Source organism: Acipenser ruthenus, chromosome 20 (genome assembly GCF_902713425.1).
Source record: "Acipenser ruthenus chromosome 20, fAciRut3.2 maternal haplotype, whole genome shotgun sequence".
Taxonomy (NCBI): domain Eukaryota; kingdom Metazoa; phylum Chordata; class Actinopteri; order Acipenseriformes; family Acipenseridae; genus Acipenser; species Acipenser ruthenus.
This window is the reverse complement of record NC_081208.1, coordinates 7,126,440-7,179,650: the sequence shown is the minus strand read 5'-3', so window position 1 is coordinate 7,179,650 and position 53,211 is coordinate 7,126,440. Positions and strand designations below refer to the sequence as shown.

The 53,211-nt window shown below is 40.1% G+C and overlaps 1 protein-coding gene across 1 annotated transcript; it reads left to right on the top strand.

Moving 5' to 3' along the window:
• Nucleotides 1-13,794: 13,794 nt before the first annotated feature.
• Nucleotides 13,795-51,203, top strand: LOC117425728 (EF-hand domain-containing protein D2-like). The gene is made up of 4 exons (XM_058993383.1): nt 13,795-14,318; nt 43,958-44,105; nt 45,623-45,757; nt 46,384-51,203. The coding sequence occupies exons 1-4, from the start codon at nt 14,023-14,025 to the stop codon at nt 46,513-46,515; spliced, it is 711 nt and encodes a 236-aa protein (XP_058849366.1). The 5' UTR covers nt 13,795-14,022; the 3' UTR covers nt 46,516-51,203.
• The last annotated feature ends 2,008 nt before the right edge of the window (nt 51,204-53,211 follow it).

The following is a 53,211-nucleotide window of genomic DNA, read 5'->3' as shown; positions in this document are numbered from 1 at the left end:
TGGTTTTAATTTGTTGGGTTTTTGTTTGGTGGGGAAACGGCTTAGCCGTCCTACTTATAGACAGGGTGTTCCTGAGTCTTAGTTAGCGCTCCGAAGGAGCTAGGTGTTTGTTTTGTTTTGTATTTTGTTTATTGTGTGTATTATTAAAAGTGCGCGGAAGCGCTGAACCCCAATTTCTGTGTCTGGGTCTATTTGTAAAGGGGCAACGAACCAAAAGTGGTGCAAGTTATCACTATATATATATATATATATAAATGATAAACTGCATACCAACATATAATTAAAAAAAAACAATGAATATTAATATTAGTTAATAAAATAATTGAAACAATTGTCAGCATATCTTTGTAAAGTAGTGTAATGTGGAAGTGTAGAAGTCTGTGATTCCTGCAGGCCAGTTGTTCATTTCTGTGGAGTGTGCCATGCAATATAATGAACTCCCCGCTGTTGAACTGTTTCATGCAGGCTACTTCTATTCCAAATGAGTTGTGCAGAGCAGCTGGAGTTGTTTAGAGTGATTATGATGTCATCACAAAGCATGAGTCATAAGAGCTTTAACCCTTTCCCTGCTCACTGTTAAATGCTTCAAGGCCATGGTTTCCATGGTTACAATGTCTCGGCCAATCATACATTCATGTAAATAATATATTAATTTATTTCAAATGTATGCAAAAGAATCTAAAATGGTAAAATCAAGCACATTTTCATCAACAACTGACAAAATCTCAGAAATCTTACCGATCCAGTTCCTAAGACTGAGTTATGTTGCACTCAGTTTATATTTACTGATATGCAAGAACTGAAGCCTCGCTGATTTACACTTGCTGTTCATTTTGCATTTGTGGTGTTGTTCTGCACCTGTGTTTTTCATTTTTCTTTTCAATTAGTAATATTATGATCTGCTTTAAGAGCTTGGTACGGCTCTGAGATATCGCTTGTATTCACTGATGTATTCTTCTTATTTGGAATCACGTTGTATTTTCATTTTGTATTTCAGTCGTCGCGTCCTAGTGAGCTTTTAAAACTCGCAATCAGTCGAACTCTGGTCTATAGAGCTCTAAAACATGTCTTCGCTGTACGTGTTTGAGAGCTCTCTTGAAGTCACAGGGGTGCTTTTAAACTTTTTAAAAAGAAACAAAATGATAGAAGTGAATCTAAACAAGAAGAATACTGTCGCTAAGGTATTTCATACTCCTTATCAAGCCAGAGAATAATAACACTATGTAACACAATTTTTGTTCCTGGGTAGTAAGTGTTATTTCCTAATTGCTTATGCCTCAAAAGTATAGAAAATGGCTATTATTCCCCACAAACTTTGCTTTTGTGACCAGGACAGTGATATTTTGAAATGTACCTATTTCCAATGAGAAAACGGGCGAATTTGTGTCTTTTCGTTCACATAAAGTCAGAAAAAAACAACATATGAATCCAAATTAACATGTATTTATACTAAAGTAATACAAAAATGACTACAAAAGATTTAGAAGTGAGTAGTTTTTCGAGATTTACGATTATACTGTAAATCACTTTCACGAATCAGCCCCCAAATGTAGTCTCCCATCATGTTCTCGTTATACTGTCCTTGGTAGCGGCGTTCAAAGTCCAGTATATCCTGGTGGAAGCGCTCGCCTTGCTCCTCCGAGTACGCTCCCATGTTCTCCTTGAATTTATCAAGATGAGCATCAAGGATATGGACTTTGAGGGACATCCTACAGCCCATTGTGCCGTAGTTCTTCACCAGAGTCTCAACCAGCTCCACATAGTTTTCGGCCTTGTGATTGCCCAGGAAGCCCCGAACCACTGCGACAAAGCTGTTCCAAGCCGCTTTCTCCTTACTAGTGAGCTTCTTGGGGAATTCATTGCACTCCAGGATCTTCTTTATCCGACGAAGACACCGGCTTTGACCTTTGCCTCAGACAGCTTAGGGAAGAAGTCTTGAAGGAACTTAAAGGCTGCCGACTCCTTATCTAGAGCTCTGACAAATTGTTTCATAAGGCCCAATTTGATGTGCAGTGGTGGCATCAGCACCTTCCGGGGGTCCACCAGTGGCTCCCACTTGACGTTGTTCCTCCCCACAGAGAACTCGGTCCGCTGTGGCCAGTCCCACCTGTGGTAGTGCGCCTTGGTGTCCCTGCTGTCCCAAAGGCAAAGATAGCAGGGAAACTTGGTAAAACCGCCTTGGAGACCCATCAGGAATGCTACCATTCTGAAGTCTCCTATGACCTTGATGCCATCTCAGAAAAATGCAGATATGTATCCACTTAGGCAGCTGGAACTAAACTGAACTGGTGGGCTTAAGGGCCCTGTATTTATACTACTGTTTATATTACTGGAAAGTTCTAGAAGTTACTCCAAGTTTACTCAGCACTGAATCTATCTGGAATGTTCTGGAAAATAGGTACATTTCAAAATATCACAGTCCTGGTCACAAAAGCAAAGTTTGTAGGGAATAATAGCCATTTTCTATACTTTTGAGGCATAAGCAATTAGGAAATAACACCTACTACCCAGGAACCAAAAAAAAAAAAAAAATTGTTACACGGTGTAATTGGTCAATGAAGTTGTTTTTATTGTATACTAGTTATTGGCTAACACCGCCCTACGTCCCAGTGTTAATCAACAGCTGGTAAAAGTAAAATAACCTTGTACAATATGCGCTGTGCAGTAGCTGCTTCTCAAGCCCCCTTCCCACATCTTATCAAAGCAGGCCTAATAATAAAAGCAAATGAAATATCTCAACATCGAGCACGATACTGTTTGAATGGAAGGTCAAATGGTTGCTGGATCCCACTAGAACCCTGAGTGCTGCCACCGCCTCTCAAACACACAGCCTCGTTATTTATTATACATGTGCGTCTTGTTGAGCTGCTGTTAATTGCCACTGCGAGGTCCTCAGGATCGCCCTGCTAATTGTTTTGAGTGTAACAAACCGCCCACTCGCAGTGAAGCTCCAGCAAACATCTGCTTTATCTCTTACTGTATTTACTCAGCTAGCTGCAGTAGAGCCTGGGAAGGGACAGTAAAACAGTATGCAGCTCTCAGCTCTGTTATATAGACTCTTCAGTCCCCAGATGCTTTTGAATGGATTTTTTTTTTTTTCATAAACACACTCGCTGTGTTTATTTTCTCAAAGGGTGAGAAGCCCTTCCACTGTCTTTTTATGATGCTTGCCCTCATTCGGAGTTCCATTTCAACAATAGTGTTAATAATTTTGACCAGAATCGCCCTGGAATTATCCGTGCCTGTAGAATCCTAGTTGCCGTTTTGTTTTGAGTACTTCCTGATTCCAATAAAAATAAAAATGTTATGTTTACAATCATTCTGAGTGGTTTTTCAAATCCATGAAATGATTGTAAACATAATTATTCTTATTGCAGTTACTGAAATATGATAAGTTTGTGTAAAGGTGTGATCACCTGAGTTCAGAAGCTGCTCTTCAGTTCTTCTTTAGTTGCCTGTCATAGACGTATGTAACATAGGCTGGATCAGCCAAAGTGTTTTTAAAGAAGAGCCAGCTATTGAGCAGCTCATTTGAATACAAGCACTGCATCTGGATGTAATTCTGGCAATACACAGCTGTGCACAAGAGGGTGCCGGTGCTTACTAATAGAAAGAAACGTTGGCTGTTCTAACCTATGTTACATATGTCTATGACAGGCAACCAGAACTGAAGAACAGCTGCAGAACTCTGGTAAAAGCACCAGAACACTTAAAATACTTCCAATAAAACCTGTGAACGCACATGCCTAATACAATATATATATATATATATATATATATATATATATATATATATATATATATATATACAGAATGTATCACATTATTGCCAAATGCAATCTGAAACATCTACAGAAAGCTAGGAGTGTATGATAAAGGTTTAGTGGCGACTGGTGAAGAATCAAGGTGCTTGCCAAGTAGAATGTGATGGACGGATTGACACAATAATTACATGAGGATCGTTTTCTGAACGACAACCTAAAAATATTTTCAGTAATTGCAATACAAACACTCGGAATGACTGAAAAGGTCAGTAAAAAAATGTCATGTGAAACTGGTCGCTCTTTTAATAATTTACACTGATCTATAAGAGAATGCCTGCCATATTAAATTGTACAGCTCGAAAGCTTGAGGATATTAAGAGAAATACCTGGAAATATAGGTCATGCGTACGTGATTACAATGCTTACAATGCTTCAGGAGACTGACATCTTTTGTTAATGTCCTGAGTAGTCTGCGTGTTTCCAATAATACCCAGATGAAAACATGAAAAGAAGTGACGTACTCCACTGATGTAGTATGGTTTGTATGTATTTTTCTGAAGCTGCGGATACGTCCAGTCCAGTAGCAGTGCATTTAAATGTTTAATGTTGATGATTGGATTAGCGGCAAGGTGGGTCACTGCAGTGGGTCATCTTTGTTTAGCCAGAGCTGTTGCACATTCATGTAAGAATTAGTATTCTATACAATGCCAGGACTGAGTGAGATTGGTTAAACTCAGCCAAGTGTGGAATGAGTCATGATGCCCTTAGTGAATGATCACAGAATTACAAGAAGATACAAATTCTTACTGTAGAAACAGGAATTCAAAACCAGCAAACGACACTATATCCAAGAAGAATCTAACCAACAGGAGTGTCATCAATCCCTTGAAATATATATATGCATATAGGGGTTGTACAAGAAATGGAAATCGCCTACAATATGAAGCGCAGACTTTTGTGTAAATGGGTTGTATTTCATTTGTTATGAAAATGACCTTTACATATCCAAGTCACTCTATTCACTCCGATTCTAAGATATTTAAATTTTGTAGAGACGTTTTCCTCAGGCTTTGTAAGTATTCAAATACATTCATAAGATGTGAATAATCTTATCTCATTTGATTTTTGTCTTTTAACATAAAAGTCCATCATAAATGATCATTTAATCTTATTATGCATCATCCAAGTAGCCCATCAGGACCATCACATGTATCATGATACATATCATATTGTGACCTGCTTATCGTGACACGAGTGTATCGTTACACCTCCATTAATGCGAAAAGGCAAAAATGCACGCAACAATATTTTATCACGCTTGCTTTCAAAAGAGATGGGAAAATGTGATGTTTTCGGAGTGTTCCCTTCAGAATTGAATAGCTGGATTTTACCCTAGATATGTCTGCATAGCTCAGGTTAATGAGTTTTTTTGAAAGCTATCCAGCTACAAAAAGAAAGTAATCAGATTCACCGCTGACTCCAGGCTTTTGATGCACTGCAGTGATCACAACGGTCCTATTCATAAAGCCGCCTCAAATCATTTTCAGGTTTATTTTTCATTATATCATATGCAGTAAAGGAATTTCGCTCTGTGTTGGCTTTTCAATTCCTTCTTGTGTGATTGAGATCAACATTATCATGAGACCAGTGCATCTGATCCACTTTTAATGCAGATGGATTGGATTTTAATATTTATAGCTGTACTTCTGAAAACTCCTTCATTATGCTAACATTATAAATTATAATATTGCGCTCTGGACGATTACAGGAACTCAAGTATTCAACCTCCACTGCTGGTTTGTGGTGCTTGGGGGTGGGAGATTTGTTGCCTGTTTTACCCCAGACAGACTCCTTGGTTAATAAAATATCCCTGAATAGATAATTGTGCCTCTTCAGAAAGAGGACGATTTTAAGCACTTCCTCATCAGTATTCACATATCATTTTTTTGCAAGTCAATATCTGGGGCAGATCTGCCTCTGTCATTATTTAATTTCTTTATTTTTATAATTTTTACACAGGCATTGCATGCTTCAGAATCAAGTGTTTTGAAATTATAATACAATGTATCTAAGACCAAATATGTGTGGATGAGTCAATCAGTCCTTTACTTGACCAGGAACGTCAACTAAGAACAAATTAGCATTTTGCATAAGTCAGGAATAATGGGAATAATGCCTGAATTACTATATGGGATACACTGTACAAATCATACAAAAAGAGAGAGAAAGGTATGATGTGAACCCAAAACTACAGGTTTACAAAGTGGCTACCACTGTACCATGGCCGCTGTCTTTCCTACTTGTTATAAAACCAATAGATTTCAAAGACTACATCTGTATGCAAAACCAGGCAGTAAAAGTTCAACGTCACAATGATTAGGGTGGCAGTGAAAATTATACCAAAACTAAAGCAAGATTCAAGGAAACCAAACTAAAGTTAAATCTGGGTTATCAAACCAATAGCCTTGTAACCTTGGCCTTCTGTTTCCCCGCGTAATGTTGTACTTCTTCATTCTCTCTAATCGGGAGGTAAAAGTGCTGTTTTGCTATTTTTTTTTTTTGTTAAATCCTGCCTTGGTCTGTTTCAGGATGTGAGGTCATATCTGAGTTATCTCTCCCCCTGTGCCGGAATTCCAGATGCGCTTTGGTCAGCTACCATATAAGGGCATAGAGCTGGATGTGTCAGGTACTGCACTGGTCTGCATTTACTAGCAGTGCTGAGTCACATATAGAGAAGTGCAATTCAAGGGCTGGAAGAAAATGTGTACTACAAGTAAATATTTAACTGTTTTATGAATTACAAAACACAATCGGCAAAACAGGCACCTGATGAATGGGGCCATTGTCTCAGGAGCTGTTTAAAAAAAATCTCAAGTTTAAACATTAACCTGTGCTTTTAATAGATGACCCCCCGCCCCCCCCCCCCCCCCCGCCTGCTCAATGTCATTAAAATCAGGACTAATAGGGAACTTTGGTTCAGTTTTATTAAAGGATTATCAGTTTATAAGCAAGCATTACAAATGTTGTTGATGTTTTCTAGTTTTCGTGTTCTCAGTGCAGCTATTTTTCCCTGCTACTAAAAGTCCACTTCCTGTACTACAAAACTGGCCCGGCACCTTTTATTTGTGACCTATGCTGACCTTAGGAAATTGTGGTGATGCGATTTATTTATGACAAATGAACTTCACTGGAGTCCAATAAATAAAACTTACAGGAAATCCCTGTAAAGCAGGTGGGGAGTCATCAAGGCACGATTCTTATACAGGCCCCATGAAACCAGCCTATAAAATTCCATTCCAGCCGGTTTCATCTGCAGTCTACAATCCCATGTGAGACTGGTATTTCCCTGACAATATAATATAGTAACATGCTTCATGTTACATGCTTTCAGATAGTGCTGTGTTTCATAGCTCACCTGGTAGGTGAAATCGTCCCCCCACTTTCAACGGTTTCTTTCCTGTCGTTAACCAGTCAGCTGCTTCCCCTATTAACACTGCTGAGGTGAAATGGCCTAGGAATTGTAACACATTTCCTGAGATTAGGGCACCTGAAAAACGTACTTTTGCCTTATGTAGTACCATATATCATGTTTATAAAAGGAAAATCCATGTTTTGATATTACATGTGTTTCTTTCAAAACTGGACATTTGAGACTAGCAATAAATGGGTAAGGGTATGGAATTATTGTATTAGCTACAACCACTTTATGAACATTTCTGTTAGCAAGTCTATTGAACACTTTTTTTCACATTGCTTACTCTTGTACTCAACAGAGTGCGTCATCTCAGTTGTGGTCCTAACGGTCTATTCCACAGTGAGGTTAGGAGGAAGTGTGGGGGAGCATGCTAATATCACAGTGACTCAGTGCCTGAGCAGAGTGGGAGTTCTTCATTGGTCATTGTAGAACTCTTATCAAAACTTTGCATTCTGGAACTGTCAAATTGGCGTGTGTAGCACAGGTAATGGCTACCCGCTGTTTAACATTAGTCAACAGTATTTCAGAAATGCTAAGTGCTTTTCTTGTGCTGAGGCTAAAAATGGATTGACAGTACCCTTAAAAGGTTTACCACAGTCATTTTGCAATCTTTCCATGTTTTTTCCCATGGTTATGCTATGCATTTACCATAGTTTGCCATATTTTTTAATATGTGTTACCTCTCTAGGCTTTATAATGCTTACCTGTGCTTTACCATGCATTTTTTATATTTTACCATGTTTTTACTATGTAAATCTTATAAGTATTAAGACAAAAGTTTGGGGTTTGGGTAAAGGATTCATAATTTTGCAAATAAAAATCCATTCTGGTACATATGCATGTAGGGGTAAGGTTTATTCTAAGCTAAAAATGTGAAAATGAAAATGAGCTAACCTAAAACATCCTCATGACACAGTTATAAGAAGTTGAATTCTTGAGTTTTCATAATAAATTGAGGCCACTTTTGTTTAGACAAAGTCATCAATGCAATAAATTAGACATTAAACAGCAACAGCTGTAACCCTAAAACATTCCTGTAATTACATTCCTCCGTGTACTTGACATTCAGAAGAGTAGTGTTTATTTATTACACTGAGTAGATTTTACGATGTTGTAATATATAAACTGTACAAAACCACTGTTTACATGTACAAAGTCATGAGTTCAGCACTTAATAATTAAGGAGCATTACTTGTAAGGCATTTGAAAACGTTCTGACAGCTTGGGATATATGCTGGGGACCTTTAATACAGAGATTGAGGAGGTCAGATTTAGTTTATGTGCAATAAAAACAAAACAATATTCTGCTTCCCAAGGGCTCCTGAATCAAGCCACAATATAAAATTGTCCAATAAAAAGTTTGCATCTTGGGCTCCCGAGTGGCGCATCCAGTAAAAGCACTCGCTAGAGTTCAGGATGCGCTCTATAGCCTGGACGTCGCCGGTTCGAGTCCAGGCTATTCCACAGCCGACCGTGGACGGGAGCTCCCAGGGGGCGGCACTCAATTGGCCGAGCGTCGTCCGGGGGGAGGAAGGGTTAGGTCGGCCAGGGTGTCCTCGGCTCACCGCGCACCAGCGACCCCTGTAGTCTGGCCGGGCGCCTGCGGGCTTGCCTGTAAGCTGCCCAGAGCTGCGTTGTCCTCCGACGCTGTAGCTCTGAGGCGGCTGCACGGTGAATCTGCAGAGTGTAAAGAAGCAGGCGGCTGACGGCACACGCTTCGGAGGACAGCGTGTGTTCATCTTCGCCCCTCCCGAGTCAGCGCAGGGGTGGTAGCTGTGAGCTGAGCCTAAAAATAATTGGGCATTTCAAATTGGGGAGAAAATAATAAAAACTAATTGGCAACGACTAAATTTATAAAAAAAAAAATAAAAAAAAAGTTTGCATCTAAACACACACCACAACAGAGAAAGAGATGCAACATCTTACATTTCGTAAAGCAGCTACTGTGCATATGTTGTAGTGGTAAAGGCATGACCACACGGTGTGCAGAGTGAGTCATACAGTCAGAGGAGCTCAGGCTTGTGTCCTGGCTGTACGAAGGTGCCGATCTTCGCTGGCATTTCGGACAAGTAAAAGTAAAATATGTTAATAATAATAATAATTTTAAAAAAAGCACCTCGGTCGTCTCAAACATTCTAGATTAATACAACTCCCACTGTCAGCTGTCAGTATGCGTGGGATCGGCCCATATATCCAGACACTTGCTTATGCAGAAAAGCAATTTGTTGAGTCACTGCGTGCACTGCTTGCATTGAAATAAATGTTTAAGGAGCTTGCTGATCAATTTCCATCAAGAAAGAAAAAAAGATTTAGTTGAGAGAAGGGTGTCATCTTTTCGTTTGACGCGGCTCTTTTTTTATCATGTTTAAAAGTTGTGAATGTAGTGTTGATGAGAGGGCCAGGAGACTGCAAGCTGCTCTTTAATGACAGCACCTCCTGCAGCACAGCGTGCCCTAACACCATGCTGGGGCGTCCCAGAGGAGAGAGCACCCCCTGTTGAGCTCCAGCACTACTGCATGCACTGCAACACCAGCTTTTCCTTCAAGTCTCCACTAGACCAGGCCCCTGCAGATCAGGTTCTGAGGTGGTTTGCCTGCAGGCTATTGACAGTTTTTCTATTATAATAATCTTCAGGTTATTATACTAAAATAAAAGCAATGCACAGGGTTGTAAGTAACATATCATTAAACAGGGTACCAAATTGGAAAGGAAGGTGCAGAGGTTGGTGTTTTTTGTTAGTTATTATTACCGATAAAAGCATAAATTCAAATAAGAGGCATTCTTAAATACACTCTATAGTTTTAAAACTGTTTGTAATCTATCTGAGCTTCAGCTACATGATCACTCATGGTTTTAATTGGCTCAGCTGTCTGTATGATTCTGATATAATATACACAACCTACTCTCTCTGTCTATATAAATGTAGAGTAGGTGGGGCTAGCAGAGTTGAAAGGTCACAGTGTCACGCTTGAATGCAATGAGGGAGGCTGTTCAGTCCAGGCACTTAGGATTCTCCAGACAAGCTCAAGGCCAGTTAAAGGCAGATTTAGAGAAAACTGATTGGAGCAGCAGAACCCAGACCCGCTGAGAATGACTGCAACTGAGGGGGAAGTGAAAATGGAGTTAAAATGACATTACCCCTTAAAGAAATGTCAACTGAAAAGCAACATCCCAACAGGTTCCTTTTTTAATGGAGCTTCCATTTCACAACATTGAAAGCTGTGTTGATGCAATTTCCTCAATGTGGTTATGTGTGCAAAAGATCTAGCTTGTCCATCAGCACTGAAACCAACCCCCTATATATCCGTCCAAAGATATGAGATTAGCATTACTGGGTGTTCGACAGCCTTTTGACTTTGTATTTATTACTGGTATCCTCCTAAAATGAGCCTAAAGCTTGCTTGGTATGCGTTCAAATAGGTGTAAAGTTTCAAAAGTCATTGCTCCCTTTATCATTGTGTAGTTGAGGTGTTTCACTTCTAATACTAAAGTATAAGGCGCTATACAGAGCAGACTTTTTTATCCATGTTGGTCCGCACCCATTTAAGTCCCCCTCCCACCCCATGTTTTGGTGGACAGTTACAGTCCATTTCCCGCTAGAACTTCACTTAACACAACACTTAACCATTCTGTTTCTTCATTGAAACTGCAGAGCATTAAGCACTGGGGGAACCCTAATACTGTACCTGCGGACTAATGTATCTAGTGTACCTTCAGAGGTAGTAATCTGGATGGCCCTGCTGCATTGATAGGAGAGTGAGTGGTACAACCACAGGTTCAAATCCTGGTGGTGCTGAGTCCTGGATGGAGACCCACCGGAAGGGCTGCATTGGCCTTTAAGCTGCGGAAAGGAGAGAAAAATCAGCTGCGGAACAGAGCTGTTTGCCTAGACAGCAGGAACGGAGGTCAGCTCTCCTTCGGTAAGTGGGTTGCAGCGCTAAGGTGACTCGAATGTTAAATTGAGTAGAAAAGTATAAAAAACCATGACAAGAAAACTGGGTACAAGTGGCTTTGAAAACAATGCTGAGGACAATTAAGGAGATTTTTTTTTCAAACTTTAAAAACTTATCTTAAAGATAACAACATTCTTACCAATCCCCTTTGTTCAGTTTAATTTTTTTTTCAGTTTTCCAGGTTTTATTTTCACTTTGGCAAGATGGGCTTCACCTGAGTCGAGGAGAAAAAAAAAATCAGAAATAGAATGATCTTATGGTAATAAGAGGGAAGTAAATGTTTTGTAAATCCTTCATTATCACCTCATTTGCAAAGCTGATTTACCATTTGCCGTTTACAACACGAACAGAGCCCTCTGCTATTAAACTGCTGATAAGTCTGTTTGTCTTTGGTGGGGCTAGTGCTTTCCTTGTGTGCTTTTCACATTTACAAAACCAAAACGCTCTTTAAGAGAACTGCACAGCTTTCTGAAACAGCCACTTCCCAGTCTTCAGTATCCTATCATCAAGCCAAGTCTGGTGCCTAGACATGTCACCACGAGCCCTTTTCTGCAAGAGGAATGATGGAATTTGAATTATTTATTTTTATCCAAAGCATGACTGCAAAGGGGTCTCTTATATCCAAAAGGTGTGCAAACCAAGGCTTTAAGATAAATTTTCTAACTTCTTAATTGAAACAGCTACGTTATGACTGATTACCTCTTTAGTGGTAACCATGACTTTAAAATCTATTCTCTTCCCTGTTATTAGTACCAGCAACACTGATCCTCTTTAGAGGATTGCTAACCAAAGCTTTTATTATTTTTTTTACCTCTTACTAGCAACAGCAACCCTTTGAACAGTTGCACTTGGATTAGATTAATAGTGGATTATTCCATTTTGAGGTGAATCATTTTATTCAAGCAACAAGTATGACACATTTTGGGATTGCTACAGACCCTGAACTGTTTTGATGCCTTCACATTGTAAAACTAAGCTCTGTGTTAACTAATAAAAGATTTTGAGATGTTATTTCATGCTTCTCCTCAGGTAGAGTATTGAAATGCTTTGTTTATTATGTTATGTTTCCACCTATAAGGCCCTTCGTGTTTGATTCCGTAGTTTCCCAACCTTCTAAGATTCCAGAACACTGATCTACTGGCGAGTCCAGAAAGCTGGTTCTAGACATCTTGATTGCTGTGCCCCTGGTCATGGAATTCAATTCCACTTGACATCGCTAAAGCCAGCACAGCTGCATTGTTTTGATCGAGGCTGCATTTCTCTTGGGAAATGTTTAGAAACAAGCTTGTTAGTAATCTGTTATTTTTATTGGAAAGAACGATGGGGCTCCTTGGCTATGTACAGAAAATGACAAGGGTCTTTAAAATGGGAATTTTGCTTACAAATGACAGTCAAAAATGAATTATTTCCATGATAGTTGTTTCACCTTGATTTAATTGCTATAGGGTATATTTGCAGAACTTGTCCATGGCCAAGTATTTATGAGTATTTATTATCTGAAGTACTGTGCAAAACACATACTACACACACACACACAACAACTGAACAATTCTCTGCATATCCAGGTGTCTGCACTGAAAGAATGTGGAGGGGATTTGATCTGGGCAAGCGGAGGCGTGAATTGCTGTCAACATGAATACATGTTTCATGTTGACACTTTTTATTTATTTTCAATGTCCATATTGGTTCTTGTTTGGATATCATAAGTAAATGTAGTACTCCCTTCTATGCTGAATATGTGAATGCACTGCATGACAGATAAACGCAGAATCAATGTACTGCACTGATGAGCACCCCCCACCTTCTGAACCAACAATGAAAAAGCATGCTACCTGCAATACAATATTATTCCAGTAGAGGGCAAACACATTTGCTCAGGAAAAGATGGAAGAAGTGGTGGCTTACCTGTGTTTAAAAGTTGTTTAGATTGATCAAATTGATAAAAGGTGTAGTGCAAAACATATAAACACCAGTTTAAAAAAAGAGCTTAAGAGTTTACAAAACCGTATCTTTAGCAAAGTTGGTAGTCTCTGTTGAGAGCTGGACAGAATGGCAGTCTGTGGTTGTTAATCGACAGGCACCTTCAGCTATTAATTAGTGGGAATTTACTTCAAAAGAACAATACACATATGATGGTGTTGTGGTTAATAAAGGGCAATTTACTGTACCCTCCTCCATAATAATGGACTTCAGAGGTCAACAGGTAAAACACAGACACGGTTTAACAAACCTGAGATCTATCTTCTCTGCTTGTGTGGACCCCCTTCTTAAAAGATTATCCATACTTAAAAAAAGTACATGCACGCAAGGTCTTACTATGCTGTGGTGGACATATGCTAAACATGAATTGAACAGATGCACTGTATAGCTTCATGAATGATCCTGAAGAGCATAGTTCTAACTAGACTTTTGCGAAACCAGTTAAAATACATATTTTTAATTATACTAATTTACGATTATTCTATTCATCTATATATATATAATAGTTAGACATAACGTGTGCTTTTCGGATATAAAATATTTACTGTATTATTTAAAATAAATAAGTGAGTCGCTTTAATGGGCGGGGCCGAGGGAGTATATTGTGTGATTTGCAAGCTTACATTACGAGAAATAGGAGGGCTAGCAAAGAAAGCAGTCAGTAGTGTGTCCCTTTAAGGCAGCAAGGATCTTAACTAGTTTAATGCACTGTATGACTCGCTGGACAACCGTACTGCTTTGGGTTTGGACTACCAGTAATATTGACCTTGGGGTTTTAAATATATATATTTTATAAACATTGTAACGTTTCATTCTCCACGGGAGAACAATTCTGTTTTTTTAAAAAGCCATGGCTTCTGACGAGCTAGCATCCAAGCTGACCCGCCGTCTGAAGATCGAAGAAGGAGCGGAGGAGCCGGTGTCTCTGACCGGCACGCAGGATGGGGTAGGCGGGCGAAGCGAGGAGGAGAAGCCGGCGACGGCGAATGCAGACTCGGAGTTGGGGGCTAAGCTGCTGCGCAGGACGGATATCAACGATGGGGTTGCAGAGCACCAGCAACCCAGTAAAAAGGTGTTCAACCCCTACACCGAGTTCAAGGAGTTTTCGAGGAAGCAAATCAAGGACATGGAGAAAATGTTCAAACAGTGAGTTGTCTATTTCAGATACCAGCATTTGCTTGGGGGGGGGGCTTAAGTTTATGTGTAGCGTGACCGACTTGTTCAATCACTGTCACTCGTGAAATCTAATAAATAAACGTTTCTTTAAAACAAAAAAATACTAATTCACAGGTAAACACAGTTCTGTTTCAGGCGTACATTAAACTATAATGACTGCACAGGTGACGTTTATACACTGTTGCTTAAGCGAACCTACAGAAAATAATGCTTGCGGAGAAGTGGTTAATCAAATAAAATACTGAAATATATGGCAGGTGTTGTAAAAACCGAAATGATAATCGTGTGCTTAGAGGCAAATATAAATGTAGGCTACAAACTGCTCAAGTGAATTTAAACAGTACAGTGCACAGGCTGACTCATTATGTTAAAATCGGGAAGTACATTGTGTTCAAATATAATTTGTGAATGTCGCTTCCTAAAGCAAAATGAAAAGATGCACTTAAATGATTGATTCAAATCATTGCGTTTGTGTGCTGAGTGAGTTACGTGTAGTATTATTATTATTATTATTATTATTATTATTATTATTATTATTATAGCGCACTGTGTGTTAATAATATAGGCATCCCCTTATCCCAATAAATATAAAGCAGTATATCTTGGAGCATTCCACTTGAGGTATTTATATGCTAAACTCTGTTTGGCTTTTGATGTCTATGAAGTGTGTGCGCGGGAGTGCGATTAAAAAAAAAAAAAAAAACCCGTCAGAATCTAAACTACTTAGCAATTTAATAAAGACCGACCCCCACAAATCTTGGAAACCGTACACTGTTCCCTTGCCAACAATGCGGTTGACAAGGGCTTCCTTGTACTTTGCTCGCCCAGTGAACTGCCGCCAGTCCCTATATATTAGTCCGCATTGAACCGTTGATTCTCTGTCCATAGCTGTAGTTGGTATTTTGTTATTGTGTTTCAATGCTCATTAAATCTGGGTGATTGACAGACACAGGAGGTGTGGGTGTCGTTTTTTTAGGTTTTTTGGGGAGAGAGGGAAGGGTCTCAGTAAAGAATACTTAAGAAATATGTTAAAGTAAGAAGTTTATAGTTTTTTTTCAAGGCCTTTCCTCTGTTAGTTTTTTTACCTTTTATTATTTACTGAATACTTCAAGAAAGAGTATTTCAAGTTATCGCTGCTGTTCTTTTCAATTCTGCATTCTGGTGACTGGAAGGGCTGAGGCCAGAATTTAGAGAATCCTGGAGTCATGTGTGAGTCTTCATGGCTTGCGTTTGAGACAAGAAGTGGGTTTAAACTTCCTGACAGCAAGCTCTTGTCTCGCTGTAGCCAAGCAGAATGAAATTCTGCCTAAATGCACTACTTGTCTGGCACACTGGTATTCCAGGTATTTTTTTAAAGTAGTGGCAAGCTCATACGTTGTTCTCAAGCAGTAATTGTGACTGATGATATAGATCTTAGGGTGTGGCATTTGTTTAGCATTTTACTCCACTCTGATTGCTTGCTTATCTGAGCAGATAGTAAACCCCTCTTTATTTCTGAACTACTCATTCTGCATTAGCAGTTGTACCCTATATGGTCTGCTTCGAATGCAGATCAACTGGAAAGGTGAGGTTTTTTACATCCAGTGGATTTCTGGAATGGTAACTGCCATTACTGGTACACTATTATCCAGAGACTGTCTGTAGAACTTGCTTAGAATGTAGTGTCCAGGTTTATGGAGAATGAAGGGATCCGCACACAGGTTTATGAAGGATGAAGGGATCCGCACACAGGTTTATGAAGGATGAAGGGATCTGCACACAGGTTTATGGAGGATGAAGGGATCCGCACACAGGTTTATGGAGGATGAAGGGATCCGCACACAGGTTTATGAAGGATGAAGGGATCTGCACACAGGTTTATGGAGGATGAAGGGATCCGCACACAGGTTTATGGAGGATGAAGGGATCCGCACACAGGTTTATGGAGGATGAAGGGATCCGCACACAGGTTTATGGAGGATGAAGGGATCCGCACACAGGTTTATGAAGGATGAAGGGATCTGCACACAGGTTTATGAAGGATGAAGGGATCTGCACACAGGTTTATGGAGGATGAAGGGATCCGCACACAGGTTTATGGAGGATGAATGGATCCGCACACAGGTTTATGGAGGATGAAGGGATCTGCACACAGGTTTATGGAGGATGAAGGGATCCGCACACAGGTTTATGGAGGATGAAGGGATCCGCACACAGGTTTATGAAGGATGAAGGGATCCGCACACAGGTTTATGAAGGATGAAGGGATCCGCACACAGGTTTATGGAGGATGAAGGGATCCGCACACAGGTTTATGAAGGATGAAGGGATCCGCACACAGGTTTATGAAGGATGAAGGGATCTGCACACAGGTTTATGAAGAATGAAGGGATCCGCACACAGGTTTATGCAGAATGAAGGGATCCGCACACAGGTTTATGGAGGATGAAGGGATCCGCACACAGGGGGTCATGCATATTCCTTAAAGCCATCTAGATCAGTCAGCATGCATGGGCACTAGGCTAAATAAAACAATAAAGCAACTGTCTTTAGCCTTTGCATTTCTTTACCCTGAGAGCTCCTCCAGTCTCTTAACTCTTTCCCTGCCCATGATGCTCTGCTTCACTAATTAAATGCATTTCCAAAGCAAGAAAGAAAGCAAAACTGAATACAGAAACCCATTATTTCAGTTTAAAGCTAGGAGCCAATAGCCTCCATCACTGAAACTCTGTGAATGTATTTTAGACACAGAACTCCCCATTCCAAACCGTAAGGTTAAGGGTTAGGCTGTAATTTTAACCTCAGGGATTTCCTTTTCTGTGTGTAATTTCAGGGAAATTTGTCTTGGTTTCACAAGGCAGGCTGGAGTACTTATACCTGGGACCATAGCGTGATGGGTCTGTGTGTGATCTGAATACAGATTTGAAGGTACTGCCATTAGGTCATCACATTATTCATGTTTCTCTGAGTAGCATGCAACAAATGTTCATTTTGATTTGATTGGAAACACCTATCTCAAGTCCTGGATCTAATCAAGCATTGCTGGAACTGAAGAGAGCAGTGAAAAGAAAACATTATTGAGTATTCATTATGTTTTTCTGTGAGATGTGATCAGTATTAAAAAATGATATTGTTTAGTGGTGATACTATACAAAAATGCAAAGTAGGCAAATGTACCTCAAATTTAGCAAAATAAGATTCTGTACACATGGCAATGCACACGTTCACCTTCCAGACCTTTGTCTTTAATACAGATGAATGTGTTTTTTTTACTTGTATTATTGCTCATTTTATATGGGATTGTCATAGAAAGGTAATTAAGTAGTCTTATTTTACCCTTCTAAGATCTTAGGGAGCTGTATCGTAGCTAATGCTTTCCGTAAGTTCTTGCTCTTTCTAACATAGCCAAACTTTACCATGAAAGGCAGGTCTTATAGGGCGACGCACTATTTGTGGCTACTGTAGTAATCTTCCTTCTCTTTTTAAAACGCTATTGAGAAACAGCAATGCCAGCTTGCAGAGGTCCTAGTGAAACAGGTTAAAGTTCACTCAGACGCACATTAAGAATGCCCGCTCATTGTTTATCAACTGTTTGTTATGTTGCCTGATAGCTTTCTGTTCTGTAAGTCAAAGTCACTTGATAGGCAATTACACTATGTGACCCCTTCACAAAGAAGCATGTATGTGTTGTGTTAGGAAAAAAATCTAAAGAAGCAGAACTAAAAGCTCAACAGAAAGGAAACTGATAAAATTACTGTTAAACAAATCCAGCAGGGGAAGGTTAAGAGTTCTGAAGTGTCAGTATTATTTTAAAATAGACTGCATCGTGCCCACTGATGAGCACATCAGCAATCCATAACAAATGTCTCCCCTTATCCCGCTTATCTATTGCCATTGTCGACATTTTGCTCCTGTTTAAAATTGATTTCCAAACTACAGTACTACAATGCTGTGCCATTAAATCTGATGTTCACAGCCAACTCATTTCCCATGGCAACCACGTTATAAAGTGGACAGCGAAATGGTCGTGCATTTGGCAGACAGGCCGCAACTAGTACGGTACAGCAATTCATTGTGGAGTTCTAGTGGGGGAGGATGTGGGTGAAGTCAGTCTTTCTTGCTGCAGCATACTAAGATAGTTCTATGTTAATGGGAGTAATAGGACCACACCAGACTCTTGCAATATTTCCTGCCCATTGGAAACTGTGTATGCTGGTTTAGTTACCTGTAACACACACAGGAAGTAAATGTTAAAGAGTAATATTAATTGTTTTCCTCTTTTTTTCAGTTTGTCATACATCCTTGTAAGATTTTAACCCTTAGAAGTTTCAGGTCCATGTCAGAATCCAGAGTGTGGATGTATAGGGCAAAGGAAATACCACAAGAGATAAATGTTGTATTTTTTGCCCCCGTTGGGCGTGTTGCAGGGGGGTGGTTTAATGGTTACACTCTGCAACTTTATATATTTAGAGGTCATACAGTATTCAAGCTGTATTGAGGCCATAGAGGTGCGTTAAACCTCTGAGTTTTAAAAAGCCACTAGGGTGTTATGGCTGAAACAGAAAGTGAAGAAAAAGATGAGTACATTAAGATAACTCTGATATTTCTTATCCAATCCAGGTTGAATTTGAATACACATTTTACTATGGCTAGGTGTAGTTCTTGGAAAAGAGACAGAGAGAAACACTTCCTTAGAGACTGTAGATGAGCACAGAAAAATCACCTTTTTTTTTCACCTTGCTAGTTTTAGTCTACATTCAGGGACTTGTTATTTATTTTGAATAAGAAACATTTCGTGCAGAAGTATTTAATTGAGCACTTCGTGGCTGTGCTAATCTGTGTGGGGTTTGGAAGAGACAGTGAATACAAATACCTCTCCAGTTTAAGAATGTAGGACTGTCTGCGTGTGTTGGCAATGCACAGCTACTATAGAAGTCTGCCAGCAGTTTGACAGCCAGAATATGATGTCAGACCAGTTTGTTAAGAGCAGCTAAGGGCCATATTCACAAACTGGTTACCACTGGGCTAAATATGCAAAAAAACTTCATTAGAAAAAAACAAACTTGAATGTTACAGAACTAGCAAGAAACAGCCAGTGCAGCTACAGTAAGAGCTCTTATTATCCCTCGCTACTTCACAGTTTTCCATATATCTGGAGAACCACTTTGTCATCTTGCTATTAACATTTTTTAGCATAAGTTATTGAGTATCGGATTCTCCGAGTATATTGAGGCGTCTGTCTGTCTGTCTGTTCATCAATCCGTCTGTATGTCACCCTTACATTTTTGCATACTGTGTATCTAGAGAACCACTGATCCAATTGTCATGAAACTTGGTATAAACATTATTTATCAGATTCTGGGGATATATGCCATACGCTTGTTAAGATCAAGTGGACACCTGCAGAGCTGACCTTCCTTTTGCCCCATTCCATCCTGGCTTCACTTCCTTATCCCAACATGGGCACAAATTTGCTTTGTACGCTCTACAAAGTGGCAGAATGTTTCCCTGCCCATCTCCAGCATGAAGACAGGCATTCACTCAAAGAAAACCCCCAGTATCAGTATGCTCACTTATAGACACTGGGGATAGGATCTCTTTTGTGCAAGAGCATGCATGGTCAATGACGTTATCACTCATTAAATATAACCCTATCCTCACCCCAGCATGGGAACAGGTCCTTTCTGGATACAATGCATGCCCACAACTAAAATCCCAAGCATACAAGTTGCGGCCACTGTATTGGGAAGTATTCAGGAAAGGTGCATCAAGAACTGGACCACATGCAGCATTGTCTGCAGTATTTAAGACCTTGAGCAGTTAGCTGTACAATGTTTTAATGCAAATATAAGGGGTTTGAAGAAGAAACGTGTAAGACTGCTGATTAGTCTGCTTGTTCGGAAGTCAAAGTGGAAGATGATGGCTGCAGAGATGTACTGATAGAATGCTTTTGGGTTGTTTTTTTTGTATTATTTTATAGTTGAGCTGGGGTTTTTTTTCTGCCCTTGCCCATAGTGTTTCCATGTTTGTGTGGTATACCGTTTTAGTGAGTTGAATACTGAGAGGAAGTGTTAAAAGCCTTGAAATTTAAAGAGAATGTTTTCTTAGAAAACTCTTGAGCTGCTCATAGTCTGGTGTGCATTGAATGCAGTTACTGGGCAAGCAATGAATAGAAAAAGACATTTTAGAACCAGAATAGCTTCTTCTAGCCACCTCCCTGTGTTCCTAATGCAGATGTTGCTAATGATTTGTAGGCAGTTAGAATTTTATAAAATGACTTTAACGTTTCACGTGTAAATAGCTTTACATTCAGTTTTCTTTTAGAGGGGGTTGGGGTGGAGGTGGGGTTACTTACTTACTATTTTATTTACTATTTTAAAATTCAGTTCTATGAACTACAATTGGGATGCAACTTTTTTTTCCATTTTTTTTATGCACAAATTATTGAAATTATTTGAATTTGCACCGTATAGAACGCTCCTCATTTGAATGGGAGACCGCTTCAGTAAGCAGCCATTTGCATGCATGCCTTCACTCCATTTATGCAAAATGATCAGTTCAAACTTGTTTTTATATATGTGCATCTGTGTGGGATTAGGCAGCTCTGTCCCGCTGCGTTAGAAAAAGAATATTAATCTGTTGTAAGAGAGAGAATTACAGGCTACTATATTTCTCTTGTATTTGAAACACAGCTGCAATATACTCTTATTAATAAACTATGGGCTAAATATATCCTGGATGTATGTTATGAATGTATATCAGAATATACATCTATAGCAGAGCCAATCTATCTATATTCCCACACACACCCTTCTGTCCACTCTGGTTCCAACCAGACATTGTTGGCTTTCCGGTTTGTTTACATTCTCTTATTGACACTCTGCAGTAGTTCAATGCAAGCAAAACAATCCTCTTTTTTTTGGTTAAACGTTTAACACCATCAGCATGTTTATCCTGTGCTCACTATACAACTCTTTTTCTGTATCACTGCATTTGAAACTTACCTAGACAACCTGTCTTTTAACATTGGTAGATCAAATAATAAAATTCAGTTTCCCCAGCCACAGTATAGATAACCAAGCAGTACATTTAAATAATAATGCACCTGGATTGTATTTATTGACACTCAGGAAAGTCTGGATTATGAGATTCGGTGTATTTCTGTTATAGTGGACCATCACTGGTGTTAATACGATGGTGTTGATAATTGTATTGATTTTGTTACCATTGTCCTGCATCAAGCAGACTCCAAGAATCCCTGGTAGTCAGTAACACAGTGCTGGTCAATTGAGATACGTTCACTTTAAGTTATCCTGCATCCTTGTTGCATTACAACAAATTTCACAACTGCCAATTACCAGTAGAATGTGCTATCTAATGCAGCAGAGAGAAGGTGTGGAAAATGGAGACAGGAGAGTGAGAGAAAGAGTACTGGCAGATATATCAGCTGACTGTCAGCCAAACAGCTGGAGGCAGACAACTGGGATTGTGGGTCCAGCGCAAGGGAAAAGACAACAGCTTCTTTAAACGATTTCTTTCCATTGCCCAGCCTCTTTAGCATGCTAATCATTCATCCAGCACTTTAGTTGCAAGGCAGCAGGTTTAAAAGAAACAGATGAGCTTGTTTTTTTAGGTTAAAGTCACTGTATAGTAGGCCACACATGCATGTGAAAAAGTACCTAGGTCAAACCATTCGTAATCTCAAAATGCTGAATCAGAATTGAAGGGTAGTGCAGGATTCCCCTGCTGTAATGCCAGGCCGTCACTACAGAGGGGATTTGAATTAGATTGAGTGTAGCTTTAGAGCAAAGTTGTGAAGTCTGGCAAAATGTTCCCCTTCGCTGTGGCACATTGCCACTCTAATAGTCCACAGTTATTGTAAGACTGCTTTTAAAAGACATGGTCTGTAGACAAATACTTTGCTTTAACTTCTTTGCTGTCACGGTAAACAAGTCCTACTGTGTGCATGTAGTAGCTTGCATGTAGTAGCTTGTGTCTATAGACTAAACTACCTCAACAAACTGGGCTGTGAACAAGGCCTTCTGCTGAAACAGATGTCATTAATCCTTAGAAGCACATCTAAGTCCCAAAGTCAGTATTTGCCTTTATTTCATAACAATACAGCTTGTTTTATTTACTTTTAGGAAAGCGGTACAAACTTGGAACTAGAGCTTAGTTAACCAGGCCTTTAGAAATTGAACATTTCCTATGAAGCTGATACAAACAAGAGATTTGGTTTTTTTTATCCTGTGGTGAAATCTCTTTATGGGGCTGTTGCTAATTGAGAGAATTGCTCTGAAAGATTCAGGCCTACTACTAAATAGCCAATCAGATATCTTTAAAAAAGACTATTATCCAATCAACTGAAGCTGCTGTCGCCGGGCCATTGTTGTGCTAGGCTGTTGCTCGGTATTGATCCCCAGTTACTGCTGCGAGACAAATACATCACTCAGTCTTTCAAATGCATCACGCAATCTTCCTTCATTCCCCTCTGTGTGGCTGTCTGCAGCAGTGTGCCCACATCTCCTAGGGCAGTGCTTCCTTTCAGCAGCAGATGGCTGCTAATGGGCTGCAGGACCCGCTATCTGCTGAGCATGACTTTGTTAAAGCACCTCTTGAAGTAACTTTTAAATAAACACTGGACTAGATGACAGCTCGCAGTGCTAACCGTCAAGCATTTTGTGCAGTTAACTTTGACTCCTGTGAATAACAGTGACGGAAATTGACTGGCTTTTTATATTTTTTACACTGCAAGACATTTTCAAATTTGTTTGATCCGAACGGTAACATATAAAAACTAAAACTATAAACTAAAACGCATACACAAAAATTTGACTTGGACAATTGTATGAAAATATGCAGTAATTAAATGGTTATTAATGAGTATTTTGCCTCAAACATTCCTTGATTGATACACGCCCTGGTGCTCTGTTGGGAGTCTCGTTGTATTACAAGCACATGCATGTTTTCAGGGTTTCTTGCTTTTTAATTAGTCAAATTGGTATTTTTGGAACAACGAATCGGGATGCTGGTTTGAACCCAGTTGTGATAACCCTTGGGACATTCTTTAGCACAACTGATTGAGAGTAAGATAGCATGTTACTACAGGTTTCCATTGTGCCTACAGCAATAGATCAGGATGCTACAGCTCTACTCTAATTGTGTATTTCCAGCTGTGCCAGTGGAAATTAATGTTGCAGTGAATGATCTATTTATTTTAATCTCTTTTGCGTCTCAGGATTTTCAAGTTGCCATTATCTGTACCTTCTCAAGGGCCAAAACCCATTTGTGAAGGAGAAATGAAAACAAAAGGTGGCTTGAAGCAATGGGTGTCTATGGCAAGCATTCCCTTCTTGCTGTGCTGCTTGTGACTTGCATTTCCAATAGCCCCACATGAGAGGCTGCCTCGCACACTGCATAGCGATGAGAGCCCTGCACTAAACTGGCTGGATTCGTGTGCTGAATGGTGGGAATGAGCTGTAAGCGACTAACAGAATGGACTGCTGCAGCATGATGATTATAAATGCTGATACCGGCTGCTTTTACTACTGCTTCAAACAGCGCGATACACTGTCAGACCTGCTTAATATCACCCTCCACTCCTGATCACCACATTGAAATACAATGGGTCGTATTCTGGTTAATATCACTCACATTAATTAGTCATACAGCCGATTAGTGCATGTTTACAGCTTTCTTGTGTTTTTATTATTGCAGTGTGTTGTGCATGTACAGTAGACTGCACACAGAAAAGTAATTGTATTATTGAACACTGCTGTAATCAATGCGATACCTTGTGCCTTATTTCATGTTACATAGAAAATCAGGCATGTTTGTTTTAAGGTCTTTTTTGTTAGGTTATTGGTGAACGCCTGATGATGTCAGTTCTGTCACCGTTTTTGAAGTGACTTGGGTGCCATTGTCCATTGCGTTTCTTGGGCACTAACTTCGCTAGCTGCAGAATAAAATACAATCCTAGTGTATCTATATTGCACAAACCTGCTCCAGTTCATTGTTCTTCCTCAGTGTTAAAACAATGAGCATCAATACCAATAAGCTTCACTGTACCTCATGACGTGAGTGAGTTTGTGAAGATGGCTGAAAGATGAGGGTTAATCGTGGAATACCCGTTTGCAGCTGCTCATGTGAGAGTGTGTCTCTGCTCATGGAATACCCGTTTGCAGCTGCTCATGTGAGGGTGTGTCTCTGCTCATGGAATACCCGTTTGCAGCTGCTCATGTGAGAGTGTGTCTCTGCTCATGGAATACCCGTTTGCAGCTGCTCATGTGAGAGTGTGTCTCTGCTCATGGAATACCCGTTTGCAGCTGCTCATGTGAGAGTGTGTCTCTGCTCATGGAATACCCGTTTGCAGCTGCTCATGTGAGAGTGTGTCTCTGCTCATGGAATACCCGTTTGCAGCTGCTCATGTGAGAGTGTGTCTCTGCTCATGGAATACCCGTTTGCAGCTGCTCATGTGAGAGTGTGTCTCTGCTCATGGAATACCCGTTTGCAGCTGCTCATGTGAGAGTGTGTCTCTGCTCATGGAATACCCGTTTGCAGCTGCTCATGTGAGGCTGTGTCTCTGCTCATGGAATACCCGTTTGCAGCTGCTCATGTGAGAGTGTGTCTCTGCTCGTGGAATACCCGTTTGCAGCTGCTCATGTGAGAGTGTGCCTCTGCTCGTGGAATACCCGTTTGCAGCTGCTCATGTGAGAGTGTGCCTCTGCTCGTGGAATACCCGTTTGCAGCTGCTCATGTGAGAGTGTGTCTCTGCTCATGGAATACCCGTTTGCAGCTGCTCATGTGAGAGTGTGTCTCTGCTCGTGGAATACCCGTTTGCAGCTGCTCATGTGAGGGTGTGCCTCTGCTCGTGGAATACCCGTTTGCAGCTGCTCATGTGAGAGTGTGTCTCTGCTCGTGGAATACCCGTTTGCAGCTGCTCATGTGAGAGTGTGTCTCTGCTCATGGAATACCCGTTTGCAGCTGCTCATGTGAGAGTGTGTCTCTGCTCATGGAATACCCGTTTGCAGCTGCTCATGTGAGAGTGTGTCTCTGCTCGTGGAATACCCGTTTGCAGCTGCTCATGTGAGGGTGTGCCTCTGCTCGTGGAATACCCGTTTGCAGCTGCTCATGTGAGAGTGTGTCTCTGCTCATGGAATACCCGTTTGCAGCTGCTCATGTGAGAGTGTGTCTCTGCTCATGGAATACCCGTTTGCAGCTGCTCATGTGAGAGTGTGTCTCTGCTCGTGGAATACCCGTTTGCAGCTGCTCATGTGAGAGTGTGTCTCTGCTTATGGAATACCCGTTTGCAGCTGCTCATGTGAGGGTGTGTCTCTGCTCATGGAATACCCGTTTGCAGCTGCTCATGTGAGAGTGTGTCTCTGCTCGTGGAATACCCGTTTGCAGCTGCTGATGTGAGAGTGTGTCTCTGCTCATGGAATACCCGTTTGCAGCTGCTCATGTGAGAGTGTGTCTCTGCTCGTGGAATACCCGTTTGCAGCTGCTCATGTGAGAGTGTGTCTCTGCTCATGGAATACCCGTTTGCAGCTGCTCATGTGAGAGTGTGTCGTTGCTCGTGGAATACCTGTTTGACTGTTAGGAGCCGGCTCAATCATGCCTAATTAGATGAGCCTTGCATCTCCGCCGGTGCCCGAGTTCTCATTGTCAGTTTATTGTCAGACTGTGCAGTTCAAAGTCTAGGAACAAGCACTTTTGGCAGCAGCCATTGCACCATACTTTCTCTGCAAATACAAAAACTAACAAGTAATCATTAACCACAGCTTTATGATAGATTATTAAACGGTCATAGAATGCTAAATTTATGCAGGAATATAGGCTAGGGATGAAAATGAGACTCCCTAACATAGCAGTTTCACCCATTCTAGGTTTTACTACAAGCTTGATTAGCCACAGTGTATAGGTTACCAGCTCAGGTGTGATCTATTAATCTCCTAGTAAAACCGGGAATGAAATGCTATACAATGGGAGTCTTATTTCAAACTGCTATACAATGGGAGTCTTATTTCCATCCCTGTATGCACCAGTAGAAGCGAACAGGCAAGGACTAAAACGTGATTTACCTATTTATTGAAATCCTGCTAATCCTAATACTGTATGGGAGCTTTCATTCAAGATAGGGGAACGGCAGATGAAGGGAATTCTGTTAAGGGGCTGAGATACATGATCGGTTTATAATGTCACAGTTTTGACAGTAGTTGAATGGCAGGGGTATGATTTTTTTTTTTAAAGCGGGTGCCATGAGTCTTACCGCTGTTTCAACACAAAATGGTGGGCTTGATGTCAAGAATGTGGTTTATGGCAGTCTAATTGGCTAAGAACTCCTCAGTAGTCTACAATATCGGGTCCTAGGACAGCGAGTGGCTACAACATAACACAAAAACAAAGCAAGTGGATAGACCGAACCCAGACAGAACAGAACGTCGTGTTAAACTGGCCTGCTGTCCTGCCGACGGGAGGTAATTTAATTATCATGTCATTCTTCCTGCCTCGTGTTCTTGCAGGCAAACCGTTCAGCAGCAGACAGCTGGATCCCAGTGCAGCAGTCAGTGTCGATATGGGATTATTGTTCGCTCTGAAAAGGCCTCACTGCTAATTAACCCTCTGGTTTCTCAGTGCCTGCACGTGCTTTGAGCCTTGAAGCCTTTCAAATCCTTCTCCCCCTCTGGAGTTGCAGCAAAAAGCAGCCTCGCTTGGGGGGCTTTTAAATTTTCAAGGATCAACAATTCTTTAAAGTCCTGTTTTAACTCCCATGAATTGCAACTTGATCCAGTAGTTACTGGTTCTGTTTCTCTGCTTTTTGTTTCTTAGATTTTTAAAGACATACATGTACCACTATTTTCTTCCCAGTAAAGCGGTGGGGGGTGGCAGACTAAATCAAGACTAAACAAATGATCAATATTTTTTTACTCTTTTTGCTGACATTTGGAATTGTGGTTTTACCGGTTTAGTCAATACAGGTGTAAGCCTTGTGCAGCGGTGTGTGTGCAGTGTAAGGCTACATTTTTTTCATTAATTATTTGAAGTTTATTCCATATCATAAAAGTGGCATGAATATATTATAAATTCATTGCAACTTAAACACCTTGCAGACACGTTGGGTCCAATCAATGCGCTCTCGCTGTAGCTGCTTGTGCAAACTCTTATTGACAGAATTGCAACTGGCAGTTCTGTATATTTTTGTCTGTTTTGTGTCTATTCTGGAGTCACTCACCACAATTGCCTGAATTGTAACTTGTGTTTCTGTGACCCACGCACAACTGCTTTGCTGAACCGCTGGCCTTGCTAGAATATGCTTCATGGTCTGTTTCAAGTTTTTTCTTATTTTATTTTAGAATTGTGTTAATGACTGACTGTCATCTTCTTCTTTTAGAGCTCTGAAAATCAAACCGTTTGCTGTTACCAGCGCCTGTATAAACCTGTCTGTGTTAGCAGCGCCTGTATAAACCTGTCAGTGTTAGCAGCGCCTGTATAAACCTGTCGGTGTTAGCAGCGCCTGTATAAACCTGTCAGTGTTACCAGTGCCTGTATAAACCTGTCAGTGTTAGCAGCGCCTGTATAAACCTGTCAGTGTTAGCAGCGCCTGTATAAACCTGTCAGTGTTCGCAGTAGATTTGATTTACTATTTATTGTCATCTTTGCATTTATTTCAGTTTTTAAATGGTTTATCACATACAGCATGCAATTACAGTGGTTTACTAAGGTTCTATAAATGATAAACTGTAGGGGAAGCAAAACAAATCTTCAGAAAACCAGACATTTCTGGTTGAACATTTAGTAAAATACTACATAATGATTTCTATTTTGATTTACTGTTTAAACGTTTAAACCTTTGCAGCCTGAGACGTTGGGGATCGTGATAGGTGAGGGACAATGGCACTGGCTTCAGTCAAGCACTCTGCCAGCAGACAGTCACCATGAGAGCCTCCCCTCACAGCTCTGCGAGCAAGAGAGCACAGCCCTGACCTGAACATCCCCCTGTCGAGCTCAGTCGTATGATAATCTGGACAAAAGTCCACCGGGACAAAGTGGAAAATTGCTAAACCAATTGCCTTTGTGTTCAGAGTAGCTAGATTTGAACCCAGGCCTCCAAAGGTTAAAGGCATGAAAGGCTAGTGAATTAGCACACTGCACACCAGGTTTCTGTGTTGATAATCAAATAGTGTTGTACCATTTTCACTAATCACTGAAGAGACAACAACGTATCTCTGTTGAGAATTTGTCTTATCCTGTGTATCAATGAAGTCCTCGGAAAAGAACATACGGCTCAGTTCTAAAGTAAAAAAAAACCAAAAAACAGACATTTTTGTGTTTAATAGTAGTTCATGAGTACAGTCTTTTTTTGTGATATTATTATAAGTTAATATGTCATGTGTAGGATGTCTCTTTTAACAGACAAACTTGCTCAAGATTACATCTTTTCTAACAGTGAGATACCTTGCACACTTCTACAAATACATGCAATAAATGAAGGGATGAGAAGCAGTTCTATCAAGTGATATTTGAATCCTTTGACTCCTTGAGAGAGTTGTACCTGTTAAACATCACAAGCACATACAGCTCTGTTCAGTGTTACAGTGCTCCAGGCATGATGTCGTGTCGTAGCAGCTTTTGCTGGAATAGTTAGTAAGCATGGCAAATAAAAATCTAAGCAGAAATTACAATAGAGAATCACACATTTACAGAGAATATTTATTACTGTAAATATTATACAAAAAATCCCTATATTATATATTTGTATGCATGTACTAGTAGCTAGGAATACTCATAATACCGGTACAACAAAACCTTGGCTGACATAATTGCAAAAATCAATTTTAGTAAAAGTAAAATGGGCAAATACCCCAACCAGTCATTCTGATAATGTTTAAGGCACCACTCAACTTTTGTGATATATTAGTAGTTTCTTAAAGTTTTTTTAAACATTTTTGAAAGAGAAGATAATTCAGGGATTTCAAGATATGTTGTATTCAAGCTGTCAGAGTGATAAAATGAGTAACACATGTTCCACACCCTAGCACCCACAATCCAACAGCTTATAACATACAGTATAACATAGTTAACTTTTCAGTGTCTCTGTGGTTTCTGAATGGGTGGGTCTGCACATTGTCTGTTCTTTTGTATGCTACATTCTGGAACCATGCTAGTAGCATGGCTTGAAACTAACACGAGCCCTGCACCCAGTTCATTTCACAACTTCAAGTCCTTCTTAAATGATCAGGAGCTTGGTGTTAATTACATTGTTCCTCCCTTATAGCTGCATGAACAACTCCTATTAGTAAACATAATGCTTTCAGGAGAAGTGCGATCAATTTAGAGCACCTTTATCAGGGGCCTGATTGCCCTCAACCTTATGAGAAACACACACAACTTGTAGAACCACTGTTCTACACGATCTGGTATCCCAACTTATCATAGCCTGAACACTAATCATCAACTCAGACAACATATACATGGCTCTCTTTCTCCACATTGACTGGAGATGGGATAAACTCTCTGCATTTACTGTAGTTTGTATCAACTGTTCACAATTAGTTTTAGGACCACAGTCTGCAGCACAATATATAGAATAACCAAGCAACAGGACCTGGTTCCCAAGGGAAATGCTGGGTGATGCTTCTTCATTATTGGATTAATGCATTGCTTTGGCTTTCAAGTATACGGTCCCTTCTATCTGTTGAGTTCTAGAGATGTTGTGAGCTCAGCAGTGGCTGCTCCACCACAGGTACAGCAGCCACTCCAGTCAGCTCTACTCTGCAGCATTCACCAGGAGAAACAGAATCTCTCTTATACAGTAAACATTTCAGTGAATCCGAATGGCTTATTGTGGGAGCATTGTTGCAGGAGGGACCATGATCTGGATTCACTTCAGTGTTTATTTGAGGTTTTTTTTCTCCTGGCAAATGCACCCCTGAAGAAAAAAAAAATTGAGAAATGTGTTTTCCAGTTGATTCATAACTTATTATGTGTGAATTATTTATTCTTGTAAACACTGCGGGCTGATCTGTAGCAGTTCAAGTGGATGGAATACTGTTGCCTGCTGACCCCCAGCCCAATAAGAGTTTGCAAATAAAAAACAAAATAAATGAGGCAACATGACTTTATTGGTGGTGTTTCATAGAGACCACATGCTTTTAGATAATTGTCTTTATACTTGCACAGCAAAATTCTAAATTATTTTGTACCAAAACTCTGTGCTTATCTGTGTATTATTCTAACATCAACTTCTAAGAACCCTTTAGTCTTCAACATGGGACCAGCGTTAAGGAGCAGATGCACAATGGAAGTATATCTAATTTACTTCTTAGTTGCCTTTAAATTGTCTGTGTTTGTCACTGCTAGTAATTTGCAGTAGTGTAATCTTGAAATAATGTGACGTGATTGCAGTTTCATCATGATTATAGCTTCACACACCAGCAGGCTGTCGGAATACTAATGCTCATTTCATTGCCCTGTTTAGATAGTGTAGGTGATTCAGACATGCTGTCTCAAGGCACACCTGCAAGCAAGCTGACTCATCTCAAGGTGTTTGTGTTTGCAAAACATGAAATTGAATACAATTAAGGGAGGGTGTTTAGACGGCTGTGGCTGGGTTTATTTTTGGCTCCCGATGTTTGTCTTAGGCTGTGTTCACACTGGGTCTGTTTAGATGGTTTGGTCTGCACTCGGTACAGTTTGGATTGAAGCGTGAATAACAACTGCTGAACTCGGTCCTATTGCACATAGGAAACAAACTATACAAGGTAACCTGACTCGGAAGTAAACATTTTTCGCGTAGTTTAGTTCATATTCTGAGGAAACAAGTAAAGCTAAAAAACAACAACTTGGTTATCTATAGAAAGTTCAGATCTGCCAGAATTGACGTATGAGGACATTAGATGGTATTTCAATGCAAATTGTAATAGTGATATTTTGTTTATTGTAAACCTTATTATTTTCTTAGCAATTTTTTATATTCATATTCATATTTATATTTTTATATTCAAGTGTAAATGGGGAGGCGTGAAGCCTACAGTCATAGCTCTTATGCACAAGATTGAAATCTATATAAAATCTTTAAAATTGATCAATTCCATATTGGCTTGTAAGTCATGCGATTTATTAACCAAATACCTTCTAATTCAGGTGCAGAATTACCTAAACTGCATTATTCTCCTATACTATAGGTTATAGGTATTCAATACATGTATTAATTAAATTAGTGAAGTGCTCCCCCAGTGCTTTTCTTCCACAGCAATATGTAAGACTAAAACACGCTATATTAAAAACCGGAGCAATACATCAATAGCTGCCATCTTTCAATATGCCTTGCAGGATATTGTAAATATCTGGTTCACATATCCTATAAACGAACCGAGTTTGCTTGAAAACTCCATTGCATCCAAACAAACTCGGTCCCTTTGCTCGCAGATAAGTGTGAACAGCAAGTACACTGATACATTGTTTGAAACAAAACGAACCAGACCGAGTTCTGTTTGAACATTTATGAAGTTGTGGAGTCATTCTTGGTAGGATGTGTTTTTCCAGTATATTTTTTTTCCTGCTGTTCTCGGAGTTTGAGCTTGTTTGGAGGAAGGCTGTTTAGTCCTGGCACTAGGACTCTTCTTTTGAAGCCAGTACCTCTTTAAATAAATTCATATAGGGGCAGAGTGAATCAATTCTTTTCCTAGATTGCACTACAATTCTTAACTCTAGTTAATTTTTCTTGACCTCTTTAGAAACCTGCAGTGGTGCATTAATAATTAACTGCAGTGTTGAAAGAGTTTGTATTTCCTCAGGAATTTCATTTAATTTTGTATTTGTATTCCATTAATTTCTTAGTTTGAAAGCTGTTTGCTGATACCTGATTGTATTCTTGTGTTCGCCTGTAAGTTTCGTTCTACAAGACTCTTTCTAATCAGAGAGCAGCACAGACAGAATGAGCTGCTCCAGAGACAGTGAAAAACAAGATGAGCTGAGAATTATTGGCTTGCTGTTACCCTGTTTCAAATGTTTTTTATGCTCGCTTAACTGTACTTTCTTGTAGTTTTATTAAAACCAAAGAAACTGAGCGTACCAGTGCTATTTTCAATACCTGAATCCAAAGCAGAAAACATCTTCATAACATCAATGTTTCCAACCTAACGACCCAACTACAATCCTTCCAAACCTACATTTTTAAAGTAACCCTAACTGGGAAATGTGGTTATTACTGTAGCCCTTTCAGCTCAAAACAGGTGTAGCCAAGCATCAAGAGTCTACACTAATACAGTATGTCATTTCTATTTGACCACTAGCCTATGCTTGGGGTTTGGTTGTTTGAAAATGAGATCTTGATTGAGGAAGTTCAAGACATTTCCTTTTCCCATTCTCTTGATTTAACTGACCTCAGATTTCCTGAAAAAAATGACCCTCCGCTAAACGACCCTCCACTGATTCGGAACTCTAGGTATTTAGCTGTTTTGACCTGGCAAATTTATAACTGATAATAAGACTCCCATTGCAGACACCTGTAGGGCTGGCCTTTATACTCCAGAGGGCCAGAGCGTGACAACATCCACTGAACTCTAGCACAGAGGAGTCTGCAGTTTGTGATTTATTTTTCTTTTTTTTTTTTTTTTTTTTATCAGTACTAGACCGTTTATTTAATCTATGGAGACGACTCTAGACATAACAGCTTGAAGGCTGATGGTGGTGCTGACATGAGTTGAAATTAGCAATTTTAGCTTCAGTCTGGTAATGCAAGAGCATTATGGGCGTTTGTGAATTGACTTTATGGTTACTTGGCTCGACTAGTCCGAAGAAGAGAAGCCCATACAACGGCAAGGTCAATAATAGCCTCAGTTATTTCCACTATGTCACAGTGCTCTCCTGACTGTAATAACAGTCTCGGATATTGCCTCACTGTGATAAAGTGTCTACTTTATTCTTTGGTCAATAAAAGTAATAAGAGGAACTGAGCAACCTCCCATATGAATCACTAAGAGGCACTAAACGCAATAAATACCACCGTCACAAATAACGACTTTCTCAAGCATTTTGTAAACAACAGCGCCCCTCAGTGGGACAATGTGAAGCACATTACATGACAACTTTCCTGTACCATTTTGTATATTAGTGCTGTGTGACTGATAGCTTCTACCCAGTCTCGCTGTTTAGAAGCATCATGACCTCAGTACAGTTCCCATACATCTGTACAGAATCACAGTTAAGGGAGTGATCGTTTAAAGTAATTTTAGCTAACAGAATAATTCCATAAAAGCACTTCCATTACCTCCATACTGCATGTCTGAATTGTGCAGTTGTGAAATAAACACATGCTACAGCACACATGCAGTTTATGTTATCTGGTGATATCTCGTACTACTTTAGGGTTAAGGAAACTCTCAGTTTCCGTGCCTTGGGTTATCTGTTTACACTTGTACTCCCTGAGCCGTGTCTTCATGTTATTGGCTGAAAGCATGCCAGTCAGTAGGGGAAGTAGCTGATTGGTTATTGACAGGAAAGAAGCCAGTGAAAGGGTGGGGACAATTTCACTCTTAAGGTCACTACGACCCAGGAAATACAAGACGGTCTACAAGCAGGGTTTCCCGGAGTTTTCTTTAAACCTAGTGCAGTACCAGATCTTGTTTTTAAATGAAAACATGTGTTTCTTTCAAAACTACACATTTGAGACCTATAAAATGAATAGAGGTTCATGGCAGAGAAAGTTCATGCATATTGTTAGCGACAAATTCCTGAACTTTCTGCAGTATGCAATCAGCATTAGTGCTCTGTTGATTTGTCTGCAGTGATTAGCATAGTGAACAGTGCCCTGAAACTGCCTTGTTTGTTTTAACGACCTGCTGATAGCTCTGTGAGTTCCAGTCATGTCTTCTGGCAGGGAATCGATGCTTCAGGTCATTTGTCCAGCAGGCAGGATGAAAAGGTTTTTTGGAATATGACTCGCGGCTGATGTTGAGTTGGAGTACACATATATTGGTTTCTATGTCCCCTTCGCTCAAATATAATATAATTCTACCAGTTTCCTATCTACAGTATGCTAAACTTTATAATGCAAAGTAGAGCTGGGAAAATAAATTAACACCCAAAGTAGCACTATAACATTAAAATATTCAATACAAAAAAAGTTACAAGCTCTCTCTCCCTATATATATATAGAGATATATCCAAAATATAGATTGTAGCGTAACAACAGGAAAGCTTACTCAATCAGACTGCGGAGTCTGTATCATCTGATCCTAAACCGGCGAACTGAACCTTCATCACTGATGATGCAAGCAATTGTCTGAATCATTAATGCACAGAGAAACTACTTCTAGGCAGTTTCTCCTATTCACGTTAGCCGCGATATTTCCTCTCAAGCATTATTTGCGCGTGATTATTAAAACCGGAAATTAATGGTGAAATTTGACACCAAAGTATTGTATATTAGCCTAAAATGTAACCTGTTTGTGAAGGAATAAATATTTAAATAACTATACTGGTTTGTTCTAATTGTTTACCAGTTGACTGTTTTGTCTTGTTTCTGTGAAATAAATTTTGCATGCAAAAGGCTTTAAAGCTTTGTAGAGGAGTAGTGCTAAAACCAGTAGCCATTGTCCCTGTCTCCTTGAGTAAATTATAAAACAATTTCTTGTTTCTCTAAACAATCCCCCCCCCCCCCACACACCCTCAGGAAAGCTTGGAATGGGTGGAATGTCTCCCTGCCCTGATTGGAGGGTAGATTCTAAGCACTGCAAGGACAGAAAGATTAAACTGCCGCCTCTGAGACCTACGCTGACTTCCTAAGGGATTTAGGGGTCGAGTCAAAATATCAATGCTTGATGAAAAGTGTCAATGCCCCCCCTCCCCCTTAAATCTAGCACCAGCTCAGGCAGACAGGTTCAAATAATATTCTTTGGCCAGCTTTGGTAAATATAACATAGATTACATGCTGTTGCTGTTACATCATTTACAATGTACAAGGGAGCGAAGGTGCAGCCCCAATCAAATTCCTGACAGGGCTGGTAATATACTATAATTAGGGCTGATTTTTGGTTTATATCCAATAAGCACCATAAAAGCACTGAAAATGGTTACTCAATTCATGTTGACTTCACCCCTTTCCCCGTGAAGTAAGTAAATAAATAAAAACTACAAAAAAAAAACGTTCCCAGTGCAGCTGGAGAATGTCCCTCCTTCCTGACTTGTATCTCGCATTGATTCGTTCTGAATACTTTAAACCCACCCCGGCTCCTGAGTACAGGGCCAGCACCAGGTTTTTGTGCCCCCCTCACCCCACCTTCACCCCCCAAATCAAAAACAAAAATGATATCAAAAAGGTTTTCATATTTTTGATTTAATTAGTAGTCCCTCGCTAAACCGGACATATCTGAAGACATGAGTTGTCCAATTAAAAAAATAAAAATAAAAGGAGAGCTAAGGCATTCAATCATTCTTGTGACCTCTGCGACCAGAGATAACCCTTATAAGCTTGATTGCAGTTCTTTTAGATTCTTTTTTTGTAGTCTTTTCCTTCCGTTTCTGACATCCAGATGTGTGTTCTTTTTATTTGGAGGTTCCATTTTGGATGGTTTTTAAAATCGTATAATTCGAATAGCCGTTATGATAATGAGGCGCAACCAAAACTCTTGTCAAATGAAAGCCTTGATTGTTATCTTGATTGAATGTCTTTAATTGGCACATTTGTAAAATAGAATGTCGAGATCGGCCAATAGCTTTCTGGGGCTTTCAACTGGGGAGGAAGGAGAAAGCCAATAGGGAATGAGAAGAGGTGGGACTAAGGGAAAAGGGAGATCTGAAACTGCATGCATACAGTTTAGTTTAGTTTAGTGAAAACTAAACCTTTCTAGCCCTAAAGGCTGCTTGAGTAGGATAGCTGACACAGCAATCGTACATTTACTCATATTTGCAATTTTATTTCGGTATGTGTGTGGGCCTCTGGCATCGGGGGCCTCTGGCATCGGGGGCCACCGGCGCTTGCTCGGGTTGCCCGGGTGCTGACGCCAGCCCTGACTGAATGGCAGCAAATTCCTACATTTCTATTGGAGGATTGTACACGCTTGTGAGATTTAAAGCGAGATTACAATTAGAAACAAAGGATTGTTCTTGCTCGTGAGATTTAAAGCTATATTACAGTTCGATAGGGAGTATTTAAACGCTTGTGGAATTTAAAACAGAACTGCAAATTGTGGCGAAATGTAAAAAAAAATCCTAAACACACAAAAACCCCAGAAGAATGTGCCCGTGACCATAAGGATTTCACTGTGGAAGACTGCAAAGGTGTGTTTTTGAATGGCTTAATAAAATGTTGTATGCATGACAAGTTTCTAGACTGTAATGCATGTTGGTGTCACGTATGGTGTCACCCTCAAAAATACATTTTCTTGTGTAATATGTTGTGCTGATTTTTGTGTTCGGCACAAGGAAGTGGGTCTATTTACATAAGTGTCATAGCTTTTCTACAACAACTCCAAAATAAAAAAAAATAAACTTTGTAGCAATGTGTAACCTTAAAATAGGTCTGGGATCACATGGGGTCCCATTTTAATCTTATTTGGCAATTGTAAGATTGTCAGGTGTCACATGTAATCCAGTTACAGAGAAGCTGGTTTAAAATAGAGAGGAGGTGTCTGTGTTGCGCTGTGCACTGAAGCACAAAGTGAAGCATTGCACACTGAAGCCTGTGCAACACTGATATGCTTCCCCCTCCCCGAAGGAAAGCCCTTATAAAGCTGTAGCGAGGATAGCTGTGCCATAATTACAATATAATCCAAGTAGTCAATGGAAAAAAATACAATTACAATATTAGATTTATGTTGCCAGTAAACCTTGGATATTTCTAGACACTGCCTTTAGAAATAGGCAGCTTTCCAGAAACACGAGGGAGTACCATATGAAATCACGTTATACATTTCTAAAAAGAGCTGTAATTACATGGTGTAAAATAATGGGAGCATTTAAACTGGAAACACTTGAGAAAAGCCTGTAAAGAGATTAGGTGCCGCTGAGACTTTAATGCAGTACACCTGGCCAATGCTCTCCCAGTGATACGGGAAAGGAGGAACATGTTTTTATAGGGATTTCACAGCTACCTCCTGTTCAAAGGCAAAAGGATGCATTTTAATGAAGTATTTTTTTGTGTGGAAGTCGGGTCTTTTAGAAAAGAAAAAGCTGGCAAATACATCAATGGAGGACGTCTGAAAATCTCATATGTTGAGTTGTGCAGTTTTTTTTCCTCTGAACCTATCCAAGTTGCTAGTATAATTAAATGATAACTGCATGAGTCATCAGATGTACGAGCAGGTACAGTGTGTACAATTCCTCCAGAGTAGAGTACATTGAGGCCAGTAGCTATAGATACTATGTTTCCTTGTTTTTAAGGTCCTGATTCTACATTTTTAAAAGTTTGAGTTTGACTTGAATCGGTCGCTGGGCTCGACAGCAGGCTGCTGTTGCTGTGCAGTCAGTTGACTCTTCATGACCTTTATTTTAATAAACTGCAGTGTGTTGTTATCGCAGGGTAACAAGATTAGGATCCCAATGAAAGAGAACAGCAGAGATAGTTCGTTTGTCACATAATGCTACATGAAAGAGCTTCCCCTCATCAAATGATTATTTTCTATGAATATCTTTCAGAAAGTTTATTTTTTCAAGTGTGTCACGGTCTAAAACAAGGGCTTGTTGACCACAGAAAAACATTCTCAAACACCAGGGGGCTATGCTTTCAAAGGGATTACTCCAGTCTCTTTTTTTAAAGAGGTAAAACACCTGTTCATTTTACAAAACTAAAACCATACTATGAAATCTATAACTAAGTTATATATTTCAAGTCCTCTTAAGCACTCTCGGTGTGTTTTGTATCTCGTTTCGTAACGTAATTTTTTTTTCTCCTTTTCAAGAAATAGGAGTTAATTAAAGAATGGAGCTTTGAAAATTATATCTACTGTAGTTTGAAAATCCCCCTTCAGTTTGCCACTACAACCCGCAGATCTGAAGCATTTGCTGTACATGACTGTGGAAGGAGTGTTGCTACAACCGTTTAAATAGCGTACCTGCCATTTTTATTTTAATTTGCAAAATGGCTGCTCTTGTGCACTGGGGTTTGAGAGCTGTCCTCTAAATCTCTGCAGGTCAGGAAGGTTAAAAAACAAAACAAAACAAAACAAAAAAACATAAGTGCTCTGGCTTTTCTGTTCCGTACCACATGATGAATCTGCTGTGTTACCTGTTTGACAATGTGGGCAGTAATCCTTACACTATCAGTGCACTAGAGCGGCCATTTTAAAAAGAGCTTTGAAACAGACTTTAAAGTTATAAGTGTAAGAAGTTGTCAGGATGTTAACAATGAAAAGAGAAATTACGGGTATGTTATTTAAACAGTTGTAGTAGCACGTGGGGACGTGTAACGCTATATTTTTCGTAACCCCGCTACTTACTCTTTAAAACTGTGTCATTGTAATGCTCTGAAGAAGGTCTGCTGACTGAAAACATTTGAGTAGCCAGATCTTAGTGAGTTTTGTTTTGTGTGGGGTAAAAAATAGAAAACTGGAGCTCAGTTATTTAGCTAGACATGTCAAGTCATATATTCTTCTGTAGCTGTCAGTGTAAGTGTAGTTTTTATGCACGCTCATTCACTGCAGGGACTTTTTGAATAAACGGAGAGACGAACATGAGGCAGCCTGTCTCGCTGGGACCTGTTACTTTTGAAGCGTCGGTAGAGGATGTTGAAATAGCTGTGGAGTGATGTAAAGCATGAATGACTCCATGAGTATATGATGAGTGCGAGTGACTTCCCCTGAATGGATATCGAGCTGCGGTACGTTATTCATCAGTACGTTATTCATCAGTACGTTATTCATCAGCTTTTTCTGTTCTTTGCTTTCTTATGTTCTTTCAGTTTTGTATTGTTTCTAATATTCTTTTAGTTTTGAATGGTTTTCTGGCACAGCAGGCTGTTGCACTAAGCTCACATACTTCTAAAGACCTGGGGTTTGAATCTGGATCAAGTGACATACAGATATATCGTTTTGGATCAGGTCCACCCAACAGTGCTTCTCTTGTACCCTGATGCTGATGGCTACTGCATCTCTTGGGACAATCCTTTAGTTTAAAGAGCTGCTGGGTTATAATTAGAACTGTGGCTCATCAGTGCAGGACAGGGTATAATGAATGGCGACCTGGCTTATTATCCCGGGTCGTATTGCTCTGCTTCAAATCATCCACGTGCTTCTCCAATGATGCACACATTTTCCTTACAGGTGGATTAGAGCTTGTTTGTACCCAACACCCCATAGAGGCTCTGGGGACAGGCTGTAGAAAAACACTGATGACATTTTGGTCTACTTGAGTTGTATTTCTTATTTAAAAAGTAAATAGCTTTGAATTGTAATCATTCTGATTGGTTCTGGGTTATTTTGTTCCCTCATGGATCTTTCTCTAAATCTGCCTCTACCTGGCCTTGAGCTTGCTGTGTCAGGACCGATGATTTTTTTAAGCTACTTATTTAAAATAATTCTGTTTTGCGTTGCTTTAGGAGTCTTAAGATTTGTGAAAATAATAAATGAGGGTGGGTGGCTGTATTCAGTGTTGAATTTCTGTCTTTTTTTGTGTCAGCAAGGAATGAGGAACAGGGAGCAAGTGTGTATTCATATCTGTTCATACATGTTGATTGAGTCGCTGTTGCTTTAAAAGGGGAATGTAAGTGTTGCCATGACGACTGTTGTCAGGGGTAGCTAGGAGGAAGTTCACATTTTATGAGGAAGTAGAAACAGGTATTTGACATCTGTAAGCTTCTAACCTTTATAGAAGTGATTCCTAACGGATCAGTAAGCAAACAAACCTACCAATCGATAAGGTTACTGTTCCAGCCCAGACTTCAGTGTGATACATGCTGAGGTTAGAGAACTACAACTGGACCAGAACAGAAGCCTTTTAGTCTGGTCTCTCGGAGCCTGTGTTCCAGACATACTGGACTTGGTTTATAGTGGAGGCTGGTGTATGTACTGTACACATACCTGTCTCACACTTCAGCAGTACAAATTATTTAATGTATCATAATCTTGGGTTGTGGAGGCTGTCTTAATGCCACATTTTTACAAATATCTAGAATGAATTGGGGGGGTAAAAGGAAACACTTTTTGTCTCTCTGTTATACTAAGTTGGTACTAGAGAATAGCTTATTACATTATTACAACACTATTAAAGTTGAAAAATATCCCAGAACTAAGAAAGGCCTGACTTTACCCTGTGAATTAATTACAAAAGAAAGCATGCCATACAGTTGTTCCGAGTAAAAAAAAAAAAAAAAAAAAAAAAAAAATCTTGTGTGCATTTCAGGTAAAAACATAAAGTAGACAATGTATATATTTTTAATCTGGTCATTGTTGGATCAATGGTTTTGGTTCTTGGTCAATGGTACTTTGAGAGAGGCAAAAACAGAGGCTATTGTGACCTATATGCAATTAACTGATTTACTTTAAACGTAATAGGAAACAAGTTCGTGCCTTAGCTGATTCATTTTTTTTTTAAAATTCCAAATTCAAAAAGAGAATCAGCTCGGTATTCTGTGACCTTGACCTGGAGGTCAAAAGTCAAAGGGGTCCCACAATCCTTGTATATGCCTTAATCTACCTGTGTGACAATAACCTTCAAAACCACACTTTGTGGGCTGCAGACCCGAATGAACAATTAAAAAAAAAAAAAACTTAAATAGGATGAACATACTTTATTGATTAGAGGTTTTAGTGGCTCAGGAGCTAGAGCCGGAGCAGCTAAAAGCAGCAGTGTGGAGCTGCACCAGAGCGGCTCTGGAGCTGGAGCAGGGGGTCTCATCAGCTCCGGAGCCAGCCTGGAGCTGGAGCAGGGGAGTCTCATCAGCTCCGCAGCCAGCCTGGAGCTGGAGCAGGGGAGTCTCATCAGCTCCGCAGCCAGCCTGGAGCTGGAGCAGGGGGTCTCATCGACTCTGGAGCCAGTCTGGAGCTGGAGCAGGGGGTCTCATCGGCTCTGGAGCTGGAGCAGGGGGTCTCATCGGCTCTGGAGCCAGCCTGGAGCTGGAGCAGGGGGTCTCATCGGCTCCGGAGCCAGCCTGAAGCTGGAGCAGGGGGTCTCATCAGCTCCTGAGCTGGAGCAGGGGGTCTCATCGGCTCTGGAGCTGGAGCAGGGGGTCTCATCGGCTCTGGAGCTGGAGCAGGGGGTCTCATCGGCTCTGGAGCTGGAGCAGGGGGTCTCATCGGCTCTGGAGCTGGAGCAGGGGGTCTCATCGGCGCTGGAGCTGGAGCAGGGGGTCTCATCGGCTCTGGAGCTGGAGCTGGAGCAGGGGGTCTCATCGGCTCTGGAGCTGGAGCAGGGGGTCTCATTGGCTCTGGAGCTGGAGCAGGGGGTCTCATCGGCTCCAGAGCCAGCCTGGAGCTGGAGCTGAGCTATTGAGCCACTCCGGAACCGGAGCTAGCAAAGCTGGAGCACGGCCAACCCTAATGTAGATTTAAGGAATTTAAGTGTACATGGCAGCTGAAACTGTTTACAAAACAAATAGTAATACTAATTATATTATAGGAAGAGAAGCTTATCTGCGTTGGACTATGGACAGGGTGAATAATGCAATCTTTCCAGCCTAAAAACAAGAAGTTAAAGAGGGTTTTAATGGGATATAAGCTTTCTGTCTTTGAGTGCATACAAATTACATTTTTATATTTTTCTGTATCACTTATTCAATTGATGAAACTTGATAAGCACTTTTTTTTTTAAAGAGTGTTTCTGAATGTGGGGTTATATGAAGGCATACACAGCACGTACCTGCCTGTCATAATCCAAACTGTCAAGCTTAAAACTTGCGTGGTGAGCCACCACACTGACTATTTTACTTCAAACCACAATGGATGGGTTTTTTTTGTAGTTTAAGACTGACTAGAATACTACTGCAGCGTACATTGTGGGTTCACTCAGTCTAAAACTAGAGGGGCTGGTACAGTGTAAAAAAATAGAAACACCTGCCATATTACTGTCAACAGTATTACTGTCAAAAGTAGTTTAGTTCGTCTTTACTGTGTATGATTTCCAAGAAGTGTGCACACTAGTGGACAATAGTTAAATATTCCATCACAAATACAGGTATTCATGTGACAAAAACAAAAAAAATGTATGTACAGATTAATAATAATAATAATAATAATAATAATAATATCAATATCACAGACGATTAGCCTTGGAGATGTGTTGGTTCCAACTTGCGTATGTTATGTAAATTGTGTGTCAAGGTAAAAAGTGCTTATATTGTGGGGAAGCATATTAGCGATACACTGTATGCTGAGCCTGTAGGTGATTCATTGTGCACTGAAGCTGTGTAGCACTGATATATTTCCCCACAATCAGCCTTGAGGAGTCTTTTCAGAAGCAAGTGTTGCAGGAATACTTTAGCAAGCCGGAGCTGAAATAACAATAGAGAATCGCACACAAGACACACAGGAGGATACTTAACAGGAAGTCAATGAAATATCAGAACATGCAGGGACTGGTTATTTCTCTTTAACAGCAGAACTGGGAGAGGCTAAACAGAGTGGCGCTAAAGAATTAGCCACCTCAGTTAAAGGCACGGCAATCATTTAGTCAAGGCTGATTATATGAGTTGCACAGAAAGGACACTTGCTCCTACATGTAACCCAGAACTCAAGGCAGACCCCCCGCCCCAGGGAACAGAAACTGTACAAGAAGAATTAATTTTATTAAACGCCAGCAGAGAGCCAGCTGGGATCTGACAGGAAGCATTTCTAAAGCACGTAGACACAGGCCCACATATTTTCAGACAAGAAAAGCTTGGAGTAACCAGTTCCATTTTTTGTGAAGGGAGTTACATTATTACAACAGCCTTCACAGTGTGGAGGGAGTTCCTGTATATAGCACCTGGGTGTTAGTTTCCAGCTAGCTGTTTCTGCTCTCCTGTGGTCGATAGTTCCGTTTGAAAATCTGCTATTCTCACAGCAGGAGTTGCCATGACATTTGATCACCAGTAGCAACTTGTCAGGGGAATTTGATCAAGGGTAAAAAAAAAAAAAAAAAAATCTTAAAACATGATACCAGGAAGGCAGTGTTGTGTGCTTTTCTTAGCCCCTCTGTTGATATCCCCCCACACGCAATCCCTTTAAGATAAAACCTTGCTCCAGTAAATCGTCTGTTTCAGTCATGATAACTGGTGTGCATATCTACATCTGATCAGTCCGAATGCTCTTCTTACTGCATCAGTGCCCTCTGCTGGTGGAGAGTGGTATTGTCTCCATATCTGTTTTCTCTATGACTTACTGTGGCATTGGTCTTGCAAAGCAGGATCCTTCTTGTCCGCACATCATTTTGTGCAGCAGAACCCCAGTAACCCCTTTGGAATGGTAACAGCAGCCCATTGCATTGCTGTTGTCACAGTGTGTGCTTGCATTTCAATTCCTCCTGCAGCTTCACTTTGTAATGCATACTATTGACTATAAAAATATGAAAATGTGTTGATAGCACTTGAACAGGTAAATTCAAGCTGGACGTTACTGGGATGTTAACTGCCAGGTTAAAAAGCTTGGGAAATTAGCGGGTGAGCTGTGGTGGGAGCAGTCTGCTCACCCCCCCTCTATCTATCTCTCTCTCTGTCTCAGGTACGACGCAGGGAAGGACGGCTTCATTGACCTGATGGAGTTAAAGCTGATGATGGAGAAGCTGGGAGCCCCACAGACTCACCTGGGCCTGAAGAACATGATCAAGGAGGTGGACGAGGACTTTGATGGGAAGCTCAGCTTCCGGGAGGTAAGGGATCGCAAGACCAAGGCTTTTACAGTTACCAAATACAGAGAATAGCATACGGACCCAGGCACTGCAGACACCTAGACCTGTACTTACACTACCGCAAGCCTGTTATGAATAGCATTCAAGGTTGTTTGTCTTCAAGGATGTATGGTATGCAAAACCACTTCTCTAATTGTGAAAAAAAACTTGGTAAGGACATTCTGTACTGTATACAGAATGTACCCTCTTCTGTACCAGTGTATATGTTTTTCTTTTTTTCTTGTAGGTTCTTATGTATATATCTCCCACGTTTATGTATCCCTGAAGAACTGCTTTTTTAATTGTGACTTGGTAAGCACGTACTGTAGTAGGGAGCTGTGCAATTGGCTGACTGCTATTCTGAGATTGATTGCCAACCCCTAGTGTCAAGTATTTTATCTTTTCTAATTGGAGGTAATCGTATTGCTTTAACTGGATAAAAAGTTAGCAGTACTTTCTGTACAGCATTAACGTCTAAAAGCCAGGCGGGATTTCCAGTCCCTCTGTGTTCATGTTCAGTATACAGTGCACAGCCAGTGAGCAGCATTGAGTCCTTCAGCTTGGACAGGGTAAAATCACACAGCAGTCAGCAGGACACTGACTAACACAGCTGAGGACTGGGACTTTTCTTGTAAGCTTTGTCGCAGTGTATCATGAAAAAATCGGCTAATTGTGCCCCCTTGTGGACAAAATAAAACAGTATTTAAATTGTAGTATATAAAATATCATTTTTTAACATTGGGTTTTTCTTGTTCATCAATTACTAATTCATCTGAAATGTTAATTTCCTTTAGGATCCAGACACACCTTGAATATACAGTACCGTTTAACAGGCAAATGTTTCAGCAAATGCCTCATCACTTACTATTGAAACGCTTGACCCATTCCGTACGCCCACCACTCTGTGTGAAAGTGCCTCTTACTGTCTGTCCTGAATCTGTCTGCACTGCAAATGTGTGCCGTGGTCCTGGTATCTTTGGTCAGTTTAGCCTGTTTTCCTGGGTAAAGAGATCCGGTCCCCTCAAGCTATCCTTAAGCCCCGGGATAGGTCTAGCTGCTATGGAGGACTGTGTCCAGAGCTGCAGTGTTCTTACTGTAGAGGGGAAACCCCAACTGAACACAGTATACTAAGGGTGGCCTCACTAGGGTATCATACAACCTTATCATGACCTCCCTTGATGTTTATACACCCTGCAACAGCAATGGGCATTAACAGAGATCAGGAATTAACTGCTTTAGAGCTGGATGGAGATGGAATTGGTGGAACAAAGACCTGGGGCCATATTACAAAAGCATCCTCAGTGACATTCTTATCTTATCTTTAGAGATGGCATGTCTGAACTACAAGTTTAGGAGAGTTTACACTTTAACAGCTTCTGTAATCTTGTTTAATTCTCTCTCTCTCTCTCTCTCTCTCTCTCTCTCTCTCTCTCTCCCTCTCCCCTCTCTCTCTCTCTCTCTCTCTCTCTCTCTCTCTCTCTCTCTCTCTCTACTCCCAGTTCCTGCTGATTTTCCGGAAGGCGGCGGCGGGTGAGCTTCCAGAGGACAGTGGTCTTCACGTGTTGGCGCGACTCTCTGAGATAGACGTCTCCACAGAGGGGGTCAAAGGGGCAAAGACTTTCTTTGAGGCCAAAGTAAGGACCATTGCACTGCTAATCCTGATTCATCACCTTGTTGTCTCCTGCAGTGGATGACATCCCTTGTGAAGGTGATATAGTGGAGACAGACGTTTGCGGTGCTGCATACAAAAATGCACCAATTTCATCTAAGAGTAACATACCACAAATGTGTTTTTCTTCCATCCACTTGGGGAAGTTTAACAGGAATTGTATGTACTGTATTTATTAAGATTCCCTTTGTATGTTGCTGTTCCAGTCTTCGCATCCTAGGGACTTTTTAAAGCACCCCTGTGGCTTTAACAGAGCTCAAACGGGGTGGTATTTTCTGAGTGTTGCGGGGGGCACTTTAATAGTTACACTCTGGTGTATCAGCAGTGCTTACAGATGTTTTTAGACATGTTTATGAGAGCTCTCTTCCAGCCAAAGCAGAGATTTATACCGTTGACTGAAACAGGGAAAATCTGCCACTGTAGATCATTAAAATGTATGTATTATCCAGCCTTCCTACGACATACTGATCCCCTCCCACCCAACAAAAGTGATGTAGCTTTGAACCCTCTTAAGTCCTAAGCGATACGTATTCATTGTGGTAATGTTCCAATGCTGTCAAGACCCTAGCTGACCTGTGCTGCCCCCTGCAGGTGCATGCCATCACCGAGTCGAACCGCTTCGAGGCAGAGATCCGACAGGAGCAAGAGGAGAAGAAGAAGGAAGCCGAGGACAAGAAGCAGCGCCAAGCAGCCTTCAAAGACCTCAAGTCTGCCTTCAAGTGACGCCCGCTCGCACTGTCTTTGTGTTTTTTTTTTCTCTTAAAATAAATAAATAAATAAATAAATGAAATCAAACATCAAGGTCCAGGGGGTGGGTCGTGGGCAAGCCAGGAAATCTGCAGGATTTCTTTGGGGGGTGGGGTTGAGAAGGGGAGCTGTGAAAAGGTGTGGCTTTGCGAGCGCTAAATGGGGTTTGTTGTTACACTCTTCTCTTCCTTGTAACTGACAGAGACTTGGACTAAAGATTCTGCACCACGATTTTAAAAAAGGCATACCCAGGTTTGTTTTGGCACGCTTATTGACAGTCCCTGAAAGACCTTAATAAAACTTTTTTTTTTTACATCTAGCTTTCCTTACAATGTTTTTTATAATGGCTTTTAAGTCGACTCCCTTTTTTTCTCACTGGCTTTAGTAACACAACGGCCCCCGTACAGAGGCATATTCACTTTTTTTTTAACCTTCTGTTTCCTGGTACCTGATTGCTTTCTGAGCTGTGGACTTTGAAAGGAAATGTGACCTACAGCACAGGAAGTGATTAAGTACCAGGAAAATAAGTGTAACTTTTAATGCAAATCCTAAAACCATGAGATAAAACATTGTAGCACATGAAAATAGGAAGCAATTAAAATGGCCTAGTACTAGGTAAGGAAATAGATTTTAAAACCTTTATCATTATTTAGTTTTACAGATAATTTCCATTTTGTTCCTAGAAGTCTGGTGTTGAGAATTAAGGTCGGGGCAATACATAAACTACCTGCACTAATGATTGAGTATTATTGTAAAACATGCATGGAACTGAGATACAAAGAAGTTAGAATTCTTGTGTGTTGGTGAAAATATTTCTAGAAACTAAGTAGACAAAATGTTGGTTAGTGCCTTCTGTCTGCGTAGTTTTTTTTTTACTTAACTTTGTCAGTGTAGTTTGAGAAGGAAAAACTATAAGAAACAGAGTCTGGGCTCAGTCTAGATCCTCAATGTTGATGAAACTGTCTGATGTGTTGCCCCAGCTTTATTGAAAACTCTTTAGTCTGTGTCTCAGTTTCCCTTCAGACCCTGTACCGTATGTACCCCCCCCCGGCCTTGCATACTGTCATTTCTGTGATGTCATTTCCTGTGCCTACAGAAGCGTTTTCTGAAAAGCAAACAAAGCGCCAAACATTGCTTCCAGCTGCCTCTGTGGTCACCACGGCGACCACTGCTGCAGACAACGCCTAATGCACATACATACAGAACAAAGAGAAATGCAAAAGATTCTAGTGAAATGTAAAATGCCTAAATTCTATTTTTTAATGTGAGGATGGGGGACAAATTAAATAAATACATATATATATTGCATGTGTGGTGGTGATTTCTGGGGTGTTTTGCATGACTGATTTCACATGAGGTTCTTGGCTTCACATTCTTCCTTATAATACCAGTTTAGATTAATGCAGTCCTGCAGGTATCCACTTTACCTCTTATTCCAGTATCTCTTTAAGAACGTTGTCTTGATCTTAACCACCTCTGCTCATATTCATAAAGTATGGTAATGTTTAAACCTGTGGTTATTTTTATCCCATATTCCTTTTTCATTATATTTATAATACATTTAAATTTGAAACTCTGCTAACGAAAACACAAGTTGTTAAACAAAGGGAAGGGTTAAAGTATTGCCCTGTCAATATGCAATAACTGTATACATACTTGTATTTGCTTTACCCACATCTAGCTAAAAATTGTGTTTTAGGAGTTGAATTTGTATATATATATTTTATTGCTAGACACGCTTTGCATGTGTGTAACTCAATTTAAAAAACAAAAAACACGCTTTTTGAATACTGTACCTAATCTACAGGTATATCCAAATTAATTTAACATTTTGTTTTGATAGTACAGTGTGAAGCATGAGGGCAAGGCTCAGGCAGAGGTCCTATTACCTTTACCACAGGAAGTTGCTGTCCGTCATCTGACTCAAAGTAAAAATCAAGTCAGGTTTTAGTTGCAAACTTTTATGTATCTGACTGTTTCTGTCTCTAGTAGCTGGAATGACAGGCAGGGTGGCATGGTGGATAACCAACCTGCTTTGTGATAGAGGAGGACCAACAGTAACTCATTCTAGCACCTGAATCTGCCTGTGACTCCTGTCACCAGCCAGTGATCAGTGAATAAAATTACATTGCTGCTCTTTGTAACTGCAATGGGAATGTGGTTTAAGAGAAATAACTCCCCTTCTGAGCCACTTATCACAAAGAAGACCCTAACTGCTGGGTTCTGGGTCTTGTATTGTGGTAAAGAGTGTAAGGTCTCCATAGGATTTACAATCATTCCAGATGCTTTTTTTTCAACAAAAAGATATTCTGGCATTTTTACCGGCCACTTAAATAAAGCCTGCTATCTAATTTTGCAGTGTGGTGTTCTGCCAATGCTATTGTATTGAAGGTGAGTGTTCTGCCATCTGTAAGCTGTATGCTTAGCAACCAGGGTAAATATCAATATTTTGGCAACTTACAAAACGGAAGAAGTGGGAATGGGTTAGTGCTAAACCAATTGGGAAACATTTCGAATTTTGCTTTACCATTTAACCATTACTAAAAAAACGCCACTGTAATATATGTTCGCCTTAGTGTTTTATAGTGTCCATATGCATAGAAATGTTATTGAAGTATGCAAAAATGTCTCTCAAACACAGGGCTTCTCCACATTTAGAATAAGTTTGGACATGTATTCATAAAGTTTAAGAAGATATTAAGCAGAATCTCATGCTATAATATCTTGCTTTAGATTAGGAAAGTGAAGGGACGAGTATGGAATATAGAATGGAGGTTTGATATCATCTTCCTGTCTGGCAAGCAAGCATAAAAACGTGTCATGGAAAAACAATGACAACATGTAATGTTTTTTTGTTTTTTAAATGTTTTTCTAAAGGCATGGACACCATTTAAAAGCCATCAAAATGTAATTTCTGTGCATTCGTTTTATTAATACTGTACTTCACTGGTATTGTGCTGGCTTGGGAATAAAACAACAGCTGGTTACAGCCTGTTGACCTTGTGTGTTTAATAAAGCAAATTCTATTTTTCATGACAAATGGTGTTTAATTTTGTAAGGTATATGGACTGTAGTATAGACCAATTTCTGTTGTGTTTTTTATCTAAGAGCCTTATCTGTTGCTTGGCAACCTCTACAGTTTCTGTCAAGGAAGTCCTCCCACCCAATCACAGTCTGCCATTTTGGCCGTGACCAATCACACGTGGCAGAGTTTGGAACTGGGCACGCCACCAAATGGCTTCCAATTGGGGAAGCAGAAGCTGAAATTGGTTAAACTGACCTTGGCATAGAATAAGTCAACCAAAATGATATCTGTGAACTGTATTTCAATAGATATATTTTGGCATCTCGTTGACATAAGGATACAGTAAAACCATGGCTATCTGTTTTTTGACTGTTGTAAGAAGTGCATTGCTGTTTTCTTTTTACAATGTCTGCAATCATTCTAAGTGGTTCTTGTTTCAAATATTCTGGGTTTTTTTTATATCGTGTTTTTGAATTCAGGAGCTGCACTCCAGTTCTAGGTGTCTTCCATAGACACATGAAATGTAAGCTAGATCAGCACCATCTGTGGCTCTTTTTGCCAGAAAACAAAAATAAATGTGACTGGTCTAGGTTACATGCACCTTAACCTCGACTTTACTTTAATGAAAAGTAAAAAACACAGTAATTTATTGCTAGAAGAACCACTAAAAGATTGCAAAAAGCATAAAAAGGAGGCAGATTGAAGCTCAGAAGCTGACATTGTATGCTACTGCTCAAACAATCTTAGATATACATGTATTTGTACAAATACACACTGTTCAAACTTAGCTTGGATAATAGAGGTGGCATTGTATTACAGAATATGTATTGCATAAAAACATGCTTACTGTATCTGAAGTATGATCAAATACATTTGTGGTATATTTCAGCTATATATATATATATATATATATATATATATATATATATATATATATATATATATATATATAATATGTATAGCTGATATCTTCTCTCCATCTTGATGTTGTTGCTGATGGGAAATCTGTGCCAAATTGTGAGACTCATTCCTAACCCAAGAGTCGTGCATATGGATAATTCTATTATATGTGGAGTGGGTGTCTGGCTCTTGTTTATTATATAAAAATAAAATATGATACTGTTGAGATTAAAGCCTTTATGTAGATAACAAAGGAGCAAAATATAAAGAGTATTTACTATAATGATAACTTAAGAGTGCATAAAGGGAACAATGAGCTACCAGTGCTCTTGTGGTATATTCTCCATGTTGTATATTGTCCCATACAGAATTTAAGAAAGTATATAAGATCAGGACTCGATGCATTGTAGGGTTACAGTAAAAGGAGGAATTTTTTATTTGGCTCAAATTCTGTCCAAAGTGTTTTTTTATTTTCAAATTCTTTGTGACTGTGTGTTCCATCATTCCCTGTGTTTCACTCTTCCTGTGCTGTGCTAAAGTCTATATTTTATATGGTGGTTAATGGATCATCTTGTTGTGGGCTTTTTTATTTTATTTAAGAAGTATGAATTATAATAATAATAATAATTAATAATAATAATAATAATAATGGTAATACAAATTTATTTTTCAATTCTTATGGAAAAATGTATAATTATTCTTGTGGTAATAAATAAAAAGCATCTATAATTTAAATCTCTGCCATTTGTGTTTTGAATTTTTTGAGTTATTAAAAGGTTTGGGGCCAGTCGTCGTGGCAACCATGTGTAATGTGACATGTTGACTTGACCAGGAGTTTACCAATAACCTGGCAAAATAAATACAGCCAACAAGTGTGTATACAACAAACGTGCTTGTTTTCACATGGAATTAAAATGGAGCACTAGATCTTGCACTAATTACAAGGAGGTTCATTAATTAAATGAAGTGCCAAGATAGAGTCTGTTACACTGCACATGCGCAACACAAGCTAGAAACATACGCATCACATTGCATTCAATATCTACCATACTTTATGCTCTGAACACTTCAATACTGTACAGCAGCTTACTTACAGACGTGCTCAAATTTATTGGTACCCTTACAGCTCATTGAAATAATGCTTCATTCCTCCTGAAAAGTGATGAAATGAAAAGCTATTTTATCATGTATACTTGCATGCCTTTGGTATGTCATAGAATAAAGCAAAGAAGCTGTGAAAAGAGATGACTTATTGCTTATTCTACAAAGATATTCTAAAATGGCCTGGACACATTTGTTGGTACCCCTTAGAAAAGATAATAAATAATTGGATTATAGTGATATTTCAAACTAATTAGTTTCTTTAATCACACATGTCTCCAATCTTGTAATCAGTCATTCAGCCTATTTAAATGGAGAAAAGTAGTCACTGCGCTGTTTGGTATGATCGTGTGCACCACACTGAATATGGACCAGAGAAAGCAAAGGAGAGAGTTGTCTGAGGAGATCAGAAAGAAAATAATAGACAAGCATGGTAAAGGTAAAGGCTACAAGACCATCTCCAAGCAGCTTGATGTTCCTGTGACAACAGTTGCAAATATTATTAAGAAGTTTATGGTCATGGAACTGTAGCCAACCTCCCTGGGCGCGGCCGCAAGAGGAAAATCGACCCCAGATTGAACAGAAGGATAGTGCGAATGGTAGAAAAAGAACCAAGGATAACTGCCAAAGAGATACAAGCTGAACTCCAAGGTGAAGGTACGTCAGTTTCTGATCGCACCATCCGTCGCTTTTTGAGTGAAAGTGGGGCTCCATGGAAGAAGACCCAGGAGGACTCCACTTTTGACAGAAAAACATAAAAAGCCAGACTGGACTTTGCTAAAATTATTATTATTATTATTATTATTATTATTATTATTATTATTATTTATTTATTTCTTAGCAGAAGCCCTTATCCAGGGCGACTTACAATCGTATGCAAATACATTTCAAGTGTTACAAGTAATACAATAAGAGCAAGAAATACAATAACTTTTGTTCAAGCAAAGTACAAGTGTGACAAACCAAAATTCAATAATACAGCAGGTAATAGTGATAGTTACATCAGGATATGATTAAATAGTGATAGTTACATCAGGATGTGATTAAATACAAAGTACTACAGGTTAAACACTTGGCAGATTACAGTATTCTGAAGTACAGGATTAAATGCAGTAAAATAGGGGGCAGATAAGAGCAAAATAAAGCACATTTACATGAAGGGTGATAGTGTCCCAGGATACAAACAGAGGAGTTCTACAGGTGCTGTTTGAAGAGGTGAGTCTTAAGGAGGCGCCGGAATGTGGTCAGGGACTGGGCAGTCCTGACATCTGTAGGAAGGTCATTCCACCACTGCGGAGCAAGGGTGGAGAAGGAGCGGGCTCTGGAGGCAGGGGAGCGTAGCGGAGGTAGAGCTAGTCTTCTAGTGCAGGCGGAGCGGAGAGGTCGAGTGGGGGTGTAGGGAGAGATGAGGGTCTGGAGGTAGCTGGGTGCAGTCTGGTCAAGGCATCTGTAGGCTAGTACAAGAGTCTTGAACTGGATGCGAGCGGTGATCGGGAGCCAGTGGAGCGAGCGGAGTAGTGGAGTAGCGTGGGCGAAGCGAGGCAGAGAGAACACCAGGTGGGCAGCAGAGTTCTCGATGAGCTGGAGCGGGCGGGTGCGGACGCAGGGAGGCCAGTCAGGAGGGAGTTGCAGTAGTCTAGGCGGGA

Coding starts and splice junctions, on each gene's coding strand:
- LOC117425728 (XM_058993383.1), top strand. CDS start 14,023: ATGGCTTCTGACGAGCTAGCATCCAAGCTGACCCGCCGTCTGAAGATC. Junction 14,319..43,957: donor ATGGAGAAAATGTTCAAACA/GTGAGTTGTCTA, acceptor TCTCTGTCTCAG/GTACGACGCAGGGAAGGACG. Junction 44,106..45,622: donor GGAAGCTCAGCTTCCGGGAG/GTAAGGGATCGC, acceptor CTCTACTCCCAG/TTCCTGCTGATTTTCCGGAA.